This window comes from Diadema antillarum, unplaced genomic scaffold, assembly GCF_040938485.1.
Source record: "Diadema antillarum isolate AM-2024a unplaced genomic scaffold, OU_Dant_1.0 seq00001411_RagTag, whole genome shotgun sequence".
Lineage (NCBI taxonomy): Eukaryota > Metazoa > Echinodermata > Echinoidea > Diadematoida > Diadematidae > Diadema > Diadema antillarum.
The window spans coordinates 942287-1014375 of NW_027272165.1; the positions used below are offsets into that span (position 1 = coordinate 942287).

The 72089-nt window shown below is 39.1% G+C and overlaps 1 protein-coding gene across 1 annotated transcript; it reads right to left on the bottom strand.

Moving 5' to 3' along the window:
- Positions 1 to 7270: 7270 nt before the first annotated feature.
- Positions 7271 to 47378, bottom strand: LOC139709175 (pancreatic lipase-related protein 3-like). Its single transcript, XM_071621129.1, has 7 exons — positions 47254 to 47378; positions 45972 to 46273; positions 10593 to 10661; positions 9897 to 10174; positions 9195 to 9426; positions 8487 to 8623; positions 7271 to 7678 (listed from the first exon to the last, which is right to left on the bottom strand). The coding sequence occupies exons 1-7, from the start codon at positions 47376 to 47378 to the stop codon at positions 7271 to 7273; spliced, it is 1551 nt and encodes a 516-aa protein (XP_071477230.1).
- Positions 47379 to 72089: the final 24711 nt, after the last annotated feature.

The following is a 72089-nucleotide window of genomic DNA, read 5'->3' on the forward strand; positions in this document are numbered from 1 at the left end:
GGTCGGCAATTGATTCAACTTTAGGGCTATAGTTAGGGTTAGGTTAGGGTTAGGGGTTTGGGTTTGGGTTAGGGTTAGGGTTGTTTAGGGTTAGGTTAGGGTTAGGGTTAGGTTAGGGTTAGGTTAGGGTTAGGGTTAGGTTAGGGTTAGGTTAGGGATAGGGTTAGGGTTTGGTTTAGGGTTAGGGTTTTTAACAGCTTGGGTCGGCAATGGATTCAACTTTAGGGCTAGGGTTAGGGTTAGGTTAGGGTTAGGGTTAGGTTTAGGTTAGGGTTAGGGTTTGGGTTAGGGTTAGGGTTAGGGTTGGGTTTGGTTTAGGGTTAGGGTTATAACAGTTAGGGTTTTTAACAGCGAACAAGTTAGGGTTGACTTAAATTTGGGGTTAGAATCTGATTTGGGGCTGAAATCTAACTGGGTCGTAGGATTCAACGTTAGGGATATGGTTAGGGTTTGGGTTAGTTAGGGTATAGAGTTAACGTTAGGGTACCGTAATCTAATAGCTACACCAACGTTAGGCTATTTTATGGACCACTTTGGGGGTAGAATCTGATTTGGGGCTGAAATATAACTTTAAGTTGGCAATGGATTCAACTTCATGGCTATGGTTACGTCTACCTTAGAAATAGGACTACACTTGTTTACTTGAGGTCTGACTTACCCCAATAGAATATTACAAAGCTAGCAGATACCAAGGCAGCAACGTTGCGCAACCCCAGGAACCTTCCCGTACACTCTGCACGCTGTTTGCTGGTGAGAACATCGCATTCTAGCAGACGACTCTCATGCCCACTGCTCACCAGTCTTGCAGTATAGGCCTCACGCTCCTTTTATGGGCTCCCATAGAAAACTGTGTTAAATGCAGCATATTCCATGAATCATAAAAAAATAACTGAATCATAGATTTTTTTTTTTTTGATTGAAGCATATGAATGGAAATCTTCTCTGCTTTCAAGCAAACAACATATTTTGGGATGTTTTCCAGCTCTAAAAAAAGTTAAGAGCCTCCATACGAGACTAGTCATCCAGTCACTCTCAAAAACGATAAAAATAGCAAATTACCTCATACATCAATAAAAATTCATTAAAAATACAAAAACCCTGATTCACACAACTTCTTCATAGCCTGCAGAAGCTTCTGTTCTCAAGCAATGTCAAACACTACCAAAGATGGCAATTTTACACTTGACTGATTTTTAATGATTTCTTTGGTAAAAAATAACATTACCTCATCTTTGTACTGCCTTCCCGGCAGGCAATGCGCGAGTTGAATTAGGAGCGTGAGGCCTATAGGGACACTATGGCCCGTATTCTGCTAAAAACTTAGACCCGAGTTTAAACCCTCACCTGGGTCTAAAGTGGGTTTTGGGGGTTTAAACCTGGGTTTAAACCACCAGTTTAGACCCAGGTTTAAACCCAGGTTTAATTTGTATTCTACTAAGTCCACCATCTCGTGGGCCTTATTTGCCTATAGCGTCGGTCTCGACGTGAGCTTCTTTTGCCTATCGTGTCGGTCTCGTGAGCTTTGTGTAGTGTCGGTCTCGTGAGCCGTTTGTGCATGCGTAGCGTCAAACTCATGAGCTGTATAACTCGTGGGTTTATTTTACTTGTGCTCCGTATGACTCCTGGATGTCGGTCTCGTGACGTGCACCCTATCAATACTCTGATTAAAAATTAATAAACATGCCAATGTGCAACAACTCAGTAGGGTTTTTTTATGGTTTGTTAAATGATTGCCAATAATTCTAAAATGAAATCCTAAATTAAATGAAAAGACTCTGAAAACTAGTGATGATTTACGCGATTTACTTTATCAATACTACTTGGCATACAGGACACCATCCTTGCCTCTACTGCGAGATATCAATGAGGAATATGACCACCCCTCTTCCAGTGAGAGGACCAAGTCCATCCTGATCTCTCCGCCGCAATCTCAATGAATACCTCAAGAACTTTGAAGAAACACGACAGGCCAAGGCAAAGGACTACATGAATGTCATCAGGCACCCAATTATAGTGCAGATCAACGAAGGGAAAATGATAAAGATCCACAAATTCCCACAATTTATTATATACTTTGTACCACTATAGTATTTGGCGCTTATGTCGAATCTTTTCTGCGCTTTGTGAAGTTCCTTGACGAAAACAAACCCAAATAAATCAAAATTATGTTCGGTCTTAAGTTTGTTTTTCAATGGGCGGATATGTACCTCCACGAAGAGACGAAAAAACAAAATGATAATTTGATAAGTATCACAATTCATGAGGTACTTACTGTTCTGCATAATACTACTTCTTCAATAAAGAACAAAACATCCGACATTCCCCGATTTGAAACGGAAATTGCCTTATATGTTTCTCGCATGTTGTAATATCAAAACTGTTTCAAATATTAGCTGAAAATGAAAGGAATAATATAAAATCATTACAAATCACATTAGTTCCGTGATTGTGTAATTACAGCCTGCCGGCCTTGTGTGTGTGTGTGTGTGTGTGTGTGTGTGTGTGTGTGTGTGTATATATCTGTTCGTATATCTGTGTGTGTTGTATTTGAAGAGTGTGTCCGTGTTTGGGAACTGATGCCTCAATATCTGACAGATTTGATCCCGCTGGTAGAAATTTGGCGTCTAATCGCAAGAACAAAATTAAACGCGTGTATACCAAAAATAATGTACACACACTATTAGCCAATATAGTCAAGGTGCAAATAGACCGACTTTCCAATTCACATGTCAACCGCCTTTAACAAAGCGTTTCTAGAAAATTAGTGTGTGTGCCAAATTTCAGGTGTAATCTGTCACACCTGTTACGTATACGTATTTAAGCTGCTATTCGTTTTGCGTAAAAAGTTGAACCTAGATTTTGTTTGTTTCAAATTGTTTGTTTTTATTGTTCCATATTCCACATTTCAACAAATATATAAACCATAGACATAGCAATACAAAAGCGTGGATGAATTGTCAGGTACAGCTTGTAAGACAATTTAACATGTGAAATATGAGGAATCTACAAGGAAGCATTGCTTGTATAGGGTGTAGATTCCCAGATGCGGATGTGAGATTGATTCTTGCATGAACATGCAATTTTTGCATATGAAGAGTTTGTTTGCAAAAAACGATAAGTCCATTTTTGAAGATTTTGAAGTACGGTCTCTGTCATAAAGTACAAGATAATACCTTTTGAATGATATATTGGTCACTACATATAAAGGTACATTTTTTTATGGTTATGGTCAAAAGAAGCAAAAATTTTCTCTTTATTCTCTTTATTTTTCTCGACCTTTAATCGCAAATATCTCCATTTGGCAAATATGGACTTATCGGTTTTTGCGAACAAACTCTTCATATACTCATTATATAGGTCTATGTTCCATTCACATTGCCCTCAAATTAAATAAAGTCATGATTAAACAACTAAGAGAAGAAATGACTGATATATCTGGTTGGTTATGTAGTCAGCTCAATCATTCTTTTTTTAAGTTTTCGAACATATTTGCAACGTTATTCCGAAGATTCAATGCATCATAATGATATGGTTTCTCGTATAGGTGTAGGTGGAAAGCATCATTTTTTGATAACGTGAACTATAAGATGTTGTAGTCAAGATGAAGCCGAAGCATCTTTGTTGTTTTAGACCTAGTACCGTCATTTTATTGCATTTAGCATTTTCTTAGTATTTTCCTTAGTCATTTTCTAGTAGTATATATAGAGGTGCATTCAACCTATAACCCTCAATGCATTCCTCGCATAATTCAGAGTACATTGTATTTACATTGTGCCTTTTCACTTTGTGATGATTACTAAAATGATTCCGGTTTTAATGATATTTTAAAGTCCAAACGATAAATTGGAGTTACTGCCCAACACGTTATGAAGTAAGATACACTAGTACTCTATGGGTATAAACATAACACGTCTACATTGTTTTGAACTAGTTAACACATGGTAAAGGCTTCTAAAAAGTTTAGATTTTGATTTTACATAACGGGCTCACATGATGATGGATGTTTCAGATGCACTTCATTGTTCTTTCAATTTTATAATCAATCCTTTTATTACTATGGAGGATATTGCTACATAACTACAATCGGAAATGTAACTCCATCGACCTGTTGTCGTTCCTGTTCTTTAACATGAAACTTGTTGTACATAATACTACGAGATGCAAGTAAAATGAAGGCTAGGATTTAGTAGACTTATTGACACACAGCACACAGCAATCAACAAGCAAGGACCAAGATTTCAATTCAACCACGTCAATATTTTACTCTGTTCACGCCAGGGCAGATGATTCAAATTTTACATCAACAGCATTTTCAATTAAACATAAATACTTTACTGATTTCATAATCTTTGAAGGATCTCTGTCTAGTCCTGTATGTACTAACCCACGTCTTGTTTGACATTATCATCTTTAAGGGAATATAACATTATTATTACACTGACTTTACTTCTTTGATGATTCTCCGAGTAATGTCCAAAGCAGATGTTTATCCAACTGTTCTATGCCCATGGAAGAAACGACTGAACAGGACAAGGTGACAAGCTTAAAACCTGATAACATTAACGTTTGATTTCAAACCCAAAAGGGCAGAGTAGCAGTGAATTATACAAGTTCATGTTCCATGGTTATGCGTAGATTATTCTTGTACACACTGTGCAGGGTCCTATAGCATTACTTTTTGGTTATCATTCCGCGTGCACAAAGCACAAAGCGACAATATCTGAAATGACAGAAGTTGAAGGACATATATAGTTCCGTATAGACTTTTGAAACCTATTATCTTTCCATGAATCGTCTTCTGATTCATGAAGTGCGTAAGAGTAATTCCGAGACTCTAATGACGACCAGATTATAAACCTTCGTTAAATGTAAAGCGATAATAATTTCAAATATGACATATACAGAAATCATATGTTTGTTTGTTTGTTTTTTTTACAAAAATAATTTTTCGTTCGTAGTTTCTACTCACGGTAAATCTAACATATAGAGATGTTTATTATGATAAACTGCAATTGTTTATAAATATCATATTTACAGTAACATACAGCATAACACAAAGCGACATATAAAGCTTGTCTGACGTGTTGATTTCGAATTTCATCTGCTGACAATTTATTATTCCTTCCTAACTGTATCAGATATTCTGTTAACGTTATTTGATCTCTCATAAAGCAGAATGAAACCAATATAGGTTTATACATTTCAGACTCATTTTCCTTTTTTTAATACCAGAAGTATAAATCTGCTATACATTGTATATATCAAATCACATGATTCTCTTTTATACAGGAACTGAAGACTACTAGAAATTCATTGAAAGAACACTCAGCTAAGAACTTGAAGCACAACTCCACGCTATGGAGATACGGCAGCGACGTGTCTAAGTCTTTGACAATGACCGTAAAGCATACGTCCTCCTGTGCTCCTCGCTCACCGCCCAAGAACTCGACAGCGTCTTTCTGAAACCAGGCAGACGCGCAGCTAGGTACATTTGACGTATTCCCACAGCAATCGTAAGGTGTATACCTTGCAATATTTTGTTTTGCCACATCATCATAAATAGAAGATCTACTTTGCTGGTTTCTGAGAGATGATCACTTGTATCCTATATCAAAGCGTCCTGGGATAGTCTAAACTTCCCATAATATTATAAAACAACACATTTAGACCGTTTGCAAAATAGCTTTATTCATAATATGTTGAAGTGTAGATGAAACGGATATACCGATGCTGAGTTAATCTTCATCCCCTTTCCTGAGAAAACTTGAGAAATGAATATAATGTGAAGCTGACTATTTTGTTTTACAAACATCTGTATATCCTAGTCTAAACTTATTGCAGAAAGACGAGAGAGGCATATACATATACATGAACCAACGTGATCAATGTAATATTTGTGCGGAAGAGACAATAGTGTATACAAGACAATTTTTCAAAAGATGGTTCACGAAGCTGCATCAACAACTCATTTAAAAGTGTGCACTCACAACTTTGTTCATTGCGAGTATGAAAACCACACCTACTGTTCAAGTCTGTGAACTCGCTGTAAAAAGTCGAGTATGATTTATGAGGAATGATCAAGAAATACATTAAATTGTCTTTCACAATAACACAGCAAAAGACTTCTTTATGATACATAATTCAGTGCACGAAAAAGTGAAGAAAATCAATATATAGGGTCAAAACAAATACAGTCACTTTTATTTCTTTTTATTGGTATGCACATGCGCAGAACCACACGTTATAAAGGCATGAATGAACCACGGTATGTTGAAGGCACACCATTGTTGCAGTACATATTAATTTATGACAAAATCACATAAAATCGAAACTTCTCTGTTCTTGCTGACGTCAACAATGCCGATTACTATGGATAGTGATAATATGAAAATATAATATTTTTATATAACATTCATCATTTCCACGTGGTAAGATATTGTCAATCCAGGCTGTTACTCAGTGGTTGACCAGCGTACAATAAATGTACTCATATTACATGCATTTAATGGTTATGAAGGCTATAGTCATGGCCAACTCTAAGTTTGGCTTGAACGTGATTAAGATTTTGTTCGGCAACATGCCTATCCCTGAAATATTTCAAGCAAAACGAGTTCAGGCTGCGAGGAGAAATGCAAAGAAACAGGTACGAAATACGCCTCATTTTGTAGGGCTAGATTATGCATGACATGATTTGAATACAGTATTAAACAAAAATCATCATTTTCTACACAGTCTGAGAGAAGTAGGCACCAGTTCCCTCACGATTTCTTTTCAGGCCAACAAGCGATGGGAGCCGAACTGTTTCCGAACTGCCGAAGCTAATCTCGTTGGCTTTTCCTTCAAATGTCACGACATAATCATAATGTCGCCTGGCAAACGGTATGACGCGCTTTTGATCCAAATGTCATTGACGAAAATAGCCTTACTATTTTCTTCTTTATTATATAATGTTGTCAAGCTCAATAGAACAAAACATACATCAGCCTTGTGTGGAATTCGGCCCGAGCAATCACTTTCTGTTAAATGTGATTTGCGCGCCTCCTCCAGCGGAAATAAAAAAAGGATCAACAAAGGACCTGGTTGCATTTCCGCCAAGGTCTTATGTCTGGTAGCGACACGATCAAAGTTCATTCAACTCGGTCAAAGTTTCGCCTATTCAGCCATTTTATGCTCCGTAGAACTGTGCTGTATATGTCATGAAACTTTGTTGAATGCTGCACTCACTGTATTAGAATAAGGTCTCAATTTGATGATTAAAAACATCGTATCATTAGACGACAATATTTTTACTCTGGAAGCGCCTTTCTTTGTTTTTCCTGTTCTGCGCACTTCCGACAGCATGCCGCTTTTGTCGCAGGAGGTAAAATCGCCTCCAGTAGAACTTCATCTTGGTGCAGTATGGGCTGTGTCCTCGCGTGCTGAGGAAGAAAGACCCGTTGCTGTGTTGGGTGTCCGTGTAGTACCCCATCAACTTGCAGCCAGTCTCACCGCAGGACTGGCAGCGGCCGGCCGCGAAGTCGTCTTCGCTCTCGCAGGGAATGGCAGAGAAGCGACACTGCGGTAGCTTGACGGACTCGATGAAGTAGAGGTGCGATCGGGCGTGGCTGCAGCCGACCATCCACCACCGACAGCCAGGTTGGGCATATCCGCCGTTCGGGTAAAAGTCGCTGTGACCCACCTGTTACCAAATGAGATTGTAACGAAAATCACTATGAAGTACCCAATATCATATCTCCTGCTGTTTATGGCTAATGAAGCAATTGACTATTAAGAGAACCCTGTGGGTCTTGTACAAATCTAGCCTTTGTGAAGGCCCTCTCACTGTATGATGGTTGTAACGGCCGAGCGAAGCGAGCCCAACCGAGCGCGAGGTCCAACTCTGCTGAGCTCACTTCGCCCCATTCGCTCACCACCATACAGTAAGAGGGCCTTGGCAAAAGGCTAGTACAAATCCTGCAAATGTAATATTAGAATCTCTGAGAGATGGATCATTCAGCATGTTCAAACATTATCCACTTTCCAACTTCAATTTCGTTTGCACCTAATGTATTTTTAAAGGCAAAGCAAATGGTCACATTTCAGAAGTTATGCGTTTCAATAGTAATCAATCAAAGTCTGCTAACATTCTGCAGCATCAGGAGTACCAAAGTTGACGACTGATGATCAATTTGGTTCATTATTGAATTACCGATGATGACATCATTTGAAGGAAAACCTCAAGACGATCTAATGTTGTCTTGAAGGCAAAACAAGTTAGCTTCCAGCAGTCAAGTCTGATATATCATTCATCAGAGTTTAAGTGAAATGGTTGCACTATTACAACTGCTAAAACATTCCTGTCCCAAGCTAGGTTTACCTACAAATCAAAATTAATGATATCAGACAAGAGAGACACAAGGCAGAGAAAGGCAACAAAGCAGGCAAAGAAAACAGAGACAGTTCTAAGACTTTAACCCAAGAACTTAGAAGCCAAATATCAGCCTTACCCTCTGTGAGATGCCAACTCCACCTTCGCTTAGTTTACTCGAGTCCGTGTGAATGGCGTCAACGTAGAGGGCGTCTGTCTCGTCTAATCTGCAGTCAGGATCTGTTCCCTCAAAGCTGGGGCCTGCGGCGTCGAGAGCTGTACGAATCGTACAAAAAAAGACAGATAAAGGAAATGTTTTTAAATAACAACATGAACACACTTGCTAAATCCTCGAAAAAAGGTCATACTGTTCGGAAGCACTGAAGAAGACCGTCTGACGGCACTATACTGTCATGGTGATAGTCAATACTAATACAGTGTATTTAATTTGTAACATCAGGTAATCTAAAGTGATCAACATTAATCCATCAACTCCAGGATATTATGATTCTGCACAGAGTTCATAGATGGCACGTCTGGATCGTGGAAGTAGGCCTACTTGACCTAAATATCAGACAATGTCGTCTTTTATGCATAAAACCTGCAAGTATTGGTATTGTAGAGCACATTATATTAGAAAGCATGAAGAAACTAGCATTGGAAGGCTAGCGGTGTTCGTGTTTTTATCAGGATTATCCAAAGACCGAAGAAAAGTTCCATTCCTGAAAAGGATACCTGTTAACTCATTTGTCAAAATTTGAATATAAAGATGTTCGTTTCTTGGTGTTTTTTTAGTCTTCACTATATTGTAAGATATCCAAGCCGAGGGCGCAAAGTTCTTGTTTACCCGAGATTCGGCCTAGACCCGGCTGGCTCTGGCCGACGAATCCTGCAGCGTGTGCACCCAAGCTGTGCCCGATGAGATGGAACCTATCGAAAGGCTGCTCAGTGTACTGGTGCAGGAGCTGGATGAACATCGCCACCTCCCGGCCGACAACGCGCATGTTTTGGACGGCTTTGAGGTAGTTGAGCGAGTCTGCGCCATCAGACCAGTCCACCAGCACCACGGCCAGGTCCTCCTGCGGGGCACAGAATCAAAGCAATATGGATAAGGCTAAATTGATGAACACAAAATGCTAATTGCCAGTATTCATCTTAAACAGATACGCCTATTACAAAGGTATATGCATTCGTAGTTAAAATCCTCCTCTACAGAGACGCCATTCGACAGGATTTTTATTCCGGGGAGATGTTCTTCATAACCCAGCTTGTATAAGAATATATACTAGTACTTACAAAGCTAACCGAGCTTACAGATGAACGAACACAATAGAGGAGTAGTGGTTATAATATTATACAACAGTGTACTTCCGTTATAACGAACACGGTTATAACCAAATTCCGATTACAACGAAATAAAATTTCAGGCCGCAAATGTCCTGCTCTATGTTTTTTTATTGTTTATGTGTTCGGTTATAACAAACTTTTAACTGTGAGTCAAGATGACTTGACGCCCTATACAGTTAAAGCGGGATGATTTACGTCGTACCTTTTCGAGGAGAGCATCTCTTAGGTCAATAACCCACTGTTTCCAGACCCCCTCTCCCCAGCCGTGGATGATAAACGTGATCCGTCTGTCACCTAGGACCTCCACAAGCGCTTCGCGCGTCGAGTTGGCGCGCGTCGCAGTCACGTGGTCGACTCGTGTATGAATTTCGTAGTAGGTGTTGATTTCCTCCGGTGACAGTGGCGGGAAGAAGTCTCGGTGACAATTCAGCGAGGTGTCGAAACATCCCAGGTCACCGTAGCAAACTTCATTGCAGAAACCTGTGGGACACAACAGGAGGACGTCTCCATGGTAACCTACATTCTTTACAAACTTAGTTTTTTCCTACCTCGATAGAAGGAGACGCAATGGTGAAGGCGTGAAGAAATATGGCAAAACAACATTAGCGGTAGCTGGATGGAGCATCAAGATCTGTCTCTGCACAAAATGATCAATATTTGCAGCATGCTTAACGGATTTTATTCGTGACTGTCATCATAAACGTAACTTCCGGTGTTAAATCATAACGAACATGACTTTAGACTTATACTTGAATTTACACAGTCATTTATTCATTATATTTATTTCAGCTAATTGATTCATTTATTCATGCTGACATCTATTTACTCTTTCAGTCATCTTATATAAAATTTTGTACATTCGACATCGCTGTGTCAAGCAAGGTGTCTGTGAACTCACCAAGCCAGGAGCAGAATGAATGCAACCAGTTTGGCGCTGCTCGCCGGACATCACCAGCAGAAACAGTCCCTGTAGGAACAGCAAATCAAGAGGGGAAAGATTTGTGGTCATTCATGTAATTGTATTAAACAGAAATAGCCCTTTCTGGTGCATGTGCCCGATGTTGGCTCTCTTCTTCTAGCAGCCCCCCCCCCCCCCCCCCCCCATCATCTTAGCAACGGCGACAGAAGCCAACAAAATGTTACGGCACATAGCACGAACTTGTCCCGACATTACGAAATGCAACATATGTAACACATGCACATGCACATTATCAATTACACTCTCTATGCGGAAATCAAAACACGGTTGAACTAAATAGACATTATAGAGAGCAATTGTTTTAGTTGGTAAAACTGATAAAACACTGCAAATGTGTTTGCGTGACTTTGTGTTAAATTATCTTATCATTATATCGATAATGTCGAAAAAAAAACGCGATAAAACGCAGAGATTCTAAACCAGGGATCAGTGCACGGACAATTTTCTTGGCCACTGTTGCTGTTCTGTGACATAATGCTGAAAAAACCTTGTATGGCTTATTGAATAGAATGGGCATTTCCCGAATTAACCACAGGTTCAACTGACACGCTATCATTTCTGTTGTCGCATCACGCGCACAGGCACATGATACTTCAACCATGCACGCTGACTTAAAGCAGTGGTCAGTTTTGTATTAAAATCCTTCATGAAATTTCTTCATGAAATAATGGGATTCCAACAACGGTTCAGTCAGTATCACCCTGGTAGGGACGTCTGATTTTAGTGGAGTTTTTAACCCTAAGATGTAATTTTTCCTTTATTTTCTCATCAGAAAAGCAAATTAAGGGATTCATAATCTGTATCTAACGAAACTAAGACAATTTTCAAGAAACCTATAACCATCTGCGTGTCGGTCCATCATTCAATCAGGGAGTTATCGGACACACTCCTTAGTTGAGTGCAATCTCATTCCGAACAACCCATGTACAGTTCGACCTCGATTATCCGGCCATGTCGGGACCGGCGCTCATCCGGATAAGCGAATTGGCCGGATATGGCAGACACAAAATGTACTAGTATATAGCTGCCGTCCAAGCTGCCGTCCCAGTGCACTGGCAGCTAGGTAAGTAGCTTACCCCGCAACGGTAGTGTACTCTATGCTAGCCTGCGCAAAATTGTAGTCCCTTCTTCACAAAAATAAAGTATATCTTTATGTGAAAATCATACATGTTTTACCTCATTAGATATTGAGACACCTATCATGCACATCTTATGAAATTAGTGAAATAGATCCATGAAAAGATGTTAAAGTCACTGTTTTTTCTCAATTTTTGGATGAAAAAAAAAAGTCCTTCACTGCGTGAACGCGTCCGGATAATAGAGATTTCCGGATAAAAGGAGGCCTGTGATAATCGAGGTCGAACTGTAAGTCATCTGGCATTTTTCTTGCATAATACCCGATGGTTATGGTCAAAATGTAATTTCGGTTATTAGGCCTATGTGGGTGAATTGGTGACTACTCTTCTGAAATGTGTAATTGGAACTATAAGAGAACTCGTTCATACCTGAAAGGAGAAGGGCTATAAAACGTTCCTCAGAATATGGGACGGACATTTCATGCTTAATGTAGGCCCTAAGTATGTATTGTTCGTGTGTGTGTGTGTGTATGGGCGTAGGAATGATATATGTATAGGTATGTATGTTCATATGTATTTCTTAGTGTGCGTTCATGAGGATGTCTTATAATCATGATGGAAATAAACCTCTACCCTTTCACAAGTTACATAGCAGCCTACGCGCTCTAATTGTCAATCCTGTGACCTTTTCCAAAGCTCATTTCTGGCTTTGAAACACAACTGAAATTGCTTGCTTTTTGCATTTTATGCCAATATGCCAATAATACTGACATTTTAGGAGGAACTCTCACAAGGGTTGCTAATGACAGTCAAAACTCCGTTGTCCTCCAAGAACTTTTTCCTTTATGTGATTCTTATGCAACACACGGCCAAGTCGGGGTAAGTTATCCTGCCTAGTGTACATCCAACAGTTTGAGTGTTACAAAAAGGTTGGAAGAGTCGCAGTGACATTTAAAATGTTGGATGGAGGACATTACTGGTTGTTTTATGTTAACTTCTGCTTATTTTTCTTCATCATCTGGGACAGCTTACATCTTGCATCGTGTGGCAATAAAGATTATCATTAACTTACGGTTGCCCAGAACTGAACGTTTGGTTGCGCTAAAAACTCAAAACACTTCAGCTGTCCAATCGAATGCAGTGCTAACTGCTTCTGTGTGTGGGCGAGCAGTGGACTTGCGTATGAAAGGGAATTTTTCCACAAGTAGACTACAAAGCTTTAAAAAAACCAAACAAACATACAAAACAAAATAAAACAAAAACAAACTTTCTTGCTACCCGCGTTAAACTTTCACTTGAAAAATATAGATGTACCATTGCATGATTTTTGCTATCGGGCATGTAAATGCCATCGAGCAATTTTGAATTCCGAAAGATGAAGTCATCCTAAAATGTACGTAACTGCTACATTATTTTCTTCAATGTTACAGTTTTCACATCGCAATTGGTCTTGCTCTGGGGAATGGTTACGGTTTATACTAAGGCTCGCTTTATTCATTTAGGCGGTTTGTATGGAACATATCTCGAGGCTCGTGCGAAATATCATATCATCATAATGCACTTGTAATCATTCATACTTATTCTGTATGTATTTCTGCCTCTGAATGCAATCCGGTACACTGAATGACTATCGGCATCAGAAAATAACTATAGTGCGTCAGGAGAAAAAAAAAGACCAAACATCTCGCCAGTCATAATGCAGGCCCGCATAATTTTATGAGTTTTCATCTTCTCATGTATACAATTTGGTGTAGGCCATCACTTACTGCAAAGGGCAGAGGGGAAGGCGTGAGAACACACGCCTCTGCCCATCCAGTCTTACAAGCCCTTAAACACGAGATTTCTGGATCATATAAGTTAGTCCATAACTCCACCCAGCTGAGCCAGCTTGCCACCCGTTTCTCCGCAATGATGATAACAATGAACGATATCATAACTGGAATGATGATTTCACGATTTTGTCACGCAGGCAAAAACATTCACTATAAACAAACAGCCTGAAGACAGTCAAACAATAAACAGTTCAAGCTGTTAAGCGAAATGGTTTGACAGCCAAGCTGTAAACTCCACGGTTTGACAATAATCAAATAATATCGACGTTTACGTCGAACTTTAAACTTTGACAGAAGTGTTTGTTTATGCCAACATGGTGGCCAAAACAGTCATGTCATGAGCTTGATAATACTTTAGCACTGAAAAGAAAACATAAATCCCATAAATAGACTGCGGTATTTGGTTGTTCAAGTGTCCACTGACGTCGGGTGAAGAAGAGGTGTCCAGTGTAAGACCGATAAATTATGACATGAAATAAACACAAGACAATGCGTTTAAAGCCGCATGAGCATTATGTCACATATCGTTTGTTTGTTTTTTCCTGGCTGCCTGGTCCAGTGTATTATTGCTACATGCGACCAGGGAGTGTTGTGGAGGAAGAAACTCGGTGAGGTGTACGGACGGGGGTACTGATGTAGTATGGTGGGTAAGACCCCTGACTTTGAAAGCGAGGTCTCGAGTTCGATTCCTGCAGAGTGTTTACGTCCCTGGACAAGCTCCTTTACCCACAATGTTCCTCTTGACCCAGGTGTAAAAGATGGGTGGGCCTATACTTCGCGATGCTGGGGAAATAATAAATTTTGCAAATTAATGCAGCGATTACTTCCATCCCAAGTTGCCTGACGTCATAGAATGTGTGGCGAGCTTTTGATTTGTTGTTGTTGTTGTGATGTGTTTCTTGTCTCTTTTTTTATAGGGGGTAACTTGGCTTGGTGGGTTGAACATAAAGATGGACTACGCGTCATCCTTATCTTACGTTCTTTTCATCTAACAAAAGGCTATTTTCATTTTGCAACCAGTACAGAGACACTGAGTTTTACTTCTGACTTTTCAGCAAATCTTTGGAAGGTTTGCATTAACAAACAAAATCACCAGAAACACATCAGACTGTATCTCTCACAAGCACTTCGGTCTCTGTTCTGCTTAGGTGACAGGAATCATTCTAAGAAGTTGATCGTGTGTGAAACTGAAACCCTGAAATCCAACGATGTCATTGTAAGCTGCGAATTGTCAACAAGAAGCTGGCACGTTTTTCAGACGCAGGTATGCTCAAAATAATGGGGCGACGGGGTATCATTGTAGCACATTTCACGATGTAGAACGCCAGGAAATCAACGTGTTTTCCGGTTGAAGGGTTTAAACCACCGATTGACTTTGAGGCGGAAATATTTCGACAATAAAACCTAAAAACATCAAACATTTATTTTTCACCGATCTTATTTTTTCAGGTGGGGTGGGGTGCGATATCGACCCCATCATGAATATTATCCCCTGTTTGTAATTCCCGCTGAGGGGAGCGATTAACGAGAACACTCCTTTTTGACATTCTTCTTACAAAGCCATTTCCACCCACAACACAAAACTGATTTTTCTGACCACGATTACAGGTGTAGAAAAATAGGAAATGTGACTACCATGCATAGTTATACATGGGAGGAGCATAACATGGTATCTATTATATCAAAAACTAGATAACATACCATTATTAGTAGTATAGTAGTAGTAGTAGTGGTAGAAGTAGTTGCATTTTAATTATCATCATCATCATCATCATCATCATCATAATCATCATCATTATTATCATTAATACCACAAAAAAAAAAGCTTTCATCGGACAAACAGAAAGAGCGATGATTTTCAAAATATACATAGGAACGATATAACAGTGGGACAAACAACAAATTGTTTTCGGGATAATATTGGCATGTATGAATTGGAAACTTAGTTTGTTCCTGGGTAGACTTGATGGGAAGTTAATGTATAATAATTATATTATTACTGAGACCCATGTAAAGCAGATCACAGTTAAGATAATACTTTGAAAATGTATAGACCACTCCAGCACAACAAACTGCTGATTTACACATAAGGGATTGTGTGGATGTCGTATCCCTCCGAGCTGTGATATGAAATTACGATTAATGCTGCTGATTGCCCCATAATCATCACTGTGTCCTCGTTAAAGATGTTGGTGATTCACGCCACAAGTCATCATACAATGACGCGGCAAACTATTTCACAGTGAAGAAAGAAGACAAAGTACAGAAAACAGTAAGACACAGGAACTTTTTGACTCCTCTCCCTCAGCGTCGATATTTCACTGAAAAAGTAAACATTTACGTATGTCATCATTCGTCCGAGAGATGAAATCCATTTTTACTATTTTTACGTCAATCTTTAAACGGCGTTGTCGTTTTAGTTAGCGGATGATAAGCATTAATATTAGTTTGTATAGAAGTAATCCCTCTCATTTTCTTGTATTTGTATACTTTCAATGATAACATCTATTTTTCACTGTCTACATCAAATATTGATGTGTTGTTGTTGTGTGTGTGTGTGGGGGGGGGGGGGGGAGGTGTCAATTAGTTAGGCATTTTTTTTTTTGCACCGTTTTAGTTTGAATGACATCTTATTCTTTGTTACAGTGAAAAAAAAATATTGTAATTATGCATTGCACTTAACATGCCGGGGCTGTCTTTTGAAACTGTGGTTGGGAGACCTGAGTGAAAATACCCTACCAAAAAGAGACTCAGAGAGATGTAATGAGTTACTTTACATTTCTGAAGGTAACAATTTATCAGATACTTTCAAACCATGTGACGAAAGGTTTTGGATCATTAGAAAAACAAACAACCAAACAAACAAACACCAAACTCAAAGACTGCAGATGATGAGACATAGATCACTCCTGCAAAACGGAATGCAGACCAAAGAATGCTATGGTAAATGCCCAAACTTCATACAGTCTCATCGACAGCTGAAAAGTGATGAATAATGGTATGAGATAGTCGAACATCATCGGGTCCTTGTTAAGATTCAGCGGTGATTCACCCCTCATGCGATCGCGCAATGACACGACAATCCGCCGTATGGTGGGGTAAACGAGTCACATGATGTCGTTATGTTACAATTCAACCTCCTTATCTCTCCCCAAAGCCCCCCACCCCCTCTTTATCCGCCAATGCCCCATGATATTCACTGGTATAACATGACGACTCTATATTAACGTCGATATATCTGTCGAAAACTTTCGAAATTCTCAGAAAAGTTCATCTTCAATCAGTACTATACAAAAAGGGGGGCAGGGACAAATCGAACAATGGACAGGCTGATCAAAACCACATTGTGTCCTTGGATGTCAAATCCCCAGCCAAAATGGGAAAGACTCTCGAATAACAATATAGACGACAATGCCTTCAAGTATACAGGGAATACAACATTCCTCTTGCGCAAGTGCATGCTCTTCCATAAGCTGTGCTCACCAATAAAGTTGTGCTCGCGAATTCATGGGCAGTCATGACAACCCCAATTATTGAATGCTAAACTTGAGATTGTGCTCTCTATATCAGTATGGCCATCATTACAATATTACACCATGTCTGTCTTTCTGTGACATTCTTTTTTAGTTCTTTAAACGTTCGTGGTATAGTTCGATTAACGCAATGGAAGGAAGGTGCGCATGTGGATGATCTCACTATTACGTGACTGAATGTTCTAGCTGGGGATAACCGCACAAGTCGACTTTCAGTGCCACTTCAGGTGCCATGTTTTCTATGGGACATTGTTACTGGTGCCACTCTCGATAACACGAGAAATTGAAACATATATCCAAGTATGGACTTCTGCATCATATGTTTTGGCAATAATTTCGGTCTTCCATCACTATGGCTCCATTTTTTCCGACCACCACCACGACACTCCTCAAAAGTATGGAACGCCACTTGTTCCCTTATATGAAAAGGCATTCTCGTTACCGACAAGAAACGAATTGAACTGCCGAGTGATGAATATCAAAATGAGAAAATACCCCGTGGAGAAATATTCATATTGCTCGAAAGAGATGGAATACAAATTGGTAACTGAGTCTGAGTGTTAAATAAGTGCGGGTTCTTTCATAATCTGAGTGTCCTAAAGATTACAAATTACATATTATCGTGTACGCAGGCGCTCTGAAAGATCGGGGCCCCATTTCATAAAAGATGTTAGGGTGGCAACTCTTGCTGGAATGGCAACTTCCAATAGCAACAGCCAATCAGGAAGCTGGATTCTTGTCGTTACTAATGACAATTGCCATTCCAGTCAAGAGTTGCCATCATATATCAACTTTTTATGAAACGGGGCTCTGGAGTTGATTACAAGTTTTTTGTACAAAATGGGCATTTGCATATTGTATGTTGTATTGTTTTATTTGAGAGAGGGATGGGTTTTTTTTTTTTTTGTCAGCACAATGGAGTCATCATGGTCATGTTGTATAACATATCCTACCATACTGACTGTCTATTTTCCAATCCTATAACATTATTGATTCGGCCGAGATCTAGTTATAATTTCATTGTTCTTTATAGCTTTTAGGTAGAATAATGTCTAACAGCAGTGCCAACAATGAACAGGTCCAACCGCTTTTTCTTGCTGTTATTTTTTGTTGGTATTGTTCGCTATAGTCACTATCATGAGCACTACAATAATTGATCATAACCATTTCAATTATCATTACTGTCCTTATTCTTGTCGTTCTTATCGTTTTTGTTATTATCATTATTATATCCACTGGTAGCTCTATTATTGCAAACATTCAAGATCGTTATCATTACCATCAAAAGAACCCAGTGTGTAGGGCCTACACCGCGTATCTCACAGTCGGTAAAGCGGTTCAGATAGAGTTAGTCTGCTGTGTTAAAAACCACCAGGGATCGTGGCGTCACCCCAACTCATTCACTGGATTAAGCTTCATTTAACAATTTGAGCTACTGCGCTCTGCTAATCCCTGAAATAGTCTCCCTTACGAGAGGCATGTCTAAGAAATCACCGACATGAGCTCGTTAAAGGGCAAAGTCATGATTCTCCACTCAGATGAGTTATCGTGGTGTTGAAGCACACCCTGATGAACGAGGAACTTTTCGTAGGCCTGATGTAAGAAACTGAACTGAAACTGACGACGGCTTGGACTATACATGCAATATGGACAATGATTCGTCTATTGTATGTACGTACTTACTCATTTTTGAGGATAGGGAGTGGAATAAATATCACGCAATATCAGTCAAATCGTCTTTTCGAAAACACTAACAGTAGTATACAATATTGAAGGGATTTTGTCTTTGTTGATGTACAACAGAAAATAAAGATGCAACGTAAGTTCTCTCCACGAGCACTATTGAAAAATTCGGTAATCCGAAGGGCATTATCCCGAAGTCTTTAGAAGCTATGAAGACAAATTCAAGCTACACAAAAGACAAAGTTTCCTCGCAAACGTTAGAAATGACGATTTTAATCGATCTTGCTTTGACTGCCTGCTTTTTTAAAAGAATAAACCATTTCTTTTCTATTATCCGAATTACTTCATTGGATATGTGTTACTTCAAAGAATAATTTAGCATTTCTAATATTCTTACCAAGGCATACAAGTCCGAAGATCAAGGATAGCGACTGTTAAAAAGGCAATGTATGAAGTTTAAACTATAATACCGGACTAGTGTCACTAGTCTATTTGCTGCAGGAACGTCATGCAGATATTCGCAAAATCTTGAATCATACTGTACAGTGGATGACACAATGAAATATGAAGCAATCCAAATCAGTGAGATTATGAAGTTGAATCCTGTGCTAAAATCGTCGCAAAAAAAGAGCACCACATATCCACTCACGTATTCATCAAAATGCGCTAACCTCTTTTCCATACAAGAGAACACTTGGAAGAAAGATAGTCAACCTAAAACAGAAGACAGAGAGTTTAATAATACAAGGAGAATCTGAGTTAAACGGTTAAAGAAGAACAGATTGGCACGATCTATCATAGCCCCACGCACTTGTTTCCGCGCGTGCCTGCTCGCTTCCTTCGCTTTGGAGTCGCGGGAATCTAAATCATCGCCAAACTCCCCACAGACGGCTGGCGGTAGAGAGACACCTTCAGTCATCTCCAAGAATCAATTAAAAAAGTCGGGTCGTGACCTCAATATCACGCCCGACTCACCTGTTCGAAAGAATCTGCCACGTCTGGCATATGGGAGAAATGTGAGACGGTAGACTCCTTGCGTTTAATCCACCACTGGGTTACCAATGATTACACATCTTTTGTGTAAGTAGACCGCAGTCAAAAGATTGCTTTCTTCCTTCAGTTTTTGGCAAAACGCAAATGATGAGCAATGTAGAATTGTGGTAGTAAATGGACATGTGGATGTCATACGACTCCTCAAAGGGGAATTACGGACCAGTTAAAGGTTAATCTGAAAAGAAAGAGTAAAGTTTTACATACACAACAGTAAAATGTCCTCAAAATTGGATGGAAATTGGAGAAAGATGAAATTGCGAAGTTTCGCAATTGTTGCAAAACAGCTCTAAAAGAGCTAATATGAACATATGCAAATGTGTGAGCAGATGATGTCATCCCCAGACAATTTAACATCGATTTAGTATAATAACTTGACAAAAAATTCATGTTTTTCCCTGTTTTGTGTAAAACAATATGTTACGCTTGTCTGAATAAGTTCAAATGATATCAGTCAGACATAATAGGATTTGAGAATGGGGCATCATAATTGCTTTTGAATAAAAAAAAAGATATTTCATGAATTTTGTTCCAATCAGATGGCAAGTTGTGAGGCGGTGGCACCATCAACCAATTCTTTTGCCTATGCACATTGCCTGTTCAAGAAATGTTTTGCGAAAATTAGTAAAACTTCACAATTTCTACACTTCCTTGGTATTTACACAAATTTTGATCCAATTTTCACTGTTGTGTTCATGACATCTTGCTCTATCAGACAAACTTTCATCTTCACACAACTCGACGGAAATCAGAAGGGAGCTAAAAATGAAACTGCTTGTCTACCTTTCCCTCTTCTGAAATAAATATTATAGTATTATTATTCTTCTTTTTTATGATAAACGCCAAAAAATAAATCCAGTATTATAAACAAAGAATGTTACCCACCATGACAACTACTTTGCTTTAAGGATAGTACACACTAAAAAATAAAGGTTCAAATTTGCACCCTATTTGTCCCTATAGCAGCATCCTTGGGTGCAAATTTGCACCTTTTATTATTCAAGTAGAAAATTAAATATATTAATATTTATATTCGTACCTACACAGATGCAAACATATCCATCAGAGTGTAAGTTTGACCTTACGAGTAAAACCTTGGTACTCGACAGTGGTCCAAATTTTCAATTTACAATGTATTAATGTCTATGGTGCATGTTTGCACCCTTGATTAGCACAAAACTGAGGGTGCAAATTCGCACCCCTTTAGGTTAAAAATTTAGCGTATTGCACCGCTAAGGGTGCAAATTGCTTATTGGGGTACAAAGTTGCACCCTACAGGGTGGTTGTAGAGCGACAATTTTGGGGTTCAAATTTGAACCCTTACTTCTGAGTATGTAGAGTTTTTGTTTGTATTTTAATTGTTTGTTGATTGATATGTGATTCATGTTTTTTACTTTCGATGTCGTATGTAGGGCCTAAATAATAAAAATCAATAAGAAGTGGAAAAGAAAGAAAAATTTACCAAAATGTGCCGTGACATGTTACGGCACATTTTGGTAAATTGCACAGTTTGGTAAATTGCCAAGGTGTGCGGTTGCCAAAATGTGATGTTACGGCACATTTTGGTAATTTCTGCTCCTCCACCATCATCACAAAAAAAAAAAAATAAATAAACCCAATAAACAATGAACATCTCCTCTTAGTCCTCATTCATTCTCTTCCTTCTCCTCCTTCGTCCTTTCTCTCATTCTCCCCCTGATTTCCTCCAAATCCTCCTCTCTTCTTCGTCTTTATTCCTCATCCAATACTCGCCTTCCTCATTCTCGTCTCCCCCCGAAATCCCCCCTTTTTTTCTCCCCCATATACCTCTAATAGAAATATAGTACACTGCCATGACTGCAAGTTGTGGTTCTCAAAGAACAAAACGTAAACTTTACAACCAGCATGACCAGGCACAACATGAAATTCTTGGCCACATTATGAAAACACTTGAGAGAGAAAAAAAAAATGCGTCTCATAAGGTCAGGGGGCGCCTGGAAGTTCCACTTCCATTTGGTAAATCCTTACCCATACATATCAAATCATCACTGCTTTTTATCATTTGTCTTTAAGTTTTCTTTTTGTCAAATGTTTCTATTTTTTGTGCTTTTTTTTCTGCCAGGAAAACTACACTAGGATTAACTGCAAGCTCTTGCACGTGGTAAACATAACAAACGCCTAATTCATGGTCACCTTTTTAGGTAATACGAGAAGAAGCTTAACCTAGAATTGTCCATCGAGGTGACTTCTATAATAGACATAAAAGAAAATGTCAAACAGGCACCGAAGGAAACACTTTCTTTCTCAACGCCTATCACAGGAGTAGGTTGATTTACAGTTTGGACAAGGACCAAACGCCGCCTTCAGATAAAATTATGCAGAAATTAGAAGAGATTTCCCTTTCTTTTCGCTGTATACCCAGAGGCCTTCTTCCAACGGCTCGCTTCAAAAGAAATTATTCCAACTTTTTAGCACCTCACAAGGATATGAAAAGACAGGGACCTTCTCTTTTTTTCTTTCATTCTTTCTTTTTCTTTTCTTTCCCTTTTTTTTTCTGTGAGCGCCAACCGTGTTTTTACTACCCGTAAACTGATGTCATGCACTGTCGATTTGTAGAAAAACGTGACAGCACTTCCCATGTGTATTCTGATGGGTAATCACGTAAATAACAGTATGGGAGGCATAATCCGTTCAGTGAAACTTGAAGAAAACAAAGTGATAACAGAAGGGCTTTTTACACTTGTAAATTTTTGCTTAGTCCCGTACCAACGGTGGGGCTAAGGGGGGGGGGGCTTAGCCCCACCGTTGGTACGGTGGGGCTAAGGATAGAAAGTGGGCTAAAGAAAGTGGGCTAAGGATAGTCCCGTACCAACGGTGGGGCTAAGGGGGGGGGGGGGGCCTTAGCCCCACCGTTGGTACGGGACTATCCTTAGCCCACTTTCTGTTTACACTCGTTTTTGCCAAAGTGGGCTAGCCCCACCGATAGTCCGTTACTATCTGGCCCTGCAAAATAGCAGGGTTAGCACCGCAATTGCGGTGCCAAGCAAGTGAGTGTAAACAGAACGAAAAAATAATCCGGGGCTAAGCGACGGAGACGAAGTCCGACCCCCACTGACCAATCAGAAACGAGGTAATCAATTGCTGCCGGTGCGTGCGTGTACGTGTACAGTGCACAACGTAATCATGAATATTCATCTGGTTTGGAAAGTCCGGGGCTAAGAAATACGAGTGTAAAAAGGTCAGTTTTCTCCTAAGCCCCGGACAAGAGATAGTACGGGACTAATTGGCCAGTGTAAACAGCTGAAAAAATTGGTACGGGACTAACGATAGTCCTGGGTCAGAGAAAGTCCGGGGTTAAGAAACACAAGTGTAAAAAGGGCTAGACTGTCTTTATAAAATAAGGGACAAACAAATAGATATTATGTAATTATTCAAAGACATCAACATCTTTGTATATAGGCATCACAAAGTTTATTCTTAAGCCATCTTTTATCGATGTAAATACATCGTAGAAGTATACTTAAAGACAATAGTTGGTGAATTCCTTAGGGCTATATGTGACACACAACGCACAGGATGCAACAGCATCCAATAAGCCTTGTATATGATATGAGAACAACAGAAGACACTATGAGGCGGCCTGGGATACACAAAGACAAATTTCCCTTTAACTGTCATAACATCAAAGCTGCCATCTTCACAGAAACACCGCCGAAAAGACGAATTTTTTCATCTGTCGCATTCCGCGTTGATCATTTAATACTGAACACGATACAACCGAATACAACTATTGGACCACATCAACGCTAGGAAACTGACAGTCATTACGTGATAATGGGCCATAAATGCGTGTTCTACATAATGATGAGAATTAGATCAACATGATTCCCACATGAACACGCCGAAGCTTTGGATCCTTTCAACATTACCGCCACGGTATTGTATTTGCCTTGCTCCAATGATCACCCTGCTGTATTGTTAGGGTCTTAGTCCGCTTGTGGTATGATGTTAATGAGCACCTATACAGGTTGTTATAGACCGCCAAACACGCAGACATAGTAATGATTGAGGCGTAATTTATCGACAAGGATAAACAAACATGTTTTCCTTTTTGCAAGTCACAGAATAGATGTCATTTGACACAAAAGTTTTGTTTGATTGCTGTCGCAGTCTGGTAGTGATTTTTATTCTTTACTTCTCACATATATAATTTCCAGAGGAAAATGTGCAAAATATCAGCGCGGTGTTTATTCTATGTCACCTAGAATACCCAATAAAAGCTGGCTGCTGTTTAATTGTGCATATGCTAATACAGGAACTGGAACTAGTTTAACGTGAATGTTGTTTGTTACGCATTGCAACAGCAAACAAAAAAGTGCAATGACGCGAATAATGACGCGAACACAAACTCGAATCCGCTCTCAGTTTTACATACAGGGTCTATAGACAAAAATCGCGCAAATATGCAGTAAATGTTTCATCATACTTCTTCATAATATGAATTGAATTAGACAGACACTCACCGATTGAAGCGAGGACCAAAAGATACACCAAGAGTTCAGGTCTAGCCATGGTTTCCTCGTCAAGTCCCTACACTCCAACTTCAAAGAAATATCTTGCTGGACAATAATTTAAATGGCGATATCAAGCACAACTCTTCAAACGCTCGGAGCGATCTAGCCACAGGTGTACCGACCAGTCAGACGAATGGACGAAGTCAAGTTTGCTAATTAAACGCACTCTCGAGGACGCGTCACTTCACCTGCGGAAAAGAACAAAGACATCGATCACAATTTGATGATAATGTGTTCAGAGAGGTCGTGTTACCACAATTATCAAGAGATTAGGTGATGTTCATATTTACAAAAGCATATCGTTTACAGTAGCTGTCTCAACACTGCTCAAAGTAACCGATTATAACGATGGAATCTTTTCACAATACAAAATTTTACTCCTTGTAACTCACAAGATGGAATTATAAAGAAATCTTATATATATAGGGATTTACTTGTTTACTTACATGAAATGTGCCATTCGACAAATCAAATCTTTGATACAGGAACAGGAAAAAAAAAGGCGTCGTTGCCTTTCAAAGGCTGGTTCGAAGAAATTGAAATATGGTAGACCACGACCCTTTGCGTGTACTTTCCTGATTTTGCTTTTCTTTCTAAATCAAGAAGTTTCGGGATCTGCATTTTCTTTCCCTGTTTTTAGTTTCTTGGTTTTTTTATGTGCTTGCATTTGCATGAATAGATGGTATACTGTCACTCTAATCACAGTGTAATCTAAATGACGACAAATGCAAGACTCGCTTAAAACTCCATGATCATGTTAGATCATTCATAGGCAAGGCATGATCCCTTTATTTAAACAATGACCTTCAATTGTTATGCTGGTAATACAACGCCAAAGAGCTTGAATTAGTGTCCATAAATGTGCTTAAAAGTATGTTAAGTTTGTTGACACAGATGGTATCAAATCCCATCCCCCTCAAGAAACAAAAAAAAAAAAAATCAGTCGCATGTCCACCTGAAGATTGCCCTCGTAAGTATGTGCTTTACGTTTTAGATTTACAGGCATGCTCTTTATCCTTCGTAGAAATCTAAACTGAAAATACACCTCATAGTTTTTCCTTCACTTCCACTTCCTTCCAACACGTGTATTCCATCATTTGCACCTTCCTGTCTAATTAGAATAAACAATGATTCGTCCAACACTTTTGGTTACACGTTCACTTTGTGACCATGAATTCAACATCGTGATATGATAAGGTTGGTAGGAAGCCAATAGTGGAGTAAGCTGTTGTTCGTAACAACCCATGCAAAATAAAAAAATAAAAAAATACATCCGTAGGCCCTAAACCTTTGGCTCTGCATTGATGTCATATAATCCTGTAAGATTATGAATGTGACATAAATACAGAAAAGCGCCAGATTCATGGCTACGACAAGTACATGAGAAATTGATCAATTTCCTCTTGTAAATGTTTATTATTCACCGGTACTAAATTATCGCGATCTTTAGAGAAGGCAGGCTATTGATTTGAAGGTTACGATGTTACATCATGTGAGCAATGATGATAGCATGACCTTGTCGATGAAATATGAACCAAAATGTTACACTGAGCAGGTCCATCCGACTATACAATCAAGGAACAGAAAGTGAAAGGGAGCTAGCATCGCCATGTCGTTTGATATGATAAGCCACTGGATGGCGTAAAATTCATTAGGCCTAAAGGGCCTACTCCAGGCGCCAGGTATAGGCCTACGTCATGTAGGGCCTACTGCATACAGTGCAATAGTCATGTATAGGATATATTTGGGAAAATTTGGAGAGATTCAGAAAGAATGCACGAATGCACGCCAAAAGGCAGAAGGGATTATGAAACAATTAAAAAAACTAAAAGAAAATTATTATTTTTTTTACACAAACTTACACCTGTGCCTATAGGGTATAGGCCTATAAAATATATACATACACATACACAATATTTTGTATACTGTACGTAGACACTCAAGTATGAGATGTCGAATTTACTTTGAATGAATAGGCCTATGTGTATTTATGTAGGGTCTATATCGTACCGGCATGGACTTTACGTTGTAGGACCATGGTACCAGGGAGGATTCAACCTCCTTGGTTCGTACTGTGTAGGCCTATGTACACTGCATAACAAATGGACTCAAAGTATCTGTGTTTAACAACAACCACAGCACCACCACCACCACCAACAGTAAACAACAAATAAAAGAAAAACTGGAATGTGCTTTGTGGGGTTTCCTTACGAGAATTTGTTTTTCAATCTTAAGACCTAGGTTGTCGGGGATTAAGAAAGTAATGACGTCGTAAGCCCGCTTTAATGAGTTAGGTCATTTACCCACAAAAAAAAAATTAGAAAACTCTTAACGTTGGCTGTCTAAATTGTTTGCACCTGTTTGTTGGGCGTGTCATTGAACCCCGTCCCTCCTCCCCTCTCGCTACGCGATCCCACCGGGGACCGCGATTCCACCCAATGTCGGTGAAGTGCGTGATACACATAATAATACGTGTTTAGCTGTCGATGGGCCGGAGTCGATGTACCGCTCTATATGGACGCTGTCGTGCTCTAGATTGAAAGGTTTGTGCGAGTCATGGCATGAGGAGATGTCATTACTAACGGTGACATGTTTTTATGCAATGCCAATGACAATTTGCGATTGCGATCTTGAGGAGATCAAAATAATCGTGTATTTTCTACTGAAAAAAAAACAACCAATAAACAAAACGAAACAAAACGTCTGTATCCAAGCACCACCTCCGGAACAGTCTAGAATCTCATCCTGGGTGTGACGTCACGACAGAAATCAGAATAATTGAATATAGAAATGGAAATAATCAATAATAGACCAACAATAAATTTTGTAACTCTAATATTTACAACTCTTATTGTCTTCGTCCAAATGGCACATAAAGTAGAGCTCGGCTGTTCCTATTCCTCTCGCCATGATGACAAACGGAAATCGTTCCATTCTTCGAAATGGGATTCATCTCGTATATTAAAGGCTCGTAAATATCGTCAACTATAATATACGACACGACAATTTTAATGTATAAGTCACAATATAGCAGGGGCGGATCCAGGAATTCTGTAAAGGTGGGGCGTGACTAATATTTTGGTGGCACTTCCGGGTTTCATTTCATTTTTTTCATTTTTTTTTCTTTGTTTTTAACAAAAATTAAAGGGGGGCGTGCGCCGGTTGCGCCCCCTCTGGATCCGACACTGATATAGTGAAAAAAAAAAGGGTTGACGGGCGTTTCAATACACAAATGGTCAATCAACAGTATGTAGGCCCTACATTATTAAGAAAGGGTGATGTCCGTTATTCCCAGAGTGCGTTAATCCGAAAATGAAATAAGATTTATTATTCCGAGGGTTTGTTATTCCGAAACACACAGGTTTTTTACACACTCGGGGGTTCGTTAATCCAAAATGAAAAAGGGTTCGTTACTCCGAACATTTGGGTTGATACTTAGTATTCCGAAGTTTCGTTATTCAGAAAGTTAATTCGTAATTCTGAAAATGAAATAAGATTCAGTTAATCCGAAAATGAAACAGGGTTCGTTAATTCGAAAATGCAAAGACGGTGCGTAATTACGAACCTTCGAACTTACGTACGTTGGATTAACGAATCTTCGGAATAACAAACGTTTCGTTTATATTCAAAAGGTTAATTCGTAATTCCGAAAATGAAATAAGATTTATTTAATTCGAAAATAAAATAGGGTTCGTGAATTCGAAAATGTGAAGACGGTGCGTAATTACGAACCTTCGAGATAACGTACATTATTTCATTTTTGGATTAACAAATATTCAGAATAACGAACCTTCGGAATAACGGACTGTAAACTACAGAAAGTTACAGACTGAGCGGCTTTGTTATGTCTCCACGACACGTCTCATCGACAATATTGGGCAAACCATAAAACGACCAAATTGACCGGAAAAAATGTTAACAAAAGAAGGAAATAAGATTCATGGTTAATAAACCACCTGTTTTTCACACAGCAGACACACACAACACACACACGCACACACAGCACACTGACACACACACATACACACAATCTCTCGAGTCTCTCTCTTCTTAGCTCTCTTTAACCACTTTTCTCTGTCAATTTATGTCGCTTGTGGAACGATTTATCTCAAACAAGGAGCGGACAGCAAGCGGGTCAGAACTTCGGAATTAATTTGCAATCAAAATAAATTGTTCCATGTTGCAAGGACATCGCCCTAGGCCATATATTATTCTCCATTAAATAACATCTGTGAGGTCAATCTTTAGCCGGAGGTATTTATTTATTGTTATCTTATTCCCCCCCCCCCCCATGTGTAACTGAATTTTTTTCTTTCCAATATGAAGATTTATCTATTTACTTCATAACACGCTTTATCAAATTTGTGTAACATCTAACAACAGGCTATACTCAATCGGATTAACTTTAAAATAATGATGAAACCAGACACTGACGAATAAGTAATGCACTATCCCATTGACATCATTGGTCTTTGTAATGCTGGGTCCGTGCAGCGTTCATCAAAAGCACAAAATTTTCACACTGCTTTGGGAAATTCCATGAGCATTTGTCAGCTGGTTTTGGATAGCAGAAGGACATCGGAGTCAAAACCACCAAAAGAATGACATTCTATGAACATGAAAGAAAAAAAAATACGATAGATGAGTATCGCCGGCTTTGCCGTGGTGGATACACGTGATGTTGTATTTGGAGTGTAAGAGTTTGTGGAGTTCACAACTTAAGGGTGTGTACAGTTCTGGTCGAGGTGAGGATTTAGCTTTTAACGTTTTGCGAGATATTCAGAAACCACTCTATGAGATGTCAAAGAGCATGCAATTCTAAGGGGTATCAAAAGTTTATTTGATGAAAATCGGTTTTGAAATGGCTGAGATATCCAAAAAACAAGGTGAAACAAAGAGATCCGAATAAAAGGCGTGGCCTGTCGCCTTTTATTATTATCACTTTTTTGGATATCTCAGCCATTTGAAAACCAATTTTCATCAAATAAACGTTGAATCCTTCTTAAAAGTACATGCTCTTTCATATTTCAAAAGCGGTTTCTTATTATCTCACTTAGGAATCCCCACCTCAACTAGTACTGTACAGTCCCTTTAACCTCGACGAAAGCTACTACAATCTACCACATGCAATCACACACACACACACACACACACACACACACACAAATATGTAATAAAACAATGCGTTCACTGTATTTAGTCATCCATGGTGAGCATAATGGTGCATCTTCAGTGTAATAAGCACTGATCACACACGGTACCTCATCGACTCTTACCATTACACCAGCAGTGCGTTTTTACGAAAAAGAAATTATTGGTTTCACAAAGTTGGGTCCCGTTTCACGGCAGAACGAGATGGCACTGACCAGACATTCTCTTCGGTAATCGGCTGATGATAATGTTTAGGCCTACTCTGTTCCCTTTCCAAATACATCTGAGTTTCAAACGACATTATGAAAAATGGTATCAAAAGTATAGCTAAGGAGCTACAATGTGTGCAAAAAAAAAGTTAGGAATTATCACCAGCTATTCTGGGAGTACACGTGACCCGCTGGATTGCGGAGAAAAGAAGAAGAAAATAATACAAAATATGTTACTCTGAAGAGATATGGGTTGAGCGATAGATACTGACATGAACTTAAGGCGGGTGATAACGCTACCCCCACGTACCCTTCTTTTTCTCTCTGCCATTGATAAGGATCGTAGCCAGTTTTTCTGTGACCCTGCGAACATTATTTCCTCAACATCATCCGTGCACCTCGAAACAGCTGGTCATTAGAAAGGAAAATCATGTGACAAGGCCTACACATGTGCATTTCAGCTACGCCGAATACCATTGACCAGATGGGGCGATTCAGTTCGGGCGGTCCCTGGGACTCGATACTACCCCCTCAGCATTCCCCTCCCTCTACCCCTGAGTGTGGGTCGAAGGAGTACTCGCTGGTATGTATCCTTAAAGGGATAGTACACAGTATAATAGTAATGGTGGAGATGAGGATTGCGCTTTTAACTTTTTGCGAGATGCCAAGAAACCACTTTTGGAATAATACAGAGAACATCATTCCAAGAGGAATTCAAAGTTTATGAGATGAAAATCGGTTTTGGAATGGCTGTGTCATCGAAAAACAAAGTAAAACAAAGCAATCCTTATAAAAGGTGGGTCCCACCTTTCATTAGGATTTCTCTGTTTTGGAGATCTCAGCCATTTCAAATCCAATTTTCATCAAATATAAACGTTGAATCCCACTTTGGAACATGCTCTTTCATATTTCATAAGAGGTTTCTAATCATCTCACCAAAACTGTTAGAAACCTGAAGTTATGTCTCAAACAAAACTATACGATCCCTTCAATGGGATAATCACCCTCAACATATGTTAAATTAATTTGAATGGAAATTATTGTTCATGTTTCACAACAACAACAATAAAGTACAATATATAGGCCCTACCACTGGCAAAAACAACTTCAAAAATGCGGAACTGTCTACAATTTAAGTAAACGTAATGATGTACAATGAGCAACTAGAAACACAAGGTTATATTCAAATATATGACGGAAATCGAAGCTTTCGGTTCATAACGAATAGGAGTGTGAAATTGCAAAGTGTGACGGAACCAACTAAAAGCAATTCTGGTAAAATATTGTTCGGTTGAGTGCGTCCTATGATTAGGCCTATAACAAGAAACGGCATTCTTAAGATATTAATCATCTATAAGGACATTGATAATGATTAACAATAAAGCGAAAAAAACGAGTAAGTGTGGGTTCAATGAGTGCACAAATGATGAGTTGCAGAAATGATCAGATTTGAATTGAATTGAAAGGATATAGAAGAACTTGAAAATAAAGTTTGAGGAAAATCACATAATCCGTTCAAAATCTTCAAATTTCAAAATGTTCACAATTTTCAAATCTTCGAAGTTTTGAATAAATCAATGTGCTGTCATAAATGTGTGTTATTAGTGTCACATTTTGAGCTACAAAAAAGGACTGCCTCTATTCAACGACGTGGTTGCAGAAAAGATTTTGAAAACTATCAAGAATGAATCCATGTTATTTGTGCTACATTGAAGACTCTGCAATAGACAGCTGCATTCCTGCTTCCTCGTCAAAGGACCGATGTCACAAGATTACTTGTGTCACTGAAGAGTCCAAAATCTTGCAGAACCTCCTCCCCCCCCCCCCCCCCTCAGGCAGTGACATTCACACATACTGACACATTGAAGACACACCTACACCATGAAGATTTGAATGCTCCAGTATGTGCAAAGTGCGTGCCACGCGGTAGCCCAGTGTTCCATGATTCGTTCTGATTTCCGACATGTTCGTGGACGACTTCCATTTGGTTAGTCATTATCCTATCAAGAAAATTGCTACCAGCACAATATAGAGAGACCTTGAAACGAAGCTGCTCACAACATGCAACATTTTTCAGATAGAAAGGGAGAGAGTTGGGGGGGGGGGGAGGGTGTATATAGGAGGGGGAGAGCAGTAAAGCTGCAGTCGGCTTCAATTTTGGAATTCCCGAGGAACTAAGTTTGTCAGGCATTGCAAATGACACCCTGTCTTATTGTCTTTAGAGAGAGATTTGCGTGATCTCGTAATTCGTTTAGGCGAAACACTGGCGGATGCGAGCTTCCTGAATGGAACAGACTTAATAAGAGTCATACAAACAGAGCGCCATCCTGCGGTCGTGAACTCGAACCACAGCGTGAGATGTTACAGGAAGAGAAAGAGAAAAGAGGAAAGGGATCGCGCATGTTGCGGGCGGGATTAAGATCCAGAAAATGACAAAAAGGCGACACTTCGCATTTGAGTCAATGTGTGAGGACGCCACATACAAATATAACTTACTACAAAGATTGCATTTTCCAGCTTATTTTAGCTGCACCCACACAGATTATGTCCGACATGAATAGGATGCGGCAGTTACTTTCCCTCAATGCCTCTTGAGACTAAGATCATTGAGAATTTGGAAAGCGGGAAAGCGGGAATCGGGAATAGTGAAGATTGCCCAGTGAGACGACCATGACATGTCGCTGTTCGTGCCAAAATCGTCTCCTTTCAATTGCGCGCCGTAGCTCTGTATTACAGACAAACAAATTTTACTGTGCACTACACATTGTATAGGCAGATTTTGTAGCATAATTTGACGGACTGGTGGTCAGTAATGAGGGTAAATGCCGCAGTACTACAATGTATATCAAACAATCCTTCAAATTTCCTTCAGTTTTCATCGACAAAGGCATTTGTTCGCATTTTGTTAATGACAATAACTGTCTCGTCGAAGCTTTAAATGTTTGAGAAGCTTGCTAAGGGAAATCACAAATAAAGAAAATAATACTTTCAAAAAATGTCCGGCATTTTTTATTTATTTATTTATCTATTTTTTTTTTAATTTAATTTAATTCAATTTTTTTTTTTTTTTTTTTTGGGGGGGGGGGGGGGGGTCAGTCAAGGCTTCTTTCCGTAGCTGTGAATGAGGAGATTCTAACCCCCAATATAATGTGAATATTTCGGTTGCTGAACTGTCACGGTACCAGTACCTTAATATTGTATCGTGAACGCAGTCCAAAATGTTTTTGAAGACAGCACGATGATGCTATGAATTGCTAATGAGAGTTAAAGTTGCAGGCAAGACTCTTGCACAATATCGTTGGCACATTACATCACATTACGCAGTGTTACAGTGTAATGTTAAAATGATATTTTCTTGGTCCCCTGCCATCACCATGACTGTGGCTGACAGACAACGAAAATTCCCCGACCGAAGATCATCAGCTCCCTTAACCCCCTCCCTGTGGTTTTGTTCAAGCGTCGCACACTTATCCGGACGATGCAATATCTTTCCGGTTGGCTTTCATCACGTTATGTGTTCATTCCCCTGGTCGATAAAAATCTCCAGGTACTCGGGTGACGACCCCCGGACGCAATTCCTCGATACCACAGTTCTCTCCATTAGACAGTATGCCTATTCGTCATACACCATTTTGTCTCGTACCTCGTCTCGCACAATATTTTGAAATCAGATTGAAATCACCACTGTTTTGTTTATTAGAAGGATTTTGGTGTTTCGTCAGCAAGTGTTTCACATAATTATGGTGTATAGTTTGATTTCAGTCTTTGCAGCTTTATATTCACAAGTCTTAACCACCACAATGAAAGCACCCTGATCGTTTTTGCCTATATTGGAGGCAAACCCTTGAAGCTCCATTTCCTCCAAAGAGAAAAACGTCTTGAATATAAGCGGCGAGGAGAACTGACTTCTGATTCATGGGAAGACTTTTTTTCCTCATGAAATGTTCTATTCGATAAGAATTTTATGGCGATTTGGATAAGAAAAAAGAAATCAAGCAACATGTAAACCTATATGGACACGCTGAATTAACCTGCTTACCATACCGTGAGTGAACCGGCTCATTGACTTTGAATATAAAAAGAACAAAATATTCACCTTTTGTTTCTGATTGAGCATGTACCTTTTTTTTTTTACTACATCGTCATTGATGGTGTGCTGACATACAAAATATACAAAAATCCTGCTACATTTTAAGTAGAGCCAGCTTTTCTTTCCTTTTCATGTACCTTTTACATAATGTTGGCATCGCTGATCCTCTTATACGCACGGCAGACAAAAGATCGCCGTTAACGCGCAATTTTTGTTTTCTGCGCGCCATGTCACAGTCACATTGTAACGGGACATTTTATACAGCGTCACAAAAAGACTATCTTCCTAACATCTATTGTGGCCATTATCCATCCTCTCCCTTTTTTTTTTCAATATCGCCGAGTTACAGTAATCTTTTGCTTCCGTTTCATAATTCGCTAGCTAGTGTTACTTTCTCCCCTGAAAACTTCCCTCGAAGATAGCGAATCACTGTAAACATCTAGAATAATGATGTAGTAAAGAGAGTAAGAAATTGATTCAAGATGATCATGCTGTTGTGGTGCGCGGGCTAAACCAGCGAGAGTGGTTTCTCGGAAGTCGAATAGCAGGAAAACTATAAAAGAGCACGCTGAAAAGACCTCATCAAAGAAATTAGACATCATTGATGCGGACTGAGGTGTGCGTAGGATACGGTCGTATAGGAACAAAATCTGGGGAAATTCCCCCATCTTGGCAAGAGCTCGAGTTTACAGATCTCTCGCGGAAGCAAAGGTTTTGGCTTTCACCGTGATGAGATTGTAATATTCGGATCAACAGAGTTACGTTACTTTGTTGTTCCTCAGATGATGATGATGATGATGATGATGACTATGTTTATACAGGGAACAATATACTTCAAAGCCGGAAAGTGCCAAGCCCGGGTGCCAAGCAACATTCGTGGTCTCGGAAGATCGATCGAGAATTAGGTTATTATAACTCCTAATGAGAACACAACGCAGAAATTCTATAAACACAGACATCAGGATTCTGATCATAGTCACAGGACGCTGCCTATCTACCGAATGAATTCAAAAACTGCAAGTATGAGATATAACCTGCTAAAAGATATTTTGAATTCCCTATACTGTTACGAAAGGAGATTCAGTTACTCCTTACCTTAGCTCCGACGTGTTAGGTGATTTTCATGGATTGTATAGTCACCACATTCGGTTTCAGCAAGGAGGTATCAATACCCCCTTGGTTGCAGCCAGCAGTGAGCTAAAACTGGCACTTTCATCACCTAATCTGCGCTTGCCAATAGCTACATTTGGTACAAAGGCTTTCAGCGGATAAATTCATTTGTTGCTTGCGAGAATCGGGCGCTCAATGTGTCGTGTATAGTAATACTGAAGGGTAAACGGTTACGATCCCGCATGTCCACTTTGGTGAGCTTTTTCAGGAATACCATTTCCTCACAAACCTTGGCAACATTGACCTTGGACACCAGAGGTGGTGAGATATGTTTGCTCAATAGACATGTCATTCTGGTGCAAGTGAATGTGGTGCAGACATTATACCAACCACAAGATAATAATGATTGACACCCTTGAATACACGTCAAAGACAACAAAGATTCATGATAGCTGAATACAAGCTCGAGGGTATACACGAAGGTTGTTACTCACCTTTTGCAATGAACTGCACGTTAACTTGTCAATCCGTTAACTTGTCAACAAAGTATAACTGTCTCGATTGGCAGGCGTTAGCGATGAAGAAAAGAATCAGTGACGAATATTCCACCGTGCTAGAATCTAATGTATCAGAGTGGAGAGAGCATCTCACTTCTATCGATCCTCTAGTGAAGGCACTCAACTCCGAACTGATCGCTCAACTCTCACCGACTGGAGAGTATAGCTGCTCAGTGAAAAGTTGTACTGAGCGTTGGGGAAAAAACACAACAAAAAACCGCACACTGACTGCGAACCGGTCCATTAATCATCGCAGCATTATCCGCGCTGTGCGCGCGGGCAGAAATATTTGATTTGATGTAATTGATTGCATCCTATAACAAAGCACACACCCCAGTCAAATTGTCATTAACGTCTTCAATTGCGGCGCTCACCACAGACTAGGAAAGGCACAAATTGAAATCAATTTGCCGAACACGTGCTGCCCCAACCCACTAAAACGATGCTCCTGTCCGCACAATGCCCGGAGAACCACACACGTGTATAGGCCCTATAAGTAATAGTTATGACTTAAGGTGTGTGTTTATTCTCACTGCTTATATCCTTAGATCCTTGGCTGTCATTCATTTCTCCTTGATTTTTTTGACATTCCGCATGTCTTGTCAATCCATGCCAGGTAAGCGTAATAAGACATCATTGAAGGCAGTCAATAGGATTGACATAGTTAATGAGTAGATTATGATTTCAGGCGACACGACTAGATCGTCCCAGCGGGGCGGTTTTACAGTTAATCCCCTCAACTGCTTTCAGTCATTGTGCCACCACGCAAAGTTCACATTCATCTCTTCATCTTTTTTCCACCACGTCCTTCATTATCTTCCTTTCACAAAACTTTCTCTTCTTCCTTTGTAAATCCTGATTACATGCGTTATCCGACACGCCTCTAATCCCCCCCCCCCCTCCACAGTGTCTCGGTGTCCTTCATCCCTCCTTCTCACCTTTCTGATCATTCATCCTCTTTCTCTTTTCCTTCTTAATATCATCGTCGTCGTCATCATCATCATTATCATCATCATTTCAACCATCTTTCTAGACTCCTTGTTATTTTTTGTGATGTTTTCGAGTTAGGATATTCTAGCATTATTTTTGTAGAACCATTTACATTTTGTTTTCTTAGTTTTTCTCTCTATCTCTTCTGTGTTACCATTTTCCCTGTTCTCACCAAATTTTTCCTCTTGTCCGTACCGTTTTTCTCATGTCATAGTTATTTGCCTGAAATTGATAATTCAATAGTAAATTATAAAAGAACATTGCAACAAAATTATTCAGGCAATTTCAAAATATGCCCCCAAAACCCAAGGATATGTCTTCACCATATCGCCAAAAAAAAAAAAAAAAAAAAAAAAATGGAAGTCTCAAGAGCTTGGATGCATCCCATTGATGTTACATAGTACGTGTAATAAACTTTTCTGATGCCCTACCCGAAGTTTTCTAGAATTTCTCTGTCTCAGATTGCAATCAAGCACAGTCCCTGTAAGACCATCTTTTTAAAAGGACCATCTTTTTAAAAGTAGCATTGACCGCAGGGCCTGAAGCAACCGGTGCGTAACGTTTCGCCCGCAGAGCCGGTAAGCGGCATCCCCGCTCCTCGCTCACAGATAAGATTATGCGGTTTTCTCTGCCGAAAATTATTACACAGGGAAAGAATTAAACTAATAAAACCTCAATTATCATCCCTAATTCATAAACCGGAAAAGGCGATATTGCCGGTGACTTCACGCACCATGGGCTTCCTTCGAACGCGACATGAAGTATGGAGGACGAAGAATACACCAGTGTGCATTCATGGCTTGTATGGGAATCTTGTTTGTTTGTCGAGTATTCATTCAGACACAAACCAGCTAAATCGAGAGCTTGTATGGGATGCTCACGACCCGCCTTTTAGTGGGAAATGACCTTTAGAATTTCGTTGGCTTGGCATGGACAACGAGAAACAAATCTTTGCAAGAGAATGGAAGAGAGACGGAGTCAGGGAGAGAGACAATGGCAGAGGGAATAAAGAACCCAAAACGAACCGACACAAAAAGAAAGGAAAAGAAACGGAGCCCCAAACAAGATGATTAGTCATCAAATTTGTATTCTCTAGACTCCTTTTTGCTAAACAACAACCCAAAATAAGATGCAGTCCCATACCATATGTGCCCCTTTCCCCATCAGAGCGTCATCAAAGTTCAAAGGAAAATTGCGATCCTTTACACAAAGGGGCACATTACACCGAGGACCTTTGTGTACGGACGCTTTGTATATATCACCGCATCAACCCTGTATCTTATAGCATGCTTAGGCTTACACCCTTCCCCATCCCCCAAATAACAACAACAGCAGACACCAACAAAGCAAAAAAAGAAGAAAAAAAATCACACAAGAACCTTACACTTAAAGGTCCAGTTTACCTTTGAGAACAGTGATTTCAAAAATGTTCAAGATACACCTGTATCACATTTTGATGCATATGTGTAGGTCTGTTGAATCACAAAACATCCTACCATATAAAATTTTCACAATAAAGCCTAAAATATAAGGAGATATCAGCATTTTTCTAAATAAACCATAACTGTAGATGGTTTTGTGTGGAAGCATTCTTATTAAAATTATTATATAATATTATCATTATAATATTATTATGAACTCGATTATACGGATTCAAATTTTTACAGTGGTTGTTTCTATCCCTAACTCACATTTTGGAACTATTTTAAAGCACTAATGCTGGGTTTTTGTTTCATCTGCAAATGGTAAATCATGCCTTTAATTCGTTTAGTTTTGCCTATCATTAATGGACGTCTGGTGACGAGGCTAATTGCTTAATGACTTTCTTTGTTGCAAGGGTAGTTCCGTGGATTACATCAAGTTCACCTTTGACATCTGTGCTGTATTCAAAGCGCAAGATGATACTCGCGAGCGACGTTCCTCCAACTTCCTCCGATGAAAGACTTCCGCCACCTGTTACGCAGACAGGTGCATAAAGCGTTACCATGGCAACTTTCTTTGTCTCTTTCTTGAAAGAACGTAGTTTAGACCAGACAAACGTACGGGAATGTAATGCAATAAGTCATCCCTGCTGGGAGTGTCATGATAGATGAGGGCAAAGATGTTGAACAGAAAAACAAAGATAATGTGAAGATATAGAAATGAGAGGAGAGACAATCGGGGAGGTAATGACATGAGAGTGATGAGAAAGAGGGGCATGGAAGGAGAGATCATAGAGATAGAGAGGATGGAAGTATCAGCTTATCGATTGAAGGGGTCTCCAAGTTGGGATCTTCTTTCGCAAGTCATCCAAGATCTCCTCAAGATGTCATCGGTGACTCAAGAAACATTGGGAAGCAGGAGGGAAGACTGAGGTGTCAATTGGTCCTGATGTCTGAGGGATGAACCTGTTCCTTGGAGTTATAACTCTATATAGGCAGCCTACCTATCGCATTCCATATGCGCACAGTACAAATACTGACGGTCATGAGCTTTGTCACCTCGTATCTATAATGTTCAATATGTCAATCACATTTTGATCTCAAATTCATTAGTCTCGAGGTTGTCCTATGCATAACCAGACCTCGGTTACTAAAGAACACAAACAAGCAAACACACAGTTACATGCGAATTACATAAGGCGAGGATATAGGATCTCCCACTTCTCTGAAAAAAAAACCCCACAAAATCTTCATCGTCAAATTATTATCCTTCGAATGAAATCGCTAAGGAGTTTGGCAGTAATCTAAATCTATCATGAGCTTGGGATTAGAGTTGGGTAAATTCAGCTACAAAACGGATTATAATAAGCAGATTTTTCATGTGAAAACAAATATCAATGGGAGTGTCACGGTGATCATTGTGCATACCTCTTGAAGGCACTTTAACCTTGAAAATCCATATTTTAGTCAATTCTTTTCTTTACCTAAACGATATTCTCACTGTCGATTTGTTTCACTAAAATTTCTAAGGAATGTAAACTTTAAAATGAAGCGTGGTATCTCTTTAACGTCCGTGTGTCAGCCAAAGCAATGTGCGTTCATGGACAAATGTGTGTACATCAAAGGTGCATCAGACAGTTAGCGCCATTCTGGCAAGCTGAGGCAAAACATCACGAACCAAAACAACCACAAAAACTTTTTGATGACACTAGGAATTATAAGTCCGATAAAAGGAAAAAAAAAAAAACCTCGGACGTGGTAACAAACAACATTCCACACACGCTATCATATACAGGAGTGCAGGGTAAAGAAAATAATCCATGAGAATAATGACCTCCATGTTACTACATGTATAGTATATTGCTACATGCCCTAATGCACCACCGGTAAGTTGCCGAGGATTATGGATGTTATACTGAGAAAGGAGAAAAATGACCATAAAGCCATGTATTATAAACATTTCCATCTGACGTTAGCAAAGTCAAAATGACAAGAACTAATCTCGCGAAGCGTAACTTGCATTAAAGTTGCATCAATAAATAGTAGGACTCAATTCAGGATAGAATTTGCTTTCATCGAAAAAGCTTAGGAGCTCATTTTAAACAAAAGAGATTATTCACGGCTCCTATGCCAGTCATGCCCAATTCGTGACTGACGGGATCAGCTTATCCTAAGTCTTGCATGAAGGTGATTGACCGACATATAAAATTGTCGTATAAAACCAGACATCAAAGGTTGCCATGTAGAGACCACTCTTCCAGTTCATGTTATGCTTAGCATTATGAATACACAGTACGAAGTACGAAAACAAAAAGTGGTTTTGTTTCTTTGGTTGTTGATACAATTTAAACGTTCATGATTACCTCGTAATGAAAGATTGTTCTGTAGCCATGTCTTGTGCTGATAGCGACATATACAAACGAATTGACTGCTGCATTATTTTTTTTTTTACAGACATGTCAGAGGTCTGGAAAACCATGAAAGAATAATGTGCTGGATAGCAAAGGATCAGAATGTATGTTGTTCCAATTGGATGGACTTCTAACGCTCAGATTATCCTCTTCAAAACGCACGAGCGATTTTGATTCGTCTGGTCCCCCGGGTATATTATAGAGTGAATGACCGACTCAGATTCTTCGTATAGAGTCAACGCATTAGACAGAGAATTAACTATTTGTTTGTTTCGTATGATATACTAGTCGCAAACCAAGCTATCCACAACCATCAATTCCCGCTATCAAAAGTTGAATAGGCGCCCCTGTAAGCAGGTAAGACATCTGACTGAAAAGCTGTCTATCAAAGGTCCAATCTTGTAGTCATTACACACTCGAAGACTGGTTCCAACACCCCAATTCCCTAACACTTATCTTGTGTCCAGAAGGTCATACGACGTTAGGTTGATGAACTATGAAAAATCATGATTGATTTAAGAAACGTTATCACGTGACTATATACGTTCATAACAGAGTGCTATAAAGAGCGCTGGAAATCTAAACCGCCTTCACCGTGATATTCAACATTGCAATATGTTACTCTTTAAATACACTATCATAATCTTCATTAATTTGTATCTAATTACCATCTTTTATTTCTTTTTTCTGCAGGTGATAGTTCTTGTTACTCTTCCATCAATTATGCTCATGAATGTCATTTCTATTTTCTGTCATTTCTTCTTTATCCCTTTATATTGGTACTTTTCTCTTACTCGTCACAATCACCACCACCGCTACCATCTGACCATGCCCACTTCCACTATCACCATGGCTACGATAAAATTTAATATACCAATCACCATCACCATCATCCCCGTCACTTTCATCTTTGCCATCATCCTTTTTTTTTCTTCTTCTTCTTCTTTCTTTTTTTCTTTGTTTGTCTGGCCCCTTTTCTTCTCCCTCTTTCCTTTCTTCGTCATTATTATTTTTTTTATTGTAGGTTTGATAAATAAGAAAAAGCCCTCGGGAAACCTCCAAATATTCCATCTCTCCTCTCCTTTGAAGTCCCTCCACCTACAACTCAGTAAATCTTCAGTTTCAAAGATATGTCTCGTGACGGCAGATTGAAAGTGCATAATTCCCTGCTTGCCGGATTAGCCGAATGGAGCAATTATGATCCACGCCTGATAGCCCATGAGACAGAATCAGTACAACGATCGATTCATGATGGCCTTTGTATAAGATTACACGCCTCATTACGTGAAACAGTTTAACATGGGAGATTATCCGTAAAAATGGACATCCGATTCGATAAGGACATATTGAGTCGCGTGTCTATCCATGCTCGAAAACGGGAATCAGACACCGTTACTTCCTTCGAGTTCAAAAGTTCTTCTAACCTAAATCTTTCTGTCTCAGTGTCTTGACCCCTGTAAAAAGATGGTAACGTTCCTGTCCACCCCTTCCCCTCCCTCCGGTTTTAAGTGTGATGTATAACAAAGCAAGATGTTTGTTGTTGTATTTTACTCCCTGCCCTCAAAAAATGCTTGGAAGGTATTAAAGGGAAGGTACACTCGCTGTGTTCAAATTGACTCAAAAGAAAGTATAATCATGCAAACGGAACAAAACAGTTTCATTTACAAATGGGTCAAATACGACAAAGTTATACAAGGTTATGGAAGTTTTGAAGTTTAGCAAGTTTTCAATGTAATAGCGATAATGGTCATAATTTGTTTTCAACGCGGTCCTTATTATATGGGTATTGTAAACCTTAACAATGTGTTGACATTGATGGGCTTGGAAATCCACGATGTACATACGTGATCATTGAGTTTATAAGATAACATAATACACAGTAGGCCTACGCTTTTTATCTGCAGGTTAATACGGATGTTTCTCTACAAGAATGAATGCGTGAACTCTCAAGGGATCAACGGTGGACCAAAGCAACAAACTCCAAGTGAACTTTGTCAATTCTTTTTCCTCAAGAAGACAAGATTTGACAAAAAATAGAAAAGCTGTTTGTTTTATGTTGATGCGCGATGAAAACAAACAGCAAACATGACCTGTAAATACATTTCCATTTAGCCACTGCTATTTTTCCATATTCCTTATCTCTTCTTTAGGAGGGAACGAATCTATCTAACCTGAGAGTAAGGAAAACTGGAACGAACACTCCATATATGCGTGTAAATCAGGTCGCTAATTGTCCCGTTAACCTTTTAGCGCTGCGTTGTTATTCTGATATGTATGGGTGTTGTGATAGCGAATTCTGCCCACGATAACATTGTAAATCACCATAGGTCCAAGTGATAGCTAAGGTCGAAAGGAGCAATATTCTTTGCTTTTTACACCCATCCAAAGTAGGATAGCCACAGTAACAAAATACCAAGAATGACAAGAATTCGCTCTACCATAATATACCACGTTCATTTGATGAGGAAAGTAGGACAAGGGAGGTGGAAAACCTCCCTGGTTTTGGACAAAGAAGTTCTCCAAATTGAAATGTGATTAACAACTATGTAGAGATACTCGGACACGAAGGGCAATATAGGGTCACTAAGTAACCTATATGGCAGAACTATGCAAGCATCATTACAAATCCTTTCCGGGTCAAGATCAGGATCACTATCAAAGACTTACCCCCTGTTCCTTTTAACATCAGTTCAATTCAATTCAATCCAATTCAATTCAACTATACTTTGTTCTCATCCAACAAGAGATAAAACATACTACAAAGTATACATTTGACAAATCATATTCTAACAATAGTATCATTTTGTAGGAACTGGAGGTCATATAAAAATTATGACTTAACAGAGAAACAATGTATATACTTTGAAAGGACGACAAAAAAGTAAGATGAACAAGACGAGTGTGATCTTAACTGAAAAGCGGAACTTGTATAGGCCCTATATCACTCGATAGACAATATGCACAAAATGTATCCAATAGTTATATGTAGGCTTATATACAATTACAGTCCGTGATAATAGATGTAAATAAAGCAGGTAATGTAAAAGTTTATCATAAACAGCATTTGTTTTAATGCACATGGAGAACAAATATGAAATGAGATATCAATTTTACAGCTCAGACTGCACTATTCCTTGAGCTGTAAGTACCATGATGGTGACAAAAACATGCATACATTATACACACTCAGTTGGGCAAGCAAAAAAAAAAAATCATCATATCATTATAATCCTATTATCGTCAACTGCTTCCTGCATAAATTCCACATTGATGTCATTCAAACTCAGAAAATCAAAAAGTGAAGTGCACAATCTGCAAGATAAACTTAGATGTGGAATTTCACATTTGAAGTCAGGGTGAACTGGTTTGGTGGTGTTTTTGTCGACAGCACTCAGCTCTCTGAGATGATGGCTTACACCCTATGTGGACAGGTGTGGATTTTTCCTGTCTTTCTTTTTCTTTCCTGTTGTTGGTCAATGTATTTCAAGATAATTGTGATCCCCTTTCTAAACACAGAGTATTCATTAAGAGTTCATCGACATCTATCACAATGAGCACGATATGTAGTCGGTGAGGGCTTCGCATGACCACCCTCTACGTATATTCGCTTAAAGGTACAGCTCAAGACTTCCTAGAAAATGACTCGCATTTTAAGCCTCTCTTTATATACCATTTTCTATATCTACCGAGGACGTGGAAACCTCTGTAAATATAATTACGGACTTTTTAAATCTCTCGACAATAAGTTAACAAAATGTCCACCCCATCCCTACAATAGATGTCATCACTTCTTCGCGAGTACGCTAAAGAAAAAAGACATAGATTATATTTACCCAAAAGAGTACAGGTGTATTCATGATGATTCGACTTATCGTGTATTTATGAATTACATAGACTGATAGAAGTACAGTGCTATCGCGACAGAAGGTAAGCGTACATAGCAAATCTTGGTAAAACATGATTGTGTGATCACAACTCTCAAAACAAGACATGTGTCAGTTCTTCAGCAAGTGTGCGATTTTTTACACCCTGTCTGTAGATTTCATTTACACTCTTTTGCGAAATAAATGTATATATTCGCAAATGTTTTGTATCCGTCCATTAAGTTTATGCACATATCTATAGTGTACGTTGCTTCATGGCCACTGTTTCTGCTTTTTAAGCGCTTAGCCACAGACTAACCATGCTACCGGAAAAACACTAGTTTGCCGGAATTTGGATTCCTCTTTCATAGACACTTACAGTCATCAAAGATACACACGAAAGGAAACAAACTTCTCGCAACAGCGAGTAATACCCTTGGAAACATGTCCTTTAACTTCACTGTTTGTTTGTTTTTTTCTTTTTTTTTTCTTTGACGGCGGTTGGTGGTTTGACATTCATTGTCTTCCTCGAAATGCCGACGCCGGCCTTATCCGCAAGGACAATCCACATGAAGTTAAATAAAAACAGAGAGAGAATTTTCAGATCAGCGCTGAAGAAGACAATCTTACGAACAATCGGTGTCTCCACGCAGACTTTCATTTAGCATAAGTAAACAGCACACAATGATAGTATACCATCTCCATCTCTGTCTTTGCTATAATGATCTATTTGTGTGCGTGTGTGTGCGTGCGCTCGCATTTGTTTTTACTAATTGCCAGGATGTTGACCACTTTCGAAGAATCGCAGCTTCGATTGTCCAATTCTGATTATTAAGTCAATGCAGCTCGCATGATATCGACTATCATGAAATGTAACATAGATTACGCTTTGAAAAATGATGGCGTGATTAACGATAAAGACAGTTGAAAGAAGGAGGGATGAATATATGGGGTGTGAGTTTTCTTCATTTTTTTTCTCCCTCTATACGAGTGAAATTTGTAAGATCGCAATTGTTGATCCAGATTTTAACAAACATGTCGGAAAAGGGGAACCAGGGGGAATCAAACCTGTCATCTACTGCTTTATAGGCACTACCACCAGGCTATCCCTGGTTACCGGCAGTGACAAGATGAACTTGGATCAAATAGCCAAGCTCCGAAATTCCAACGTAAATATGGTAAATACCCAAAACTCCGACACAGTTTCATCTCATCAATAAGACATTTGTTGTTGTTGTTGTTGTTGTGGTTTTTTTTTAAAAGTTTAGTGAAGGGGGTGAATGGAAAGATTTCTTAGAATTTCCACTCATAATGTTGTACGCACATCTTTCGTAGAATGAAGAATTTAAAACAGGAATATTTACAAGAATTATGTGTTTCCATATTGCAACACGAATTCTACACTATTCAAAATGGGCCTCTGAATTCCTGTCTTTGGAAGTTGTGTATTCTCAAGGAAGTACTCGGCGAGCTCGCCTAGTACCTTCTTGGTATGTTATGCCAAGGTGTGTATGGGTTGTGAATGTCGGGAGTGTTTATAAATGCTGTTTAATGGTGGTATGAAAAAGGTCTTGTGTGTGGGAGATGTGTCTATTGTGTATGGGAGATGTGTCTATTGTGTAAGGTGACGTGCGGAGAGGTGTGTATGCATACACTGAAGGTGTCGTTCGTTCTTCTCTTGAGAAGAGGACCATCTTCATCAGTCAGGGGGCTGAGCTGTCACAAGAGTTTGGAGGTGGCTGATGAGACCAATCCGCGTCAGGAAGTACTTGTCACAGTGAGGGCCAGCGTTTCCCACGACGCTTGGTCGATGCCGAAATTCTTCATGGTGTCCCTGAATCTCTTCTTCTGACCGCCGTGGAAGCAAGCTCCAGCCTCCAATTCTCCGTATTTCAGTGTGGTGAGGACAAGAGCTCTGTAGCCTGTAGACTTCGGGCTTGGTTGATAGATTCTCCCCTTTAAATTGCGCTCCCACACGGATGATCGTAGCCTCCCAAAGGCGGCAATGGCTTTCGCAATACGTGAATCTTCTGGTCGTTCACAGTCACAGTTGGCTCCTGGTAGAGTTTCCCTGGGGCAGGTTAGTACATTACTTTAGTCTTCTTGGTAGTGCTTGGTGAAACCGAAGTTGTCATCATTCAGCAGGCAGAGGAGAAGATGTTCATTTCTGATCTGCTACATTTCCAGCGTTCAGAGCACAGTCATTCAGCGAACAGGAAGTCACGGAGATTTTCAACGTGGACCTTGGTCACTGCCTGGAGATGTCGCGGGTTTAGGAGCTTGCTATCTGTTCATATGTCTATGCCTGGGACATTAACATGGACAGCATCAGTCGGCATGAGAACAATGTTGAAGTTCGCAGGTGCCTTCTAGGACTAAGCCCTGCTTCGCACTCCATTGGTGACCAGGAATGAAGAGAATGGTTTTCCGTCATCGGGGACACGAGTCTGCTACCATTTTATGGAACCATCTTGATGAAGCGGTCTGGGCTACCATACTTGCTCATGATCCTCCAGAGTCCTTGTCTGCTGACAGTATGTGTGTGAGTGTATTGTTGGTGGGTGTGCTGTGTGGTATGTGCTTGATGTACATTGGTGGGTATGAGTGGTGTGGATGAGTGATCATTGTAGAACTCTGAGCGAGGGTCACACTTTGCAAGAAACAAAAATTCCTTCTCAATTGCAAGTGAATATAGCAACTATTTTCTGACTTTTTTACACTAAACACAGGAGCACAAAGGAAGTGCAACATCAGTGGAATGGTAGGACAATCTGCTAGAAGATAATCACTTATTTTGCAGCGACAAGTCGGGAAAGATGGCTGCTACGTATCATTGTGACTCGCATAGAAGGGAACTACATGCGTGGATCTGCATGCCCACCTAAATAGGTCCCTACTGCTTCATTAATGCATAAGACCCGTCTTTTTGCAAAGAGACGTGTAATATACAGGGAGGGGGTCGATCGAACTTTACAACATCGAGACACAAAAGGTATGAGAGGATGAGGCAATTTTGATTCCCTGATGATATCAGAAAATTCTTGGCATTACGCGAGGTCGACGCGACACGAGGCCCACCGCGATGCTCCGAAACACAGCGTGATCGTCCGCGGGGACGAGGCGGCCGCCTGGTTGGTTAACCCGCGCACTGCGGCGCGAACTGGTGCGAGGCTCATTACCAAATAATGACTGGCTAATTTGCAACAGTTTCTTCTTGTATCGTGATACACAAGGTTACTAAATTACAATTTAACGAGCTTCTACCCCATTCAGCATCGTTGGTCAGACTGTGGGTTTAGACCTACAATGAAAGCGACGGGCGGTCATAAACGCCACTGAGCTGTGTGAGCTACCGAGAGAGAGAAAGGAGTGAGATAAAAGAGAGAGGAGGGGGGGGGGGGGGAGGTGGGGGAGGGGGGAGGAAGACGGAGAAATAAAGAGACATGAGGGACAGCAAGTGTTTCCTTTTTTAAAAAAGTTGATGACAAGGACGACTGCAACAAAATTATAGTGATACATCTTCTGTAGTGCAAAGAACCTGCGACATAATTTCCCCCGGAAAATCGGTATCCTTTTCCACCTAAATTGTCAAAGGCGGCCATTTCAAAACTGCTAGACGTGAAGAGAAGCACATGAAATCAGAAACCTTTGAAAACGCCCAAGTCCTCCAAAAGTTTTGCCTCAATTCCAACCCTCCGCAGCCACCATGGTTCCATACTCATTCTTCTATTGCTCTCTCTCTCTCTCTCTCTATCTATCTATCTATCCATCTATCTATCTCTCCCTCTCTATGTAGTCTTTACGCTTTGCTGGTACAGTATTGACGACACCAATTACTGAATTGCCAGACGAAAATGATTTAGTGCAATCATAAGACTTTTCGCTTTAATATGTATCTGTCGCTTTGTTTTCGTACATCTATTCTGTGTAGTGCATTTCATGGCGATGCTGCTGTTACCACAAATCGGTTAAATCAGATCGCTGGCAATGAGTTTTAATTTTTCTCTTATCATTGGGTGTTTGTATACTTTTTCGATTATGATGTCATTACTGCATCACTCATTTTCCTGAAATCACACTTTATTGGAGGATGGTATACAGTCTACCCTTTGTGGTGCGTTCCATACAACATTTTTTAGCTATTTGTATAATCATGACGTTTGCAAAATGACTGTTTAATCTAATGATCTCAGTCAGCTGTTCAGGCGGTTTTCAGTGTTTCTCTAGGGGTAGAAGATTTATTGTACAATTCAGATATTATATATAATTTCCTCTGTATGAAGTAAAATCGCAAACACCTTTTGACAATGCTTGATGGCACGTCTGATGCCAGGTTAATTTTCAAATTAAATGATTACCATTTGATCTTTATTAACATATCAAATTGGTATCGACGTTAAAAAGTTGTGGTCAACTCTATGCCGCTGAACACTGGCAAGTTTTTGAAAATAATAAACAAGCTTTGTTGTTATTACCAAAGGTTCTAGTAGAAAAATATTAAAGCATACAGTGTGTATATAAAGCTAGATGATCTGATGGAGTTTAGCTACCTGCCGATTTTCTTTCTCTAATGTTGATTGAGCATGGCAATTGCGAAAGTTCAATTAACGTCATAAGTTAATCACTGTATTCGTATACGTGAGTATAATGTTTCAGGACAACGCATACTAGAAATAGCCGGCATTATTTCCTTGCTGTAAGCGTTCAGTCAAGCCTCTGCTTGTCAAAGGACGAAACGTTCCTTTATCACGTCTTAAGCTTTCATATTTCAGCATTATTTTTATCTGGCACATGAAGAGTTAATCTCAGTAAGGAGAATCAGGCAATTGTGACCACATCCAGAGAAGCGATTTGTGGGCTGACTTGGCGAAAGCGAATAGTCAGGTTGTCATCGTTTTGAGGTCACTGGAATCGGTGTGAAATTGAGCATGAACAGCTGACTCACTTTAAGTTCCGCCTCCTTCAAATGATTCGACCAATCAGCGTCATAGTTTTTTACTTCCACACTCCCACTTCCCCTTTCTGTTATTACTTTTCGGGCTCTTTTGAGACGTAGTCAGTTAAACCAAGGAGGAATAGGCGGCGCCTGATCCAGAACCTCCTTGGTTAAACTTCCTCAGAAGTTTGCAGAAATAATCAACGCCTTACAAAGATGAATATAGTGATATTGAATAAGGGGACTTATGAAACAACCAAAAGGCAAATTACCACCTCATGGTCGTGGAAATTGATTGTAATCTCTTTGATGACCAATCTAGAGCAGGGTTGGGTTTCTTGTTTTTCGGAACGATGGATGAGTGCGCGGAAAGCGAAAAAAAAAAATAAGTTACTCCTAGGCATCAATTTTTCTACAAACAGACAAATACGAACCCTATAGCAAAATATTGAACGAGTAAATCAGCGTAAGTGCGATTTCAGATTTCTGTCGTCCGTCGTTTCACATGCTTGTCATCTTAAAAAAAAAAAAAAAAAAAAAAAAAAAAAAAAAAAAAAAAAAACGATACCCGCAAATATGCCTGAGTCATAAGCGTTAAGAGAAAAAAGTAAAGACCAATACAAACAAACAATGAAACACAACACAACATTTGACAAGGTGATCAGCGGAATTCTTTGGGCTTTATGATTTCCATATGACAAGAGAAAACAAAAGATGAGAGGGGTAGAGGAATCAACGTTTTTAGTCCGTACACTTTTGAAATGACATGAGCGTATAGACTGTGCGACATTTCGGACTTCGTCACACCAGGGAGGTGACCTCCCTGGTCACACTAGGTATAATCTTTCCCTGTAAAGTGTAACGACTGCTGAACAAAACTTTTCCAGCAAGTTTGTCGCTAGTTCTTGAAGGAAAAGCCATGCATTTTGAAGGACGAGAATAGTTCACTCTTTACCAGACATCCTTGGAAGGGATAAGATGAATAAATGTATTGGGAGCCTGCATCAACTGCACAGGATTTTATAGGCAGGAACTGAATTGACAAGAAGGAAGGTGTTACTGTTAATATTCTACTGTTCTACCTCTACTTCTTCAACTATATCGATGATAAGAACAGTAGCAGCTATATCAGTGGTGATGATAGTGATAAGCTGTGAGGATAGTCACAATATAATGGTAGTAATAGAAAGAGTAACAATAGGCCTATGTGACTGAAACAATCATTACAATCAACAGCATTTTTATTTCTGATATAACCTATATTGTAATCTAATCCAATGAATGTATGAAGTGTTACACGCGGATCATGAACAACCAGAAAACATCTATGCATACAAAACATTATCAACAATAAAACAGGGGGAAAATGAGTTAAATCCGTTCAGCAATTGATGGGAGACCATCGACGCCCCCTGTTGCTATTTATAGATTCTCAAAGGGGGAAAGAGCGGAGATGGAAGACGACTGGAAACAGGGGAAGTGTAGAGGAAATCGAGTGAAGAAAAGAGAGATGGGTCCAACAAGGGAAAACACGTGAGCAAATAGGTTATCTATACTCGATGCGTTAGTATGGGGCTTCTTTCACTCGCTTCACCTTCCATCCTTTTTCGGGCCAGTAAATTGTTTTACATGCGACCAATAAACACCTACGTCTGACAACCATTATTCTCGGACTGATCGGGATTCCCGACGGAGATACGCCTCATCAAATCAATTGTCGGGAATTTCTTCAATTGATCCCCCTCGAAATTGTTCGGTGTCATTTTTTTAATGTTTGTCCCAAAAAGCGCGGTTCGTGGTGAATTCATTCAAGCATATGATAGGTTATACTACTATCGATTACTCGTAGAAATCTGATGCAATGGCTTGAAAAAGAGTACATTACTGGAACGAGGTATAGGAATTGCCTCCCCCCCCCCCCCCCCCGTCTCCTTCCCTCCTCTTCTTTGATGCTTATGGGGCAGTATCGGCCTTTTGGTAGTGACGTTTTATTTGGTTCTAGACAGTACAGGAGCTGCTAACCTTTGGACAAGTGCTTAATACATCAGATAATTGGTATTGTGTCAATTTTGATGTTGTTGTTTGCGTGGTTACCTTTTTTTTCGGGGGGGGGGGGGGCATCATTACAGGATACTCGATCGTCTACGTACCATTGGTGATAGCATAAAGATTAATTCTACAATACATAATCTAATGTAGGCCCTATGTGAATAATACAAGGCCTACTCATTATGTATTAGACACTCAAATAGGTTATTGTTACTTACGTGTCACTAACTTCAAATGCCTTTCCTTTACTTCCTAAAAATATATTTGGCGTAAAACTGGCATTAACGATCTTTTTAACGAAAAGCAAAGATGACCAAGAGGTAAAGGCCAACTGTTCGCCCTTCATCCATTCACTATCTACTTTGATGACAATCCATGTTACCATAATGTCCGTCCCAGGGCGGTTCTCTTCTGTTTAGGAAAAAGTGCTAAGCACCTGAAAAGAATGCTTGGCGCACGTGAAGAAGCAGACAATCTGGACAAAACCACCGAATATAAGGCTTCACATTAGTTAAGCCAGTGGAACTTAGAGGAGCTACATACTTTAAATTGTTATATTTTCGGTGCTTGATTTTTGTTTTCACGTCTCCCTTGTTTACTCTTCTGTTTGCTCGTTTACTGGCACGTGATGTCACTATTCATGAGCACGACACGGTGTCCCTGATCAAAATAACTGCATGTATTTCTGTTGATCTATACGGTGTTTTGTTAGACTCTCTATTCAGGACTGTATGTGAACCTTTTCTGTAGAAAAATGAATCTATTAGATTCATTTCTCCAACTTTTATTTTACAGAAACATATTGATTTTTTGAAGTGAATAGCTTATTGAAAGTGTTTGAAAAAGTATTGATATCAGTAACATTTTCTCCTAAACAGTATAATGCTTAGTGGGTATTATGTTATAACAATCTAGTTTGTAAAGCATTAATATAGGACATAGTGTGTTATTCCTATAACACCCATGGGCAAGACGGTCACGTGAAAGAGTGGACGATGTTCATTATTCCGATGGTTCATAATTTCGAAAATGAAAACAGTGTTCACTATTCCGAAGTTTCGATAACCCAAAAAAGTAAAAGGAGGGTTCGTTCTAACGAATCTGATTTCGTTTCGGGAATAACGAACCTACGGAATGACGAACCATATTTCATTTTCGGATTAACGAACGCTCGGTACATAGCGAACCTTAAACCTATTCGGAATTACGAACTAAGTATGCTTATATCACAGTTTGCTACTACTACGGTATGCTGGCTGTATTTTTGCCTTTGCTTTACTTTTTCTTCTTTTTTTTTTTTTTTTGGTTAATACGCAGTGATCCTTCCTTCAAGTGTGGTTACCATTGTATGGCGACTGGATATAGATACTATGTACTGCCTCGACAACAAAAAAGAAAAGAAAAGAAAAGACACAGAGTATGCACGTGTATACTTGCGTGTCAGGTGGCGCTTTTGTGCTTGTGTGTGGGTGTGTGGGATGTGCAAGTGTGTGTGCGCGCAAATGCAAGCGCGCCGACCTAACCGATCATGGCGACATGTAGACATGTGACCATGGAAGGAGTGAATACGTATTCAAGATGTATAGATGCTCTTCTCTTGGGGAATGACTAAAAAACAAACAAACTGATGACACACAATCGGTTTGATTGACATCGCAAAGATTGAACCATGTGAGAGATTTCCTTCATTTTCTTCTTTCTTTTTTTTTCTTCAATTACGTTTTCTTGTGTCGCACGTAATATTCATACTTTTTTAAACACATCTCTCCCTCTCTTTCTCTCTTTCACCCTCCTCAATCTAGCTATTTCTCTTTCACTTTTATGAAAGAAAACAAAAACTCTCCATAGATCAGCAATTTTATTCAATATTTTGTGTAAAACAAAACAAAATACTACCATTTGTTCATTGTAAGGCTCGAATGACGCCATTTCTGATAAGAGGTTTCTCTTTTTCTTCTTTTTTACGTTGGTTGGTCGTCATTTCGAAACTACTCTCTTGTAAACCTAATCCCTGTGAAAACATTTTTCTTCTCCTAGAAAACGAAGGAAATAATCCAATATTGATGGTAACATTTCCTCTGTGCATCATAACGAGATCCAGTGAAATCTGGGTAAAATTTGGCACACCGCCCTAAAAAAAGTGCGGTCCAATGCTCCTTTTAAAGGCATAATTTACCATTTGCAGATGACATAAAAACCCACCACCAGAGCTTTAAAATAGTAATTGATTATGTTCTAAAATGTGAGTTAGGGATAGAAACAACCACTGTAAAAATTGGAATCCGTATAATCGATGTTAAGTATTGTTAGATACACAAAATGTAAACAATAGTTATTTTTGAATGTTTCCAGATTAAACTGTCTCAAGTTACGGTTTATCGAGAAATACACTGATATCTCCTTATATTTTAAGCTTTATTGCAAAAAGAAAAATTGTATATGTAGGATGTTTTGTGATACAACAGACCTACACATAATATGCATCAAATGTGATATCTTGAACATTTTTAAAATCACTGCTCCCAGAGGTAAACAGGACCTGTAAGAATGGAACCAACGAGTTGTAGCTCCATGTTTGTTTTTTAAGTCACTTTCCTCGTATATTCCTTTCCTGCTACCATTTTCAATTTAGCAACCAGTCTAAAAACGCTTTTCACTGGCTCTGTCAACACAAATTGGAAGCAGTTGTGAATTTTCGCGGGAGTACTCGCGTGGGAATGAAAATATGTGACAGTTGCTAAATAATCACTATAATGGAAGCCAATGATAAAACAAACAGACGTTGTTCTTTTTGTTTTTAGCTATTAAAGACGAACGACTACTTTGAGGACTGTTTTCTCTTATTTTCTTTATTTCATTATTCTTTTATCTGAGCCTAACGACTACCAGGAGAAAAGCTCTTTCGGAGTAAAATACGCTCGAACAGGTTATGTGCATTTCATTTGGGCTGTTTGGCGTTGTGATTGATAACTTTGACGACGAGAACATAATCATCTAATGTGCCACCAGTCAATCCTTATGGAACAGGATATGTGCATGGTATAACTTGAACATTACTTGAACCCCTCCCAAGGTCAAGGATAAGGCGTTTCTCTTGTAACTTCCAATAATTCTTTCAATCTCGCCCCACTTAACGCTGACTTTTGGATCTTGCTTCCGTCGAAATTGTTAAAATAATAATAAAAACTCTCCTCTAGGAATTTGAAATTCGCAAAAGATTTTCGTCTCCAGCAGTTGCGCATTCAATGGCACATTTTTCACTTCTGCGAAAAGAGGAATCCGGATTTAGACAATGATTCTACTCGCAACCCCCTAGATAGCAACTACATCAGAATGGCTGTCCGTGAAGCATCATTATCAGACTGTTGGAATTTCATGAAAAGGCCAAATCAAATCACACTAAGAATCTACACTATCCCAGGGAATAATGACCATAAAAAACTGCCGAAGTTGCACAACCTACATAAAGCCCATCTCAAGAATGGAATGAAACCATGCTATCATTAATTTCTCCAGTGACAGAGTCGCCGTATGTCGATTTTCTGTATATCCAGATTCTGATACGTTATTGGAAACCACTTTATTTCCCCCCCCCCCAAAAAAAAAACCAACCTCAGCCGAAGCGGGCCGTTTGTTTGTTTGTTTGTTTGTTTGTTTGTTTGTTTGTTTCATTTTTCCATCTGAGGGGATTGCTGGATAGCCCATAATTCAGCTACACTAGCTGGTCTTCCATGGGGTCCAGCTGGATATGAGGTGGGACCATGCACTCATGGACCTACATAGGTCCATGGACCTCTTCACCGGGTTATGCACCCTGCTTTTTGCTATGAATGAGTGAAGCAGGATCGATCTTATATACTGCATGGGTAGTGACTCTCTCACACAAGGGACCAATGAAATATCTTTAAGAATGTAGTCGCTTTGACACTCTTTCACGTTGGTCTATCCCAAATAAATGCATCTTTCGCCCCTTAGGCCACACCAAGCAATAATGAAAATATCTATATTTCAGTCAAATTTACTGAGTCAACACTGATCATTGCTGATTGCTCTCTTTTATCACGAATATCTGTAATTAAACAGAAGTGAATGCGGGATGTAGGACCCCCTTTTTGACGGGGTAAAGGTTTGTTGGATGAGGTAATAGGGAAAAGGGCGGATTGCAAAGCACACACACACACACACACACACACACAAACACACACACACACACACACACACACCCTCATATCATAATTACTTTTATAGTGAGAGGACCTTGTGAGAATGGCCCAAGTCCTTTTTTTTTCTCACCCATCTGTCCAGCAACCTTTCAAGTGTCTAAGCCCTTTATATGCCAAGTTATCACTTGCTTTGCTATTTTGATTGCACATGACAATGGAATACTGTGCGTTTATTTAAGCACATACAAATTATATTTGCTCGTTTCATCGCACGTATTTGCCGAGCTCATCGAGTTGATGCGTATTCGTACGAATTCAAATACGCTTATAACAAGTGCTATAGGTAATGAATGGTTCAAGCAAATATACTCGATTTTTTTTAGCTTCATCTCTCTCTCCATGCCCTCCACGCTCAAAAAAAAAAAAGAAGGATGATAATAAGTCTACATGAAACCTGTTACTGTACACTGCTGTAATGACGTGCAGCAAACTCAGTGCGAATACATTTACAGGGAAAGATCGTGTCTGGACGGTCTGAGATTTAATTTCTCGCTGTCGCATCTATAGATATAAAATGATTGGTACCAAGAATTATATTATTAGGGTTATAGGGTTAGAGTTTATGGTTCGGGTTAGGAAATATAGGGTTAGGTTATAGGGGCTGTCTGAAGTTCGAAGCTTGAAATAATTTAACCCCCGACAACCCAGGATTGCCATAAGATGTAAAACAGGTGCTATCAAAATTCCCTTAAGGCAAGAGAACTGCTCTCCATGCTCCCATCATCCCTGATGTGTTGCAAGTGTGATGTTGTGTGAACAATTCTCCACGGAGTCGGAAGAGAAAGAGTGAACGCACTATGATATAATACAATATTGAAAAATCTAAACACAACAGCCAAAAGGAAGATGCGGTGATGAAATAGTTTAAGGGACTTACCAAACTAAACCACTTCTGGTGCAGCCACCAGCAACGGAGCCAAAAAGTCACCAGGTTCCACCTCCTTTCCGATGAAGTGTTGTGGCTGGGAGAGAGGGAGAGGGGAAACGATCGATGCCAGTAATATGATTATTTCTCTTTCCCCCACGCTTCGCACCCTTCTTTTTTCCTGTCACCTTCAGCCAAGCCGAGAATTAAGTCCTTTATTCTCTTCCCGAATGGCGTCTAACTCGACACTGAATGGTGACAAGTCCTGGCTATTTGACCCTGCATATCCACGTGTTTGCCAGTCACGGGCTTCGCTGATTGAATGGCGCCAGGGTTAACAGAGCGCCAATCAGGTAGCGACAAATTCTCGTATAGGTCGTAAAGCGAACGATGAAGAGAAGGCAGCGCGCTCCTGCGCCTTTTCACGGTTGAACACTCGCGTGCTCAACAGGTGTCGAGGTCTGGTGTGAAGGAACGCCAAAGGGGTTCCGTTGTGCATTCAACGCACTTTGGTTGTAAATGTGTCGAGTGGGTGATATATTTTTATTTAAGAGGGCTCTTTCCCGCGTCCTGAGGGACGCTTCGCACATGGTCTCCGACTTCAAAGTCAAGTAACAAACTTTGCATGTTATGTTTGACCCATTCATGAATAGGTATGTATGATGTCTAACCTGAGGGGAAATAATATTTGCAAGCTTTTGTCGGCAGCAGTCATAATCTCAATGTTATTCTGCTTCAAGGTGAAAATCACTTTGTTGTAAACATTTTCAAGAAAACGCGGGAACCCCGTCTGCTCCAATAATTTGTGTCAAGAGAAGTCGGTTGGTCTACGTCTATGGCGCAACACCTCTTCTGAAGACGAGACCTTGACGTTCCGAAATCTCACTGGCTTGTAGCCGCCAATAATGCGGCGCCTGAAGACCAGATTTCTGTTTGGCTGACGCACGGTGTAGGAAATCCGCTCCCATTGTCGCGTCAGGTGATGGGCTTCCCATTTGGATTAGAGTGAAGTGACAAGGTTAACTTCTGTTTAAATATAATAAAAAGATATGGAATTTTCAGCTGGTAAAGGAAAAACAGTTTTGTCCTCTTTTTGTTTTCTCTATCTTTTTATCACAAAGCTAACAAACGTTTTGGTCCTCTACTTTCCAACCTTCTAATTTGTATGTAGCCTAAGTATCGATACTTTTCATTTCCAAGCTTCAGGTGAAAACACGTGTAACTCCAACACACTATAAAATGCACTTAAGGAGACACGATCAACAGTCATTCAATTAATAATGTCGACAGAAAGCATACCACGTTGTTACAGACAGTATGCTTCAAGCGTCTGAAATGTTAACCCGGTTTTGTGTTTTCCTCTCGATTTCGCTGTACACATTATACACACCCTGGTAAGATGGTAATTTTTGTCAAATGTGCCCCATTACATGTGGGATCCTTGTGCACTGTTGTGGGTCTTGTACAGTAGAAGGCAGTTGGAAGTTCATAGCGATATAGATAGGGAACGTGTACAGTTGCACAAAATACCTTTATACTATATACGTGTGGTCTTTTTCTCGTGTATTTGTCATCCGTTACTTTAATTCTCAGGGAGTAGGCCTACTGCTGGAGGTGAACTGTCTATATAGGAAGTCAAGAACAAATTGATTAGCGATGACAACTCCTAGCTATCACTTACACACATTTGGCCTCTGTTCTTTGTTCGACTTTTATGAAGCCTCTTTTCTGCAATTCTGCGATTCCGAACGATTGTGTGTGTTCTTTTTTCGCGAAAGGCTACACACGTTGGGTTATTCAGAAACCATTTACTTTACAGTATGACTGCACAAAAGTTCTTATTCTGATTAGCTGGCATAGGCCTATAGAGTGAAGTGATCTTTTGTCTGCTCTTTGGTTCTTTTCAATTCAAAGTGAATGCTCCTCCAATTTGTCAGGAATGCAAACACACTCAAATAAACCTAACCTAAAATCTTTTAGCCCTTTAAAATTCATCATCCTCCGGTGCCCTTGGAATGACGGATATTTGTATCCATTGAAGTTATCGTTTCTATTCTTAGTGATACATGATGGCAAGCTTTTCCTTTCAAGTGGATAGGTTTGTAAGAAAAAGAAATCATTATGGTGTGTTGCTGTTTTTTTTTAACAAACACACAATACATAAAAAGCAATACACGTTCACGCAAACATAATCACGTAAAAAGCACTCGTGCGCGCAGACGCACAGATATGAAACGCACATTAAATTGCATGCAGAACTAACAACTCACCGAAGTAGAGAAAAAGAAAATTCAATCATCCTTATAGTCTTCGCTTTCAGAGTTTGACGAAGTTCAAAGCAGCGACACTTTATCTCTGTAACGCAGTGTTTTCAGCAAACATGATAAAATCTGTCTGATTTATCTATACAAAATAATAATCATTTGATATTTCCTTCATATCTGAGTGTTGTCTTGTTTATGCTTTACCTTACACTCAGTCTGTCTGGAACGAAAAAAGGAGCCGAATTAGACAGATCTGATAAGATCTAAACAAACAAAAATCAGAAGTTCTACAGCCACTACGCCTGTCGGCTCTTGTTCTCAACCTAACAATTAAGGGAAGCATGCCCTTTAATGCTGCGTTTCTATATCATCTTCTTTGAATCTTACTCTACAGATACTCGACATTGCACATCAGAACAATCGATATCTTCCCATTTTAGGTACAAGTTCTCATTAATTATTTCAAACTAAGAGAATCAATGACAAACAAGCCAGCATACACTGGGCGAGGAAAGAGTAGTGTGAAAATAGACATTACTCTCACGTAACGGCAGACAAAGCACTGATATCAAATCATGAAAGCGAGACATTACATTCAATAATAATTATATATTACAGATTGATGACTCGTAATGATTAATCACTTGTCTTAAACATGCACTGTATACCTTAAATTAATTTGATCAAATCAAAGCTTGCTTTTGACCTTTGCCACAAATTAAAGGACGTGGTTTCACCTGGAATAGGTGAATATTTTAGCTACGCACACTTTAGCCTAAAACACTGCATATTTTGGATGTACACAGATACTACAACAGAAAAAAAAGATATGTTCGAGTGTGTACACAGAACAAAGACGAACAGACAGTATTGCTGTCAACACTTGCAAAGTTGAATAATTGGCTTTTACAATATATTGTCATAACTAATGTTCAAGAGCGCGTTGCTTCACAGAAGAATGCATGGTTAATTAATGCGAATCTTCATAAACAATTTAAAGTATTGGATTGAAAAGCGGTATATATGTTATGTAGATGGTACATGGGCAGTCCATCCCTTTTGTAATCTTTCTTTGATTCACGTATGATTTAGCGTTCTGTGTAGTTTTAATGGAGAATAAACAAACAAACAAATAAACAGATCTTGGATACAGTACGACAAATGCATGGTTATTCAAAGTTTAGTTTTATTTATTAGAATTGCACAGGGCTGTTTATACTATACCAATTTGTAATTGGAACTCTAATGTTTGACCTAATCCATCATACTTCCCCGCTCGATATCTCCGATTATTGTTTTGCAATTGAGCATAATTATGATAAAAAGGTTTAGAAATGATATGAATTATAAATCAACAGAAATCAGATCTGAAACAGGTAAACACGCCTTGTCATATGCAGGCAGTATAATTTGGAGAGGATTCCCACATTATGTAAAAAAGATAAACACCCGTAACGCTTTTCCGATATCATTGCGAAAGTATCTGTTATCAATCATAGTATAATGATCCTCTATGAAAACACGTAGATATGTACATATAACAATTCTCCTGTGAATATTGTAAATACGTTATATTATAATCTATATCATTGAAAGGACTGGCCTCGACTAGCCAGCACGCTATTGCCAGTTCTTTTTTGCCAAACTATATATCATCTATTCATTGTTGTGACTTTGTTGTCGATGTTTGTTTGTTTGGTAAATAAGTTTCATTTCATTTCATTTCATTTCATTTCATTTCATTTCATTTCATTACATTTCATTTGTTTATGCATTTGCCGTGTAAATTAGTTGGATTAATGCATGAAAGAGCATGTGCCATTTTTTGTTATGGTAAATAATGTGAACGTATGACATTTATTTGTCCAAGCTGGATATGGCCTGGGCGGCCATTTTGGATTCAGCACGAACGAAAACAAAATCATGGCGTAGAAATACAACCTAGTGTTTGACTTACCGTCTTACTGCGTGCAATTAACGTTCACGGAGAATCATGCTTGTGTTCCCTCAAAAAAGGAAAAGAGTATTAGAATTATTTACATATGCATGCAGATGACCTCCTAATCTGAATACATTGTAGAGCTAGGGAGTATAGTATTGCTAACTGTGATGAGGATTAGGCTTTTATTTTTGTTTTGTTTTTTTGCGAGATACCAAGAATCCACTTACGAAATAGTACAGAGCATTGCCATTCTAAGAGTATAATTCAAAGTTTATTTGATGAAAATCGGTTTTTGAATGACTGAGACATCCAGAAAGCAAAGTAAAACAAAGCGATCCTAATAAAAGGTAGGTCCCACCTTTTATTAGGATGGCTCTGTTTTAGATATCTCAGCCAATTCAAAACCAATTTTCATCAAGTAAACGTTGGATTCGTCTTGGAATTACATGCTCTTTTACAATTCATGAGAACCTGAAGTAAGGTCTCAACCAATAATATACAATCCCTTTAAGACTACAAACACGGACCGTTAAGACTAAAATCGTGTGTTTAAAAAAAAAAAAAGATTTCTTTTTCTAAAGTCATGTGGAATATAAAACTTGAATGAAATGTGGAATATGGAACGTGAATGATAACAAAAAAAGATCACGGACGTACACAAGATGACTCATTCCTATTCTTTTAACAAGGGATTCCCCGTATACAAGAATAAAAAAAGAATGGGCCTATAGTTGACTATATACCGTGAAACACAACGAAATCAATAAATATTACGTACGAAGTACCAATTCGATCAATCACTTAATATTGGTTTGCACTATTTACTTATAAGGACTGTGACTACCACAATATGAGTTATAGTCATTACTTACTTGTCAAGGAATAAACTTGTCAATGTTTCCCAATGCTATTGATTAGAGTCACATTAGTTAATGTTTTACAATAATTCAACCCTTTTTGACCTATGAATAAGAACTTTAATGTATTATTTCATGTTTTATCGTTTTGTGATTTCTTTGAACAGTATTACAATTGCTGTTTACATCCATTTTATAGCTATGTGTTAATATTTGTAGTTACAGCATATTCCAGCGTCTGGTATTGAAATATCTAACGGACACATAGTTGAATGAAATCATGAAAATGAAATTAAAATTATCAAATCTGTAACTTACGATCTAACTTGTACTCATGTATGAATCATTATAGGGGGTCTTGAATAGAAGTTTGTTTGTAAGTTTGTTTGTTTGTTTGTTTGTCTGTTTTTCCAGATTTAAATGGTAATTCATAAAGCACGTATACACAGGAAGACAACAAATATTATATATTTGTGGTCATGTTTGGCGATCATGTCTTGGCCCCGTCTGGAGTGCTATCGATAAGGTTTATCACAATGAAGAGATTAAAAGAATGAAGAATACAGAATGGCAGAAGTTTATTTAAAGTTCATTGCCTGTACTTTTACTCAACAATGGTGCTGGTCACAGTCGCATTTTGCAAAGTAGATGGAATAGTGAGATTATCTAATAATTTAAACCATGAAAGCAAGATAATATTCAGAGGGGTGAAGGTTCAGGTGTGAGTTTTTTAAATTTGTCTCCCTCTACAAATGAAATTTGTTAAGATCGCAACTGCTGATCAGTCTGTAAACTGCTGATCAACAACTGCTGATCTGTAAACTGCTGATCTGTAAAGATCAGCAGTTGCGATCTTAACAATTTTCATTTGTAGAGGGAGACAAATTGAAGAAACTCACACCTGAATATAAACCATATCATAGTTTTTCAATTGACGAAAATATGATAATCAAGTTTGATGGTCTATGATTCAACGAGTATAGAATCACTGTCATGATCAAGTACTGTTATGCATCTGTGTATGCTTGTTTGGTTTGCATTATATAACTTTATAAAGTCAATGTCAGCTTTGAGTAACATTGCACTTCAAACATTAAAAAAAAGAGAGTTGCTCTTTTTTCACACTTCTCATCACCACAGCCATTTGAAGGATTATTGTGTCTATATGCATGATATAGATGAAATAACATATGCGTTGAAAGAACACTGATGGTAAAATGAACTTGCAAAACGTTCAGTAAAAAAAAAAATACCAGTGTTGAGAAAACTTCCCTATGAATCATTAAATCTGAAATTTCGCAAAAGCCTCAGAGAAAGGTGTCACATTGAAATTAAGGAAAGCGGTATTTTGGGACCTACATTACCGTGCAGATTGAATCTCACATAAATCAGTGCGATCAAAAACACACATTAATCTATACTGCAATACACAATTATTCCACAAGACGTGAGAAGACTGCATCGTAGTTCATTCAGACGCTATGGAAGAGTTGCAAAGAAGAGAGAATAACCATGAAAGATACGGGTTATAGTGCCGGGAATAAAGGAACGAACGGTTTGATATGGCACCACATGGACTTTAAAGAAACAGTTTTAACGCAACGGCGAAACGTTTTAATCAACATGTTATCATTTCCGGTCATAAATCATAGCTAAGGCAAGTTCAACGAAGCGATCACTCGCTGCGTGGTCCGATACGACAACTCTCCATTATGCCCGCCGTCCCCGCTGCCGTTGATCCCAAAAGCGAGGACCCCATCCACCTGTTACCCCGGCAGCTGTTTTCTACGCTATTTTCGACGACCAATATCATGAAAATGTGTGGTCAAGAGCATCCCATAGGAAGTACGAATCGGAAATGGAGGAGACTGCTTTATGAGGACAAATTCATTCCGTAAGATCGCGTGTGTATGCTCTTAAAAATTATAGAGTTTTCTCCAGAGGAACCTCGCTTAGCTCGAGGAAGTGGGAGCAGAGGAAACTCGTCTTTGTGCATTTTTATATTTCAGTTGGGTATGAAACACAGGCAGAGGCGAACGGTTAAACTTCGCAGGGAGCAAAAATTGTGCTACTCTCTTCTCTTTGAGTGAACGAGAGGTGAACGACACGTCATTCTGCCAATTTAATCCACCACCTGTCCTCTGCCCACCTGACACCCTGATGAAACGAAGGCAAACGCGAATTTCGTCAAAAATGACGATCAGCGTCTTTTAATTTGTCATGAAGACAGCTTTGTGTGCTTCAAGAATTAAGAGGCCGTCTGATTCATAGGTATCATATAGCATACATCAATCAATTTGAGTATATATCTCATCGTAAGTTTCGTTTTAATCGATTATGACAAACCGACAGCTCTATATAACTTTGTTAACTGAATTTGTAAAAGTAATTTGACGGCTAACAGTATCGTGTTTTAGTAATCAATAGTAGACTAGTCAGCGGTTTAATACATATAGAAGAATCTAGAGCGTCGTGTGTTCGTTATGTCTGTTAACATGTTTTCAACGCAATTTTTTTGTGTGTGCCAAGAAGGTACCTCCTTGGTTGTAAAAAAGACTTTGATATGATACTGACTGATATATAATCATATCACAGAACAGAACATGGAATAATTTGCATAGTTTGATAAACCAAAGGAAGAGATTGTAGAAAAGCAACAAAGAACTAAAGAAGCAGTAGCAGGAGCGGGAGGGGAGAAGAAAGTCTTTGAATTAGTTAAGGTGGTGGAGATGAGTTGAAGAAAAACATGAAATAGATAGAAGAGAAGGAAGAGGAGAACATATTATTTGGAGAAGGAGGAATGATAGATGATGGTGGAGGAGGAGGAGGAGGAGGAGAATAAGACAGATAAGAAGGAGAAGATGGAGAGACGAAGAAGATGAAAAGGAGGAGAAGAAAGTGAACCCTTCAAGTAATGGCATTTCAGTATTAGTATAGGAATAAGATGTTATATCATATACACACGAAATGTCCGGTCCCGATGTATCCGCATTCCACGCATGCCTTCCGCAAAATCATGTTTGTTGAATAGACTTTTTGTGAGATTTCGATCTCTGGTTAGGGAAAAGGAACTCTTAAGTAAATGAGTCTCGGGGGAATTTATTTGCAGTGGCAGAAATGATAAAGATACTTCTATAAAAACATAATTTCCGTACACTGGGACACACTTTTCCCCTGAGATGTTTTCAGCTGTTGGTATCCTGGTGACGTATGTGGAAAAACCGGAAGTAAAGGTTAATCTACATATTCTGTGTTGTATATTCGTGTGTATATCATATCTATGATATAAGTTCTACTAGTTATAATAAGTCATAAGAATTATAAAATACGTTATTTTTTTTAATAAGGCAATTACATTCTTTCCATGCTGGTTGACAATCATCCTTGATTAATCAATAAACCAAGTCAGACAGATAACTTTTCATTCTAACCTTAAAATTTTCTATCCATTTCGCTTAAAAGGCCTAAACATAATAACCAGTAATGTTTGTTTATGTGTATTAGAGAATCGGTGAGGAGAATATGTAATGACTCTGCCTCCATCAATGTCATTGCGCAGCCAAAAATGAGCTGATTTCTTTCAAAACTTCTGCATTGCTCAGGAGAGATTTGAGATTAATATTCTCGGCCACGTAAGAATGTTTGAGAAACCCTAGCATGCATGATCAGGAGCAAGCACACTCAAATACACACTGATGGAGACACACAATATACGCTAACTTATTTCTACTTATTTTTTTGATAGGAAACGCATTATTGATCTGTTTAAGTTTCCGCTGGTATACAGTTTTACGTTATTATGAGGTCAATCGATAAGCTCGTACAATCTATATAAAACTCATTTAGTTACGCCCTTCATCTTACTATTGTTAAGATGAAGTCAACACGAAAGGAGATTTTAACCGGACATCAGACGTTAAGTGCCTATACATTCTTACTTGGCTCAAAGACGTGAGTAGCGATCAACCATGGAATCCTTCCATCGATCGCTGGATTTAAGGTTTCCTAATTTGTCGTCACTCCAGAGATAATCTAATAGATGGACACATGGATTTCTTGAATAGAGGAAGATTTTCCGTTATATAGATTAATGCGAACAGTCTCGACAAAAATCCAAACAAGCACACAAACAAATGAAACAGGTAGAAAAGAGAATCCTGTAAATCTATGCATCGTCCATGCAACCATCTGACCATGATCTTCTTGGGTGTCCGACCGAAGTGAGCTTATTCTTGACTATGAACAAATAAGACAGCCAAATACGTTTGTATAGAATACTCAGTATAGACCATTACCCTTTATGAATATTACACCTATGCACAGCAATCAATATTAGGCATTCGTTTTTATCAGCAGATTTCCACGTATTATTGCCTATCTGACATGTACTTCCATGCCTTGTATGCAAGATAATGCTTCAACGAATATGTATACGATTATAAGAAGAGCCTATAAGGAATAAGAAGATTATGTTAAAGCAATAAAATGAGGAGTAAAGGAATATATTCCAACTGTCTACACTGGTAACAATATGTTTGACATAAAGGCAACTTCTGTAGGTATTGCAAACTTTTTCTTCTTCCTTTATCATTATCATTTTCCATCCGGGATCACAGCGCTAGCATGGCCTTGACATAATTTTTATTTTCCCTCAAGTGCAAGCAAATTTTATGAATCCAGGATCCCGTTTAAACACTGGGGAGGGAATTTCCAATCACATGATATTCCATTACATTCCATTAGCATGGCCTATATAGATGTTGATGTCTCTCTAAAACTGCCAGAGAATATGGAAACAACGTCTCCTCATGTGATCAGTCATTTTCCCGTGAGGGTATTAAAGTGTTATACGAAAATCATCAATCTTTGACAATCTTATCGTTTAAAGAGTTGATGCATGTAGCCACTCTCGAAAGCATTCCCCATGCACTAGTTTACCACGTATTTAATGACTTAAAGCGAATCAAGAAAAGATGTACCTACCTATTCCCCGAAAATGAAAAAGAAATGGAGAGGGAGGGGGAGGGAGAGAGAGAGATGGAAAGTAAGAGAAAAAGTCTGACGTTTCTGTGAACAAAGTTCAATTACTCCACGCCCATTCGTGCGTGTTCGTTCTTCCCCTCAGCGTGTAGATGATGAATTTCCGCTAGTGATTGGTCAGTCAGTATTGCACTTTTGGCGCGAAATGAGTAGCTCGCAGACAGACAGACAGTCAGCCAATCCCATAAAGCAACCCATTCATCCCCCTGTTTCCGGTGGGCAGGCACCTGCAATCCGTCCTGATTAAATCCTTCCCTTCCTAAGTCTCTCTCAGTCAGAGTCTCCAGACTTCCCCTTCTCCGCTCCCCGCCCTAAGGAATCACTTTCCCCTTCACTTAAAGGTAAAATTCCTCTTTGCCTACAGCTATAGAAGTACACCCAGTGCACATTCAGATCAAAGTGATAAACGTTGTGGCAATGAGTAGAATTAGATTTCACTTGAATCTCCTTCTTTTTTTTTAATGCCTACATAGTACATACCAGGACACCTCTATGTGTCATTATGATACAAGGTCTGGTCTTCGAACATGCAAAAATCGTTTATCAGATATAGCCATTATGATTATCATGATTATATTCAGCACAGGAGTAACGACATTCTTCGTCTTGTGTTTGAAATAATGGTGATTGATAATAAGGATTATCTACTCTACTAGAAACATTTTTTTTCTTCATAATAAAGAATTCTGGCGCAGAGTTGTTTTTATTGCAACTGATTGACAAATTGCCCTCCATCGATGTAAATTTATTAGTCATTACGATGAGGAGCAATTTGTCAGTAAATTGAAAGGGCAAGTTTTCCATAATCTATCATGTCTTTCTTTGCATGGTCTACGTTCCTGATATAACTTCAAACATAAGAAGAATTTCTTGAACTATTGTTGTTACAACGTTATTCATTCATATGCCGCATTTCATATACATGATGTATAGGCCCTTCGAAACATTCCTTCATGCATTGATCCACTGATAAAACATGCTCAGCCTCCTCATTGTTCATTAAAAAAAAGACTAAGACAGCATATGTACATGTAGTTGTGGGGATATTACTCACAAGTTTTCATTATTGTCTTTTCCAATGATGTAAGTGTCCTGGGCCCTGTTTCATAAAGCTGTTCGTAAAGTTACGAACAACTTACGAACGACTGGTGATCAGTTCTGATGTGCTATACCTATCAGAATTTCCATAATTCAGCACAAGAACTGATCACCAGTCGCTCGTAAGTCGTTCGTAACTTTACGAACAGCTTTATGAAACGCCCCCCCCCCCCCCTGTCGTGGTCTCATTCCTGATTTTCCGCATTTCCACATACTGTACGCGTGGCTGCTGATGGGCATGCAATAGCTTTAAACGAAAACTCATTATGAGAGTATTATAATATATTAAGTCCACTGGCACTTCATAATTAAGATAGCAGACATATATTTCAGACGGTGACCGGAACCTCTTTATAGGCACCGTTAATAAGGAAGGAACTTCAATGAGTATTAATCATTCATCGCCTAAACATTACAAAGAGCGAGTTTGAAATGAAATATGTCTCGATAAAATTTACATAATTTTGACTTTCAAAAATGCAGTAGCTGCATGTGTGACTTTCATCGTTGTTTGTTTCAAAGACCTTCGCGATACAACAAAGGGTTATAGCTCATAGACTAGATTACGGATGTATAGTGGAAGAAATGAAGCAAAAGGAGCGGATAAAGTTTTAGCTAAGTCGGACAACTTTGAGGAAAGTTATTTGAAAATTCTAATTGAATCTTGTCTGACAAAGAGAAAGAATCTTTTTGTTTATGAAATCCAACCTTTCTGTCGAGTCTTTTCAGGTGGCTTGTTTAGTCCACAAAAGAGGGTTAAGTCCTATCGAGCTGTTAATAGACATATGAATTTGTTTTCCCTTTGTTCGATGTTCGGACAGTGTTCCTTTTTTTTTTCTGATAAAGATATGAATTACAAAGTTTCCGCCCTGCAGGACATTTGATTTATTTGGGTTATATCTAAGCCTGTATACCCGGTAAATATGAAAAATGGATAAGAAAATATGTTTTCTTTCTGACTTCATTCAAAGTTTATCGCAAAGCAGAAAGTTTAAGGTTTGTTTTGCTCGTGTTTACTGTCATGTATTTTACCGTCATTATATTATATAGCAAAGTGTAAAGCCAAGAGAGACATAGTAGTAAGCTTCCAAATGAGATAATTCAGATTATGAGTCAGTATCACAGTTTCTCGTGTCACATCATGAAAACCGACAACCGGTGCGATCTAAATTTCGACACATGTTTTATTGATGTCAAATGCCACTTAACAATCTGCAGATGACAATTTAATCTAGATTTCGTTTCAAAATGCTTGCTAAAAAAGGATTAATTCCCTTAAGGCAGCCGGAAACATTCGATCGGACCATCAATGCATCACGAACTCTTGGTCATTCTTGAGAAGTCGGTTTTCTTGTTTCCGAGGCTGTCCCACGCCTGTCGGAAGCAAGTTGACAGCGAGAAGGAAAAGACTCAGAATGACTACCAGAGTCATCGAACAAGCCACTGCCGGGCCGCCAAGAGCAGGAAGCAACTGTGAAAGTCTTCTTTTTTCTTTGTTCTTCTTCTGTTTCTTCTTGAAATTCTTTCGCCAATTTGGGGACTTCCTAATTCTAACCCGATATAAAACGCGTTCGATGTTTGTTTCTCTTCATATTTTTTCTTTGTTGTCCATCTAATTCACATTATATTTATTGTATAGTTCTTCTTTTACAATCATGACAATCATGCTTTATATCAATTATTATTCATTCCTTATCCTTCTATTTTTTTTTAAATTTCATCCGCGTACTTATTACGAATACTAGTCCGCGATACCCAGCAGATTTATGAGTAATCCATCCACTGAAAATAATTGATATTAATGATTTAGCACGACAGAGTGACAAGGCTGAGCGACTCGATGTCTCAGCGCTCTTAAAGATAAGTAAGTCTTGATTGTCATATCTTATCGTGTCGTCTCATATATTTCTTATATAATAATCACTTTGCCAATGAAATTGAAATTGAAATGACATAGACACTCACACAATATATGAATATATGTATATAGTCATGCATTTATATTGACATGCTTAATAAACACAGACGCAGGAAACGGACAGAACGGACAGAAAGATATAGAAAAGTGTTAATATAACAAGAGAAATATTATGATGAGCGAATAAACGAGTTTTCAAGACAGGATAACTCTTAAGCACAGCCCAATGGTAATGGATTTGAAAAACAATCTAGCGTGTGGATGATTATTACATAGCCTGGATTCATAGATAGATCACCCATATTTACATATGCATCAAATGGAAACAAGAAAATGTATCAACGTCGTGTTTGAATGCTCCTCTTGTAGTAAGCTTAGGGAGCGATTTGGCAATACGAAGTGTAGTTAAGAAAACGTATGGTCACGGCAATGAATCAGAATATATTATTTTTCATTCTAATCACATGGGTAATATCATTCGCACCCCATCCCTCCCCCCCCCCCAAAAAAAAAACAACAACAACAACTATACAAACAGACAAGTGATACATGAATAGATAAATGAATATGATGTCATTGAAAGTGTTTGCAGATTTCCCACCGCGTCATGAGTGTATAAGGCACCCTCACAGAGTAGCGCTAAACATTTTCAATAACTTTATGCAAGATGTACAGTCACTATCATCACTAATTTTCACCCTCATTGCAACACTGACAGTGAGTATCTCAATAGAAAAAGACAACCGAAGGCAATTCAGGATCTTCATTCCTCTTTTTAGATCTTATCTCCCTTGATTTTTGCTCTTTCTCTTCGTCAGCAGACTTTTCCAGTGGCCATTGCCCTTCTACTATAGACTGTCAAGGAAGTGACGAAGCAAAGAACACGAAGTGCTGCTGAAGCAAAATAACCCATTAAACTGAGCACATTGCAGGAAAGTTTGCGCAATCTGTCAAAAGGAATTAGGCAATGCACCGGCCTTGTTATCTCCTCTGAGGCGGATCACTGACTGTATTGAAGCCAGCAACGGACCAAGGGGGGCTCTGTGCGCCTGGCGTCTAGGCGTGGACAGTTGTGGGATGAGGGGAACACCCAGCGGCTCTCTTCTTCCGCGCACTACAGCTGTTTTCAGGGTTTTTCCAGATTTTCTGTTGAATGTGCTCAAAATTGCCTTATATCGAGAGTGTAAAGCCACCAATATAAAGCCATCAATGAGATAAGATGACTTGCAGGACAGTCATTGAACTTGAGCAGCCTCATGCACTATCGAACAATCAAGTGATATGTTACTCTACGGCACACGACTACTTAGTGCCTTCTGACATTTACTTTCTATTTGAATAAACCGATAGGCGACATTTCATATAAAGGGAAATGCTAAAGGCCCGCTAATAAAGAATACTTATCAAAACTATTGTACTTGACGCATCTTTTACTAACACCTGCCAAAAGTATAGCAAATATGAGTGTACCCTTGAATCAAGTAAAGAATAGATGAACCATGACACTCACAAACATACGCACCGACATACTAGTACGCACATTGGGGGGGGGGGGGGATTATAAGATCAAGATGAATAGCTCTTTTCTAAGACCAACTTGATTTAAGTATGTTGTCCTTTTTAAAATTTGCTCGAATTTTTCATTCAAAAGATTAAAATACAATGTCAGAAGCAAATCTTTGCTGATGAATCGTTGCATCTATTTTTGTTGTTTGTTTGCTTGCTTGCTTGTTTGTTTGTTTTTGGGAGGGGGTAGAAAATGAATGCATGTGTAATTGATACAATTATTACAACCTTCCGTCTGATTCGGACTTTTATTCAATTTGTTTCATGTAGGTATACTGATCTTAATGTAGATTATATAGAGAATCATACACCAGCCTTAGCCTACATTCAGTCGTCGGGACTTATTGGCTGACGTGATCTGACAAACACACCAAACCGTGCCTTGTCCCTTGAGACGACACATTCATGTCTCTCGTATAGTGCCCCGCAAACCTCACGGCTGCTCATACCCTCTGTGATCACCGTGCTGCATGGTATTTCACCTGTTTGAGTAATGTTACTTGCCAGCCATCTTCTCACCATGCGCGTCGACAGGCACTCCCCAGGAGGAGAGCGGGGAATGGGAGTCTGTTTCAGTGACTCACGGGAGTCGACCACAGCGAGCCAAGTGGGATCCAACTTGTCATTCACGAGAATGTGGTCCAGGATGACATGGAGACACAAACACTGAGTGAGAGATTGAGGAATTGAGAGTGATGTGTCAAAAGTTATCCTTTCTAGTTAATTTCGCACACTTCTCGGCAACTGTTGACATCACTGGGTTCATATTCAACGAGCTTCTCGTCTCATCAACATTGATACGCGTGACCTTTTGACTGTAATCATCCACTATGTACAAACAATCATCGCCTAAAATTTCAGATTAAAGGTTTCAGGTTTTTAATGGATAATTTCATTTACTCGCATTTTAGCCAAGTTATATACCACACACATTAAACATACATTCAGAGACAAATAAAAAAAATGAATACAACTTTCAATGCGCATGGTACATGACAATTAAACTTGATCAAAAGTTTTGATGCATCGCTCATTTGACACATGACCTAATGGTCTTTCAATTTGCATTCCTTCTTTTCTCTTAGTCAACCTAGTCCTCCCTCTTCCTCTTTCTGTCTTTCTTTCTTTT

Bases quoted from the DNA above. Each gene is read 5' to 3' on its own strand.
- LOC139709175 (XM_071621129.1), bottom strand. From the start codon at position 47,378: ATGAGCCTCGCACCAGTTCGCGCCGCAGTGCGCGGGTTAACCAACCAG. The intron at 10,662-45,971 runs GTACTTCCTGAC...CTGTTCCTACAG, and splicing joins GCTGGCCCTCACTGTGACAA to GGACTGTTTCTGCTGGTGAT. The intron at 10,175-10,592 runs GTGAGTTCACAG...TGTGTCCCACAG, and splicing joins TTCATTCTGCTCCTGGCTTG to GTTTCTGCAATGAAGTTTGC.